Below are 70,415 nucleotides of genomic sequence, written 5' to 3'. Positions count from 1 at the left end.
CCTGATTGTAAGAACCCCTGATTGTAAGACCCCTGATTGTATGAACCCCTGATTTTAAGAACCCCTGACTGTAAGAACCCCTGATTGTAAGAATCCCTGATTGTAAGACCCCTGATTGTAAGACCCCTGATTGTAAGAACCCCTGATTGTAAGAACCCTGATTCTAAGAACCCCTGACTGTAAGACCCCTGATTCTAAGAACCCCTGATTGTAAGAACCCCTGATTGTAAGAACCCCTGATTGTAAGAACCCCTGATTGTAAGAACCCCTGTTTGTAAGAACCCCTGATAGTAGGAACCCCTGAATGTAAGAACCCCTGATTGTAAGAACCCCTGAATATAAGAACCCCTGATTAAGAACCCCTGATTTTAAGACCCCTCATTGTAAGAACCCCTGACTGTAAGAACCCTGATTTTAAGAACCCCTGATTTTAAGACCCCTCATTTTAAGAACCCCTGATTTTAAGACCCCTGATTGTAAGAACCCCCGATTGTAAGAACCCCTGATTGTAAGAACCCCTGATTTTAAGAACCACTGATTGTAAAAACTCCTGATTGTAAGAACCCCTGATTGTAAGAACCCCTGCTTGTAAGAACCCCTGATTGTAAGAACCTCTGTTTGTAAGAACCCCTGATTGTAAGACCCCTGATTGTATGAACCCCTGATTTTAAGAACCCCTGACTGTAAGAACCCCTGATTGTAAGAATCCCTGATTGTAAGACCCCTGATTGTAAGAACCCCTGATTGTAAGAACCCTGATTCTAAGAACCCCTGACTGTAAGACCCCTGATTCTAAGAACCCCTGATTGTAAGAACCCCTGATTGTAAGAACCCCTGATTGTAAGAACCCCTGATTGTAAGAACCCCTGATTGTAAGAACCCCTGATTGTAAGAACCCCTGTTTGTAAGAACCCCTGAATATAAGAACCCCTGATTAAGAACCCCTGATTTTAAGACCCCTCATTGTAAGAACCCCTGACTGTAAGAACCCTGATTTTAAGAACCCCTGATTTTAAGACCCCTCATTTTAAGAACCCCTGATTTTAAGACCCCTGATTGTAAGAACCCCCGATTGTAAGAACCCCTGATTGTAAGAACCCCTGATTTTAAGAACCCCTGATTGTAAAAACTCCTGATTGTAAGAACCCCTGATTGTAAGAACCCCTGCTGGTAAGAACCCCTGATTGTAAGAACCCCCGATTGTAAGAACCCCTGACTGTAAGACCCCTGATTGTAAGAACTCCTGACTTTACTGAGACTCCTGATTGTAAGAACCCCTGATTGTAAGAACCCCTGACTGTAAGACCCCTGATTGTAAGACCCCTGATTTTAAGAACCCCTGATTGTAAGAACCCCTGACTGTAAGAACCCCTGATTTTAAGACCCCTGACTGTAAAACTAGCTGGTAGCCCATAAAGCGAGAGGTTGTGAGCCGAATTCCTACAGTACACAGCATTTATTCTTTTTTTTCTCTTATCAACGGATACATCTCTGCATAAAAAAATTTATGGAAAGACAACATTTGCCTTTCTTACGCTTGCATTTAAAAAATCACGTGGAGCAAATAAGTCATCCGAGAATTCGTAGAGAACTTCGACAGATTTCGAATTCAACTTTGCTTAACTTTGGAATGATGTTAATTCTTGTGTTACTGTCGATTTCATTACGGAAATACTACTTTTCAAGTTTGACAAGTGCTTCGCTTTATTGTAAATTGAAAATCAAAATTACTGAAATCAAAATTACTTATATAAACTTTTCATAACTGCCAACAGTATAATAACACCTTTCTTTAGACACGATAATGTTTAAAGCTGAACAGCTTGTGGGGTCGTGTGCAAATGCAAATAAACTCTAAATTGAATAAATTCAAATGTATTTCAGTTGTTTGGCTGGATTAACAGGAAGGGGGGTATTGTAGTTGTGAGAACCAATATTAATGATCAGAAATGAATGAATGGATAATATCAACTATTAACTGAGGGAGTTTTAGCCTCTATTGTTTAGATGATCACTGAGCAAACCTTTTAAAATCAGTTTTGCTTTAAAGACCCTCAACAGTGTATGAAAGAAGAAATTATTAAGGCCACCATTACATATCGACGAAAAGAACTTTTCTTTCATTTCATTTCATGCACATAGTTGTTTGTAATCTTGTTGATACTGAAATCAAAATGATGTGAAACCTATCTATTGCCAGAAAAGAAATTAATGGATACAATAAACAGTTCATTTAGAGAGTGCAAGTCTTTATTTGTACCATCATTGAGCTAACCCATCCGTTTTGCTTTCAACGAATGATTTCTTACTTTGTGTCACATTGGCAATAATCATCACCTCCCCTTTAATTCAGTTAATCAAGTTGCGAGATTCACTTATAGTTTATTATTATACAATGAGAGATGTTGAATACACTTATATTTGCCTAGTGCTGAGCCTGGACCTCATTCACTTTTATTATTATTTGTATTGACAGCATCAAAAGACATGCAAATAGACAAACTATTGATAATATATCTCATACCTTTTTTGAAGAAAAAACAACAGCAAGGAAGGGAAATGAAGTTTAATTTGAATAAAACCCATCCACAACTTGTATCACAACTTAAATAGTTGTATTGCTTATAAAAATATGAGTTACAATATGGGTAATACATAATAACTTATTAAGAACAAATCACTAAAAATGAAATAGAAATGAAAATTTATGGATTAAGTTCAACAATTGAGATTTTACTACAAAAATACAAATTATTAATTCTTGAAAGTCTGCAAAAAAAGAAAATACATTTTAATCAAATAAATTCTTCAAAAGATCTGCACTTTTTCCTTCAAGTTTTGAAATAGTAACTATACTTCATTTCAAACCACTTACGATACTTACAATTCTACCATCTTCATCACAGTCACTCTCATTATTACGGGGATATTTACAAGATTCCTACAAAATATATAAAACAATCAAGTTTTACTTGTTTGTGTTTGACCACCTATGTCTTCAAAGTTGTTTTCAAAATGAAAGGTTTACTATTCACTTAAAAGAGACTTGCAATGGATAATTTTTGAAATACATCATAAAAAGTAATTACCCCTTCACTAAACCTTGCGAGCCTTCTCTTGCGGACCTAAACAAAAATGATTAATTGGAGTTTTACTCATATTAAAGTATTCCCAAGACTTATTAAGACGTATTAAGGGAATAATTTCTCCAGTGTTCAAAGAGTTGCAAAGAAACCATCATAATCATCATTTAAACCCAAAAAATTTCACCTTGCTTTGCTGATAATTATTACCATGCAGTGCTGCACGTGCAGTTGAAATTCAAAGTACAATGAGGAAATTGGCATTTGACCAACACTTAGAAACTCATGGAAGAACAAATTCACTGCACGCCAGTGAGTTTGCTGGATTTTTCCTCATATTAGAGTTTTTTAGGAACATCAATTGACGAGCACGTCAATTGCAGACAAAGATATATCTAGGATTCTTAAAAGCCATAACTGGGAATATCCAGTAAATCAATCAAAGTCCAATTTTGCACTTTAGCCAGTTCAGCCATATCAGTTTTGGCAGTTTCAAGGAAGTACAGACATTACCTCCGCAGAATCCACCACAGTTTCATCCAAATTTTCACCTTCACCAAGATCAGCCTGCCATATAAGTAATATACAATGAGTTATTTGAATTTAGTAGACAATTAACATGGGGCATAAAAGTGATAATTTCCCAATTTCCTGTTTTGCTTTTAATAGCACTATATACAGCCACATCTCACTTTTTGCAAAAACAGATGCCTTCACTTATACACTAATATATACATACTACTGGTATACGCATTTCTGTTAATGTGGATTTTTGGAATACTACTTTTCAGATATTATCTGGTTTATTTATTGTTAATAAATACAATTGCCAGAACATTTGCATTATTTACCTCATTTTCTAAGTCCTGAGGTCTTTGGGCCTGTGATTGAATTTAGAATACATGGAAATGGACATGCCAAGATTTAGAAATTCATTTGGAAGTAATATATCTGTTAATGAACCATGTTGATATTCCGCTCATGTAAGGTTAAAAAATCTTTAAAAATATACAACAAAGTAACTTAAACTTACTCTTTCCTCTGTTTGTGGTTTGCTTTTGGCCCTGTCTAAAGCCTCCTGAAAAAGTGGAATTCATAATAAAGTATATGTAATTCAAAGCACCACTTTATAAAATACATTTCAAATAAAGCCAACGATTGTATTTGCAGTTTCTTCATTCTTGTTTTTATATTAATTTTTCTTTTCTACAAAAAGAAAAAAATTACATCATGATTTCTTTCTATCAGCTGTTTACATCAATAAAGCTACATTTGTTTCCTAGTTCATATAGTGCTATCTTTGTGGTGTCTGATTGGTTTATCCAGAAAGCCAACAATGGTATTTTCAGTTAATTTCCTCCTTATTGTTTGTATTTTTTAATTTTTCTCTTCTACCAAAAAGATATACACCATGAGTTCTTTCTATAAGCAGTTTACACTTCTTTTTCTAATGTACATGCATTGGCATTTTTGTGCTGTATGTGTGGTATACGCAGATTTAACTGTCTTTGCTACACAATTTTGAATCTACAGTGTATTTAATGGTTGCCAATTCATCTGTGATCTACCAAACTTACAGAAGCTTGCAATTCAATTTCCTGCTGTAATCTTATAGCTCTGTCCCTTTCCAAGAGGTCCCTGTAAATTCAAATTAATGTAGTTTGAGTTAGAAAACTTAAACCATTATGGTTATAATGAGATCAACCTGAACAATAGTTAGTTATAGTACACTGCAACATTAACCTGTGAGCCTTTAGAGCATTTGAAGCCTCCTTGCCTTGGTGTATTGCTTCTACCAACTCTCTTGTAAGGCTACTTTCATTTCCTTGAAGACATAGTCATCCATACCATTAATACACAACGAGATAATTATCAGTGTTAAATTGCATAATTTAACAGAACATCATACACTTGAGTTTTTTTCATTTCTTGGTTTGTTTGTTTGTAAATGTTTTTTAAAACTCCCAAATCAGAAGAAAATCAGGAGATTTGAGATTTTTGTAAATTATGATTATCAGCTACAGGATTACCATGTATGGGATACCTTTGATAGGTTACAATTTGAGCAACAAATTGGAAGCTCAGATGCCTGCACTGACCTGCTATCAAACTTCCAACTATCATCCTGTTGGAAGTTAATGTGGGGTGCATCACCCTGATCTCCACATCTTCACTTGATTGTTGAGATTGTTGATGTTTCCCACAAGCTATGCAAATAAGACATTCAATTCATTACATTACTGAGGACATGACAATGTCTCTTTTGGATGGTTCTGTTCAAAACATATTACTTTTGCATGCATTTTTGTTGAACAACTAATTTGTGTTTGTTTCCTAAATTTTATTTTCCAAGACAATGTTGTGATTGACAATGAACTATGGAAAAATCTGTTTGAGGTTACATGCCTTTTGAGAGCTGACTTTTGTTGTCCAATAAACTGCTGTTTCATGGTAAAAGTGGGAAAAAAATTTGAAAATGATTTCCTTGGGATACAGCTTGATAATCATGTGAGTCACCGGGAGAACCACCAGTGTCTCAACAACTAATAATTATAATAATAATAATAATAATAATAATAACAATAATAATAACAGAGGTTGGTAATCAAGCCTAAACACTTACCACTGTTATCAAAATTGCTGCCTTGAAGGGAGGCACACAGATAGCAGGTTCCCAACACATCTGATATATCCAGCAAAGCTCTGAAATGAACCAGTAGTGTGTACTATATTCAATGAAGTGATAGATACAATACTACAATATGACTTGCACATCTCAGCTATTATTGAAATATGTTTAACTAGAATCACTTATCCCTAATGAAATGAAATGCAAAGCATGACCACTGTATAATTCTTTGCTCTGATTGTTATGAAGTTATATTGCAGAGATTTATAGGAGGTGTACCTTAAGGTATCCATGGCCTTTTGCGAAGCTTTGTAGCGGATGAGCACCAAAGGAATACAGTCCTGGTGGCACTGCTTTCTCATCTGAGTTCAATTTTTAGATAATAAGATTTTTTTGAATGTTATAATAATAATTGCTTTTAATTGTATAAATGCACAACATTAATTTTGTCTTTCCCTTCCAAACAATATCGTGCAGAACCTCTAATTTCATAAGACATGCATTTCATTTCAGTGTATTTTGATGTATGTAACCTTCAACTAGTGATGACTCAACTGTATAATTTAGGGAATCAGGGGTTCTTACAATCAGGGGTTCTTACAATCAGGGGTTCTTACAATCAGGGGTTCTTTCAATCAGGGGTCTTACAGTCAGGGGTTCTTACAATCAGGGGTCTTAAAATCAGGGGTTCTTACAATCAGGGGTTCTTACAATCAGGGGTTCTTTCAATCAGGGGTCTTACAGTCAGGGGTTCTTACAATCAGGGGTCTTAAAATCAGGGGTTCTTACAATCAGGGGTTCTTACAATCAGGGGTTCTTACAATCAGGGGTCTTACAGTCAGGGGTTCTTACAATCAGGGGTCTTACAGTCAGAGGTTCTTACAATCAGGGGTTCTTACAATCAGGGGTCTTCCAGGCAGGGGTTCTTACAATCAGGGGTTCTTACAGTCAGGGGTTCTTACAATCAGGGGTTATTACAATCAGGGGTTCTTACAATCAGGGGTCTTACAGTCAGAGGTTCTTACAATCAGGGGTTCTTACAGTCAGGGGTTCTTTCAATCAGGGGTCTTCCAGGCAGGGGTTCTTAAAATCAGGGGTGTTATAATCAGGGGTTCTTACAATCAGGGGTTCTTACAATCAGGGGTCTTACAGTCAGGGGTCTTAAAATCAGGGGTTCTTACAATCAGGGGTCTTACATTCAGGGGTTTATATCAGTGTGTTTTATATGAAAGAATGTGCCCAGATGTTGATATTGATCGTTGTTCCTTACGTTCAGGGGTTTACATCAATGTGTCTTACACGAATGGGCTGTGCCCAGATGTTGATATTGATCGTTGCTCCTTACGTTCAGGGGTTTATATCAGTGTGTCTTACACGAATGGTCTATGCCCAGATGTTGATATTGACCGTTGGTCCTTACGTTCAGGGGTTTATATCAGTGTGTCTTACACGAGTGGGCTATGCCCAGATGTTGATATTGTTCGTTGTTTCTTACATCCATGGGTTTTAATCAATGTGTCTTACATGATGAGCTGTAGGCAGATGTTGCAACTTATCTTAGTATGTATATGTGCACGATCCTTCGCAGTAAAGCACTATTTAAGCAATAGTGAAAATCTTAAATAGCTTAAATAGTGCTTTACTGCGAAGGATCGTGCACATATACGTTTCATAACCGCAGTTCATTTATATGTATTTCATATGTTTGTTGTTTCATCTTAGTATCTTACGGTTAGGGGTCTGTGTTGATCGTAACTCTTTACATAGAGTGCGTATTCTGTGCCCAGATGTTGATATTGATTAATTGAACTTAAAATGTCACATCCATGTTAAACGTGGATCCAGTTGTTTATTGCGATGGTAAAATGTTACATCTAGGAGTCTGCGCGCAGAAGTTGATATCGATCGTCGATCGTCGATCGTGAAGGTCAGAACTGTGCTTGAAATCCAGGGGTTTTATATTTGTACCTCTATATTGTCGCTATGTAGCGATGATGATTTACATAAGGGGGTTTTGAATAAAATGTCATGGTAGTTTTATATAAGGGTCTGTTCCCAGCTATTGATAATGATCCGTTACGTTTAATAAAAAGCTTTGAAAACTCATTTTGTTGGAAACGCAGTAATTATTATTCGGTCCACCATGTCGTAGATCACGGTCACAAAAAAACACAGCGCTCCATTCCTTCGATGGATGCCAACTGGTAAAGGATTTTCTTTTTCAAAACAATTCTGTTCCCATCTGATCTATGCCGCGTTGACACATCGGGGTAAAGAAAGTTGTCTTCGACCATTTTCCAAACGGAGGTTTCGCTAGCCGAAAGGAAACAGCTTTTTCCCTGTTTTCTTGGGCACAAATGAGTGGCTCTGATTTTGTTTTTCACAGTATCGTTAAGTATATTTTCATGCAAACAAATCCTAGCAGATGATGCCATTTCGCCGCAACGTTCCTTAATACTAATACTCACAATGAGGTTCTTCTCACTGCTCACAAGTTTTCAATGTTCAATTTCGTGGGAACTCCTTCAAATCTCCGCTGAAAATGCTGTAATGTTGTCTTTACATCCTACAAATACGATTGCATGGCCGTCATTGATAACTGTCTTGCGGCAGCCAAACTTTATCCGAAAAAACCTTAGCCCCGGCCGAAATCAGCGGGTGGGAAGGCGCACCTAATAAATCGAGTCATTGTACTTCTTAAAGAAGTATATTTTAGGCAACGAGTGAAACCCCCGAGGCTAACGCGCAGGCGACAGGTCACACAGCCTCACCGCATGAGCGGATAAAAATTAGAAATATCCCGAAAAATTCAAAGGACAAATTTGTTATGAAAAATTATTTATCTTCTGTTGCATCCGCATTTCAAGGGAAAATCAAGAACTTCTGTCATGGCAGACGGTTGTAGCTTCCCTAAGCAACAATGTTTCTATTTTGTTATGTTAATGATCTGTTACGCTGTGTAACTTTCGGACTTTCCTCTATCGCGCTGCACGTGTAAAGCGACAACAAACCACGCATAAAGCAACCATGCGGAAAGTACGATAAATTATTGTAATTGCAACTGCCAGACAATCTTTTCGTTTTGATGCATCATAATACATACTTACAATTTCACATCAACAAGTGAACACATCACCTATTTCCACTCACCAGCCGTTATATCTTATACGTTCTTAGGGTTTTGCTAAAACAGTGGGGAATAAAAACAAATTTGTGTGTGTATCGACTTAACTTGTTAACACCGGGTGCAAGAAAAGCTCTTGGTAGACTATTAATGAATTTTTAGTACAGTTCGTTGTTTCGTTAAGGGAATCACGATTCTCATACATGAGGAAGAAACCGTAGTGATTGTACTACTGACCACTCCATCTCACTTGTTTCATGAGCTCCAAATTACATGAAATGGTCCCATTTTAGACTTAAACCATACCTCAATCCCTCCTATACAAAATTATCAAATCGATACGAACTTGCTATCATTTGCGCTATTCATGAGCGAAGTTCATTTGCCTCTACTCGGGGCACTGATTTCCGCCATTTCACGGATTCCGACGCTTATTTCAGTTTTCATGAATTTTCTACAATTAAAAAAAGCAAGAAGAAAACCTTACCAAGGATCTAAGTTCACTATAAGGTATCTCTGGGAAAAATATGAAGGTTTTCAATTTGATATATTAGGTTTATTTTTTAGTTGCTTTTTTTCCCCTAATTCTGTATATTAATAAGTTATGCATAGTTCAGTGTATGCACGCCATAATTATTCTGGTGCCGTAGCCATGGAGTTGCATGTTTGTTTGTATGGAGACAGCAGGTGGTTTACTCACAAATTTGCTTCCCAACTCAGTTGGTAACGACGCGCAAATGCTTAGGGGTATTAAGTTCGAGCTCCATCTCAACGTGAACTTTTTGCGCCGGCTATAAATTAAAACAAAATTGAACCCTTATTCATCCAAACTTCGCTGTAACAATTTTACGTCAAGTAGAAAATATCAGTCGTAAACGTTAAGTTTTTGTGAAACTGTCAAAATGGCTTATATAGACCGCTAAAACAAACATCTGATTACTTAAAAAAAAAGAAACATATAAGGAACTTGACTGATCGCTAAAAACCCGCAGCCCAAACTAGACTTCGTTTCAATAATCGACCCTTCAAGTTTAAAGTAAACCACAAATACTCTCAACTTGTGGACATCAATTTGTCGCTTCAACTCGTAACAATGTTTAGATTTCTGTATGGATGTTTCATGTGAGTGTAATCAGGCCAATTAGCGACAAATCGTTTTTCAAATTTGTGCGATGCCTTTAAAAGTAAACTTGAGGTAACAAGTCCCAAGTTAAAGATATTCGAATGCCGAGATAGATCAAATTCAGGATCTGTATCAATATGGCGTGTGATTGTAAATTTGCTCCATTTGGCTTATTCTGATTTGTCATGCATATAAAGTAAGATGGTCATCGTCGACATACCTGCGTGGCCCGTGCGACGAAATTACTTCACGGGATTGGCAAAGTTTCAGTCATAGCAAATTATGCAAATAATCCAGAAAGATTTAAGCTCAAATCTCGTTTAACATTTAAAGCGACATATCAATGACTGCAGCCATCGTGTTGTATACAAACCTCGCAAACTCTAAAACACGTTCTCTAGTGATACCTGCGAAAGTATTCAGTATAATTTCCGGTAAGATTTTCGCAGACAATCTGATCGATTCCTCTTACATTGTGTGCTGAGACTGAAACTTTTCACCTCAAGCAAATCTCCGTCGCACAGCCCAAACAAACATAGCGAGCAATTGAGCAATTAGTATTTATCCGTGTTACAACACACGAAAGGACTCCAAAGCACATTTCACTCTGATTGGGCAGAAAAACAAAGATTTTCTGGCACCAATCAGATGGCAGAATGACTGCTACCGTTTGGAACAAGTCTTGTAAGACAATGTCCCCAGGGGCTCTTCATGCCCTAACTTGAAATCGACCCACAGCCCCTGGGTCTCCGAGGATGGGTGTACAATTGAATGCTTTCCTTTCGTATCAGCCACAGTAATTTAGTAGTTTTTTATTTCCAATGCTTTTTCAAGGACTTCATCTCTGGTGAGATTCGCGTCGAATCAAGCATCGCTTTTGAAATCCCGATATCAAATCAGTCTCTCTGCCAGTGGGAACTGGCAAACGATCACTTTATGATCCTTATGCATAATTACGTCATTTTCTCGAGATTAACTCCTACGCCTCAATAGACCAGCTGAAGCGAAGGTTTTCTTAAGCTAGAAAAAAACTCTAGTTGTAAAAGATTAGGCTTAAGCTTTTTCCATTCCGCAGAGTGAGTAGAGGAAAGTAGCCACAAAATGAAGTGACCACCTTCGTCATGTTATCAGTCAAGGTTCTTTTCAAAGTCTTAGCCCATCCCCAGTCCTCTTCAAAACGCAAGCGAACGACGCGGACAGGATTGGAACGCGATGGGCAGAGTCAAAGTGCCAACCCTCACTTCGTATGTAAACAACACCCAATCGAACAGTCTCTCCTTTACGGCGAAGTTAGTCGCGTGAGTAAAAAAAAAAAAAAAAAAAAAAAAAAAAAAGGCGAAAAAGAAAAACATGTCAGCGCGTTTCACTTCCAGGGTTCCGAGCAGCGCGCTAAACATCCATTTTTTTTTTCGCAGAATTGTTTTTTTTTTGAAATCCCGCGACGGACTTCGCCGAAAAAGAGAGACTCTTCGTAGTCTAAACTCACAATAAGCACGAAAATTGTTTTCAAACTATTCTTTTAATTCGCGCAATTTATTCACAATACTTTAAATACTATGAAAGTTGTTCGCAGCAAACGATCCGTTAAACAGGTTTACAATGGGCAGTACAATTCAGTGAAAAACGAGATGAGTGGGAAGTAGTGTGTGAGGGGAATTAACAGACCAATCTAAATCGAATACAAGGAAACTGTTTAGAAAAATTTACAATCGGTTACATCAATGCTGTGGCTATATACAAGGCTATAAATAAGCTAATTACTTTTATGGTGAATTTTGCAACGGAATAATGCTAGTCTTTGTCCTTTTTTGAATAACCAAATGTAATGATTTCTAAACTTGATGTCATCAACAGATTGCTGTAGAAAATTTCATTTACAACGGTTGAGAAAATGTTCAAATCCATGTGCTCATTTTCTCACCACAAATTGCATTGATTGACAAACTTTTAGCGTGAATACAACCGTTGTCTTTGAGCTCAAATTCTCCAAACTTTTCATTAATAATAATTGCAGCGGATTAGAAGAATCTGCGAACAGGTGCCCGCCTCTCTTAAGTCCCTGTAACTTAACGGGCTCGAAATACTGTTTTAAAATAAAAACTTTAAGATTAGAGAAGTAGCTTCTGGCACTCTTAGGAGTCCATTTTGTTTCTTTTAACTTAAAAGTTTTACTGCAGAAGACTCAAAACTCTCGAAACGCCCATCTGAAGGAAAACGAAACACAGCCTTGTGGGCCCGTTAAGTTACCGCAGTCATCGAGAAACGGCCACCTGATCCGAGAGACCAACGTTGCTCTGTTTCTGAGTGAAAAAAATACTCTGTTTCTAGGTGAAGTCACAAACGACACTGTGATAATTCATTTGAACAGCTAGAAACCAAACTACACCCGAAGTTACTCTCAATGAGGCCATTTTCATCGTTTTTTGTTTCGTTTCGATAAGTTTTAACTACCCACATTTTACCTGTAGCTCTAGACTTTATTTTTCACAGCTGTTTGTTGCGTTGGGAAGTTGATCAAAGTTATAAGATATTCATTATATTATAAGAACAGTTAGCAGTTATCATCGGCTTCCGTTTGAACTTGAAAATCTTATCCGGTTGGAAAAGTCGCCTCTACTTCGCGAGAAATTCTCAGTACACTCGAGGCCGCTCGAGCTACATCACACACCTTTCTGATTGGTAGAAGTTATCGGAAATATATCGCGTCTTCCAAAAACGACTTATTTTTAATTATAACTAAATAAAGTATATTTCGGAAGCGGAAAACGGTTGTGACTGTCAAAAACTTCGTAACGGCTCGAGAATTACGACAAAACTTGAAATACCCAAGTTATCCAGCGCGGCTGAGAGAGGATAACTTCTCTCGAATAATAATGGCAAACACTATTATAAAAACAGCCTTACCCGAACACGGGTCTGGGGTTTGGCCGGAAAAATTGCGAAAAAATATGTTCCTCAATATTCAGTCTTTAGTTAATTAAGATTTTTTCCATCTTGTATATGAGATTTTAAACCTGATCCGTTGGTCCCGTTTCAATATCCACGGTGTTTTCATCGGTCTGAATATCTTCGTGCACACTTTCGTCATCCGAACACAAATCGATTGTAGTGACTGGGCGCACCGAGTTGCCGTCGCCTTGGCAACCGACAGCACTTTCCGCCGGCTCTTGTCCTTGAGGTTGCGCGGTCTCCATCCCTTCAACATCTACTATTGAGACCGGAGGCGTAGGGGAAGTCGGCGTGGTACCATCTACGTCAACATTCTCTGACTCAGGTGACGCCCCGGGTGGGGTCCCCACAGCTGAATTCGTAGACGAACCCTCACCCCCTCCAACACACAGCAGACAGTTATAAGAATCCATGGCTTCTGCACGCTCCGGGCTTAGTCCCACGCAGGCGAGGTGATACCACTTCTGACAGACGTCGCACTGCACCCATCCCACTTCATCCCCTTGGGGTCGTGTGCACGCGCCGGCGGCGCAAATCTCATCATCATCGTCATCATCTTCGTCGTCGTCTTCTTCGACATCAACCATCTTTTCTTTTTTCACTTTGACGACTTTTTCTTTGTCTTTTCGGCGACGTTTCTTTGGTGTCTCTGATGTAGCAGGAGCAGAGTTCGTTGAACTAGCATTCGATCCTCTTCTCGCTGGCTTTTCTTTATCTTCATTGTCTTTTTTCTTGCGCTTCCGTTTGACTTTCTCTTTGGCGGATTTCGCCTCAAAAAGCTGCCGACAAAAACAAGATTCCTCATTACGACTTGCATTTCACAACAGAAACCTGTTTTGAAAATTTTAAAACGCGAGTTACAAAACGAAAACACAGTTGTTGAGTGAACTGATGACTGCTGTTGAAACTTGGTGGCTCCTTGGTAACAGACGTCGGACTTTCTTAGTTAAAAAACAAGTGCTGTTGTATAAATACAATTTCTAATGTATTCGGAATATCTAAGAGGCATTCCACGGAATTTTGGATTCGGGTTCTCGAATTAGATTGGTGAAAAATTTTCAATACTCAAAGAACTGCGCGAAACAAAAAGACAAGCGCAAGAAAATAGGATTTGATTTTTTAAACTTCCTTCTCAGACCCAAATCACCAGCCATTGATGCTGGTAACAAACCCTTTAACTCACAAAAATTAATGGCTTTTAATTTCTCCTGATAACTTAACCCCTGAATCGAATAAAAGGTTAAGTGAACAAAGCAACTGATCACCAATTTCAGACGTTCCTGATTATCAAACAAATTCTTTATGTCAGTGCCATAGGAAATGTAATTGAGAACCGCCTCCCGGTTAGCTCAATGGATAGAGCGCTGGACTGTTGTGCGGGAGGTCGAGGGTTCGAGCCCCGGCCGGACCAACACTCAAGGTCTTAGAATAATTGAGAAGAATTTGCTACCTTTCTATAACATCAAGAAATGGTTAGATATTCTAGTCTTCTCGGATAGGGACGAATAAATGGAGGTCCCGTCTCCTGCAGGTTTGGGGCAGGAGACGTTAATTTCCCACACACGAGATTACTGTGTGATGGATGTCCTCCCCTGGGGTGGGATGGGTGGGTTAGGACAGCAGGTCCACATCAGCTATTACAGCTGCCAATCAATCAACCTGCTTAAACAAATAAATGAACTGCAACTGCAACACTATGGATCATATGAATACCAGTGTTGTTAATAAGTTTGGTTTTGTTTGACCAAAAACGCTCTCCTTTGGAATCGCCCTTATGTTTCTCACCTGCGTTTCTTGTTCTTCTTGGCTTTTCTGACTGAGGAGTATTTTCCACAGCTGTTCCGTTTCATCGAGCGACACTTCCAAAAGATCTCCTTCCATCATCATCGTTTCGGCTTGCCGTCGTATCTCCTCCGATAAAGTCGGCCTAACTTCGGCCTGCGCACTGTCGTTAGCTTCGTCCGTGACAGACACCTCACTCGACGCTGATTTCTCGGCGTTTTCCGATTCGGGTCCCACTTGAGCGAGACGAAGTAACGCAGCCGACGCAGACAAGTTCTCCGCGCTCACTCCTTGAGGCCAGGCTGCAGATGTTCTACTGAGAAACGTGAGAAGACTCACAACATCTTCGTCCGCCAGAAACTGCCTGGCACGATCCTGCCAGTTCATTGCTCTTTCAGTGAGGAATTGTAGCGCCTCTCCCTCAGGGAGCCTAACAGGAAGCTTCTGTAGCGATACTAGCAGCGACAAGATCGTTTCCAGGCGGGGTCGCCTCGACCTTGAGCAGAGCGGGCACAGATACTTGAGCTCCTTCGCCGCTTCCAGCGCGGCGGAGCCTTTACCCATGGATTTGCCACCCTGGGTACGCGGAAGGGGAACACAGGAGCCGTGATACCACTCCTTACATAGCTCACACTGTAGCATAAAACCGTCGGGTCCCCGCCGGCATGTACAGTACTGTCCGTCCAGGCTTTCCCCAAGCTGTCTCTTCTTGTCTTCTTCTTTCTGTCTAGCTATGTTGACTAGTCGCAATTGCCGCATGCTTTGCATCTCTTTACTTTCCGCTTCTCGGAACTCAGCGATCTGTAGGGCAGGATCCCTACCGATGTACTCGTCCAACGCCACTAGCTCAATTATAACTTCTCGTTCTTTCTCATTTTTTTCTTTCTCGGCTTTATCCCGTTTTTTGCTGCCGCGAGGTTTGGGACAAGCTTTGTATGATCCCACGTCTTTCCGGGGTGATAAGATCTAAGAAATGCGATACAAATTGAACATCTTTGAGTACAAAATTTACAAAAGACTTTTTCAAACTCAAGTTATAGTTCAAATCACAAGGCCTGTGGGCTACCGAGGACTGGCTCCAAATTGAAAACTTTTCGATCGCGGTAACAAAGCGCAGTTTAATGTGCGTGAGATCTTAACACTCGTCGTCATGCTGGGCCGGGTTGTTCAAAACACGTTCAACCTAACCCGAGGTTAGTGTAAAGTTTCAATTTCGTTTTATACTCTGCAAAAGAAGTATTCTTTTGTATTTTTTCCCATTAGTTTCGAGTCATATTGATATAAAACCCAACGAAACGTTTGCTCTCCAACCTCCAACAAAGTAGCTGAAGAATTCTTTTTGAGAAACGTCCTTGCGGCTCGGTCCCTCCAGGCGCGCGCTGCAGCTACTTGGGATTCCATCTGAGGGAGCTGCTCCAAGCGCACGGGAATAGGTCTACCTCTCATCACCAGGGCTTCCAGGACGTCAAGGTAAGGATAGTAGTCATCATTCTGGGATTAACAAAGAACTCAGCTTAGCACCCAGAGTTTAAAACACACCAGCTATAAGCGAATGATGACGTCATAAAAAAACGATAATATATTAGGGTTTCGTAAAGGGTTGTGGGCCGATGAAAGTACTTGTTTCACAGCAGACATATTGGATGGCAGGAACAATGAAAAAATTTTGAATAAGAAAGAAATTTTTTCCCATGGGTAAAATAATCTATTGTTTCTGCCAACCAATATGGCCTGCTGTGCAAAACCTCTACAGGGGAGTTTATCTTAGGACCAACTGACTCAAACCGCCAGAATTTATCCCTGACTCCAAGCAACCAAGAATACTGACTCTTTCCCAAAGAGAAATTATGCAAGTCTTTCTTAAGGTAACCATCGATACCCTCCCTCTCCTCCCCTACTCCCACAATTCCATCCAATTAGACTTTTTGCTGAAAAAAGGCATTGTGAGAGATGAGAGTAAACACCAAAAACACACTCTCTGACTCGTACCTGGACAACTCGATTTGCAATTCAGTTTACAAACCCCTTAGACCAAGAGCAGACCCTGCTTTGCGGCGAACCTCTTCGCGCGAGTCAAAAACCAAATTAAGTAAAAAAAAAAAAAAAAAAAGAAAAAAAAAATATTGATGTTAGCACGCCCCGCGGAACTCTGTGAGTGAGGCGCACTTCTAGAGTTCCCACGGAACCCTGATTTTTCTCAAATCGCGAGACGGACTTCGCCGAAGGGCGAGACTACTCGTAGTTTACGAACCACTCACGCTTCTTTTACTCTTGATGTCCCCAACAAGGGTTGATCCTTTAAATTCTGATACCCTTGAGCAGAGCTCCTTATTTTTATCACCACCATACCTGCACATGATCAACTTTGTCAGACCATTCACGTGCTTTACGTAGTGCTTCTTTGAGCGCGCTCACGTTTGGAAGATACAGCGGAACACGTGATGCATCTTTTACTATGGCTTCCACTGTAGTCATCGCATGACGGGGCCTATAAGGAGAGAGTGTGGTGTATTTTACACGAGGTGTTTGATAAATATGTCACTGAAGTAACGAACTGTGTGTGTAAAACAGCTGAATCTAACGATAGGACCTGCAAGGATAAGAGAGCTGTGCGTGACACTGTAGCATTCCGGGTGCGTTATTTAACTATTTCGATTGTCACACAATATTGGCTGACAGAATCTGGTCATTAATGTACCTGGATAGACGGTAAAAGTAGAAGATGAACGCTGTTGGTTCTTACCTGGCTTGAAGACAAAGTTTTGCCTTTTCTTCCCACCGTTCACCTAGAGCTACCAGACTACGAAGCTCGCTAACGGCTTTCTCAATAGCTGGGGGAAATAATGCCAATAGTTGTTAATAATTTAAGTTGCTATAATTCTGAAATTTCTACCATAAAACACATTCTATTTCAACGAATAAGGCGCTAACCAACTTAATATATGGCACCACGTCAAGAAGTTTAGTCAAGCTTTGTAGATCTTGAAAAGTTAAGTTAGGGAAAGTTCACGGACATACCAGCTTTTTGCGGAAGTGTGTTTCCAGTCTCAAGTAGCTCTTGAAGAGCATCGAACGAAACATCTTCAGTGTTCGCTAGAGTTATGTTCACTTGCTCTAACCACTTGGCCAGCCGTAACTCCTAAAATTGAAAGTAAACTTCATAATCAAAGATTCAAACAATTCACAGGACACAACATCGAGTATGACCGCAAAACATTATGGAGCCAAGCAGAATCAAGTCTAACCTGTTTGAGTTTTGGGATCTCTGGTAAGTCAACATCCAGTGTGTGTCCATTGTCCAGGAGTTGTTGAAGTCTTGTTGTATCTGTTGTGCCACTTTGAATCACCTTCTGAGCTTCGCACTGGAAACTCTCCACATGTGTCATAAGTTCCTGAAGAATCGTAAACAATCCCACCATCAATGAGGTACCAACCATTCAAACTTGATATCCTACAAATGGGTGCCACACCACTCAAACAGTGTGTTGTGTGACATTACTTGAACGTAATAAAATCCTTGCGTGACATCATTCTAACCACTGTGGCGTTGAGCAACGGACTGAGCGTTTTAACTCCAAAAGAAATCTCCACAGGTGGCACAAAGGATCGTTAAATGACCATAATACTCAATTACGTTAAAAACAGGTGGCATAAATGGGTAGGAAGTAATTTATGTGTGAAAAAATCGGTACAGAGTAAGGGTATTTTGACGCCACAATTTTGTGCCATGCACCATGTTGCGTTGTGGGAAGCTTTCCGTAGAATGTCTACAATCCAAAATGGGGGCTTAACGGGAAATTCTACCATCAATACTGCTAACATTTGATTCCAGTGTTTATACATTTTGGTGGTTACTTCCTAATTTTCCTCGGTTTGATGACAACTGGTTCCACCTGTGGAGGTTTCCTTTAAGCTTTGGTACGATCCAGTGTGCGCCACTTACTTGTACGAGATCGGCTTCTCTTACGACACAAGGTAAGTTCTGCAGCTGCTGCATGAACCCTTGAAGTTCATCAAGACTTAAACGAGTGGCTGCTACGTTATCTGCACCACTGTGGGGTCTGTATAACAAAACAACAAACATTCACAAATGATGACCCTGCTTTGATTAGTTACTTGCGCCAAATGTGAAGGCTACAAGTGGCAGACATTAACATACAACTCACAAGTCACTAGCCGCATAGCAGGCGTCTTACCCGCAATCATTTATTCAACCGGCTATATTATATTTAACAATTATTCGACGAAGGCGAGGTGAATATCGTCGAATAATCCCCGAGACGAAGTCGAGGGGATTATTCGACAATATTCACCGAACCTGAGGCGAATAATTGTTTTAGTATAATTTCAGAGCTGAGCAAGAGAGAAATTTCTAAAATCATAACATTTTAGTAACATTCATTAACATTTTATTTTAACATTTTATATAAACCGCGTGGAGCGGTTTATATAGCGTCATATAAGGAACCGCTCGACCAATCAGATTGCTGCAAACTCTTTGTTCAGCTCTGAAATTATCCTAATATGAGATACAATGGACGGTGGAGGAAGGGGGGAGCAGAAAAAGGTGAAAAGTGATTTTTATTGCCCTGCACCCTTCCCTCTTCTTCTTTTTGTCCGTCGCCTTCCCTCCCCCCCCCCATACAAATTAATTCCTGTCCCCAGACTTCCACGGCTGTAAAAATCAAAGATGGCGGCTACAGTTTTCACCAAGAAAATCATGACTGAGCACTCGCTTGTCAAACTATACTCAGTCACTTGTTATCATAGCAGGCATGATTAACTTCTCGATATTCTCCCCCTTTCTGAATTTCTCCGTCACTTCTACATCTGGAAATTGTAAAATGTAAGTTGTGGTTACAGGAGCTCTTTACCTTGTCCTGTGTTTCCTGCTGACTAACTGCACAGCAACACTGGCACATCGTTCAGCTTCAGTAACAGCAGCCTTAAGCTGTTGGAACAGGTCACAGTCTGGAAATTGGCTCTGTTCCGCAGTGTTTACCAGATCCTTTAGTTCTGATACATCTGTGAATAACCATTGGGAACAACAATTATAACATGCCTCAGAGAAATGACTTGAAGGAAGAAGTCGTCACAGAAAAATGTTATAACTGACCGAAAAATGGAATAACAAATCCTTTATTCCATGGTTTAACAAAGAGCACGAGCAGAAGTTTTGCTCACTAATCGCATTTTTTCGAGCCCCGTAAGCAACTCGCAAAAGATCCACCCATATTGTATGTTTGTTTACCATTGAATAAGATGTGTTTATTGACATGAAGATATTCGAGTCTTTTACAGACATACCGACTTTAGGATCTGATGGATCTAGAGCTCTTTTTACTTCAGTTGCCCAGTTGTCAAAGGAATCAGCTCTTCTCTTCAGACGCAGAAGCATTGATGGCAATTCTTGCAGAGTGTATCGATATCTGTCAACAGTGTCATCAGTTAGTTAACCAAAGCAAAGCGCGCGCTCTGATTGGTCAATTTAGCGTCCCCCATTTTCCCATGGGTGTACGCTGCTGACGAGAGCAAATGCAAAGACTATTTTTCCGCGCGCGCTTGTTTTTTTTTCTGGTCACGTAAGATTTGTTAAATAAAAGGGAACTCTTTAGCTACAATGTATCAATGTTATGTTATAAAACAAATGTTAAACACCACAGCGTACACTATTGAGTTATGGATGCACTTGGGAGGTTTGCTAAGCACGAAAGAAGCGTGAGAGTCGCTCGAGGCGATAGGCGAGAGCGACTCTAGCTTCTTGAGTCGACGCTTCGAATTGAGTGTACGCTGTGGTGTTTACCATTTGTTCATTGGAAAACACTCATGGACTATGACATCCACGAACCTTCAACTCCCACACGCGATTAACATGTAACTTCTTCCTATAATATCCATACATTATCCAGCAAACAGGTAGTAAGAATACTCAAACTCATGAGGTAGAAGTTATCTTGATTTATCATCACGTTCACACTGAAAAATTCTTAATAAGGAAATGTGTAGCGGCTAAAGGAGAGAATTGGCACTTTAATCTTGAAAGTTCGAGCATACCTTAAGCTCTTTTCTGGAGGTACACAGGGGCAAATGTCTGTAATACAGTCAAGACAGACGAGTTTCCCTAAAGCAAAGAAAAATAAAAACACTACTTATCTCTCAGGAATGCCAAGAAAAACTCAATACAAACAACATCTTTAAGTAATTAACAGGCACACTTAATTTGGCGCCTCGCTCGATTGTTTGTTCCGCACCTTCCTCTCTCGTTCTCGTGGCCTGCTCAAAAGTATTGTTTCCCTCCAAGTCTTATTTTAGCATTTTAATCACGGCGAAAGCGATTAAATAAAATAAATGACCCTCGCAGGTGAGCTGCAATTAAAACAGTCGTAGAGGCTTCAAAGAAACTGAGCTAAAAGCCACACTTTGGGAACGAGGCAATTCTTTCCCGTAACGACAACTGTGAAATTTTAAGGAAATGTTATTGACAATTAAACAAATTCACTACATTTGTAACAACCCACCAAGACTACAATGGCACTGAACTGCAGACAGGAAACAGGTCGTTTTGCACACACCACATTGTCGTTCATCGTCTGGCAACAACTCAAATGCTTCACCTCGCTCAAACTCTGAGATGCCCTGTCATGAAAAAAAGTTTCAATATGTATTAATCTTGAAGATCACAACTCAATTACGAACGAGTCTAGCTGAAGATCGAGGATCTTAACCAAGGCTGTGTCTTTCATTACTGGCTTTTTTGAGACTGAAGTCAGGGCTCGACACTAATGATAGCCCACTAGCCAGTTTGGCTAGTAAACAAACTGAAATTGTCTTAACATCTGAGATGTAACTAGCCACTTGGCTAGTAAGTTGAAAAGTTAGTGTCGAGCCCTGCTGAAGGAACCTTTGAATCAACCCCACCCTAGAGGGTGGTAAATCATATGAAAGCTAGTTAACATTCAACTTCCATTAGCGACCAAGACAATTTCTCCTTAAAAAATATCAACATAATATCAAGCAGACAAGTGATGGGGATAAAGAAAAATATCTATTAGGGGATTATTTGATCCACCACCAAATTCTCAGAACTAACATCAATAAGAATTGGGTGGCAGATCATAAGGGGAATGACCGATACGATCCTGGGAACGAAGAGGTCAATAGTACTTCAAGTGACGCTCTTGAGTTATCCTACTTCTTTTTCATGCCTAGCGTTGAAACCTACCATTTTAGCCAGCCTATGCCGCCTGTTTGCCTCCTTCTCCACGACAGCCAACATCTCATCATAGACTGCCTTGGCTAAGTCCAAATCTAAACCATCAGGATCTGCAGCCATCTTGCAAACTAACTCCTCATGAGAAAATACTGGGTTTCTAGTCATCTCACGGTAATGTTGAATACACTTACGTCCAATTGGAAGCTGTAAAGTAAGGGGGGGGGGGAAACACAATATGCTGAGGACAAACACCAATCAAAATAATGAAAAAAACAACTATTGATACAAGGACTAACAGGAATTGAGAGACAAACAGTAGTAATGGCAGATATTAGATCTGAGCCCGCGTAAAAGCGGTTTTGTTTAAAGGTGCATGGAATCAAGGCACTTGGGCCAAAGGCTTTGTAAATTCTCAAAGGTATCACTGTATATTTCAAAACAACTCGCATTTTCCACTATTTTTTTACTTTTATTGACAATCTGAAGCATTCAAAAGGCAAAGATAGCAATGATTAGACGTTGTATTAGTAGAAGAGATTTGCAGTATTCAGAAAATCAACTAGGATGTTCTTTTCCACTCTTTTGTCACACATATTGGTTTGCTGATAAAATACGAAAACAGGGGAAAGTAAGATTATAATGAAAATATAAACAATACTTACCCAGTCTGCTGTAGCAAAATTAACAGCTTCAGCTAAATTCAGGCCATTGTTGAATCCAGCATGATATGCCCTGGGGAATGTGATTACAAACTCCCCTGCATACTGATTGGTTCTAACCACAGGTACACCCTTAGCAGTTAGTGCATTGGGATTAATAATGGTGACGAGTTGGTGAAGAAGGTCAGGTTGTGCCTCGAAGAGTTCAGGGGCTGCCTCCTTCATGGAGCGTTCAAAATCCTCAGCATTGTCACCTGGTACACCATACCATGTTTTGGGCTCACCCCTTTAAACAAACAAACAAACAATTACAATCTCAAGATAATTTGATTTTATCAACTGAGTTGACAATTTAACCCTTTCACTCCCGCGATCTCATTTGTAATTCTCCTTACAGTTGGACATACAATTCTTATGATGCTGGTTCAGAGAATTTGGTACTGGATCAACTAACAATCCCCTGATTGATACTTTTCTTTATTCTCATCACACATTTGCTTGATATTGTACTGATTTTGTAAGGAGAAATTCTGTCTTGATCACTCATGGGAGGGTTAAATTGGCCAGCATAAAGAGTTTCTAAAGCTGATATTTCAAGCATTAGCCCTTCATCAGAGCGAACAAAGGAACTGTGGATTGTGTGTCTTTGTAAATAGAAATATAGACCACTTTCATAAATGGCTGCCGGATTAATATTCTTTTGTTTAAATTAAATTAGCCTTTTTGGCCTCGTTCTCCAGTACAAAATTCAAAACAATACATTGTCTCAAGCGAGGCCAGAAAGGCTAATTTAAATTTAAACAAAAGAATATTAATCCAGCAGCCATTTTTGAAAGTGGTCAATGGAGCTATGCCATTAGTAGTAACATGGTAATGTGAAAAACACAAGTTTAGAGTAAAACAGTTGAATGAAAATAGTTCATTGATACCATGGGGATTCAGAGTGCCAATTAGAGAGAGAAATTTTTGTTATAGACTTTTGCAGCTTTCTATACTATCTACACTGATCTCACTTGTCACCCAGGGCTGGGTTGCGTGAAAGCGGGTTAATGTTAATCTAGGATTTAAAAGTTAACCTTGGTTTTAATTTCTCATGTGGCGTATGAGAGCTAAGGTTTTGTTGAGTTATTTTAATACGACTTGAAACTAGTGGAAAAAAATACAAAAGAAAAATTTACAATAACTCAGGGTAAGGTTGACAGTGTTTTGAACGACCATACCTAGAAGTAAGCAAAATGGCTTGAAAGAAATCAATCTAAACTCTCATAGTTTTAAAAAATTGACAATTGGGAAAAATATCCTCTACCACAATTGAAAGATGGCTAGAGATCTTTCATTAAAAATCACTGTTATTTAAACTTCTACAACCAGGTCAGAATTTGATATAATTTATATAATTATATATATATATATTTTTTTATTTTTGCATTAATTAAAACTTAAGGAAAAAGTATACAGCTAATGTTTATTTTACTCCTTCCAAAGTATATATATATATATTAAAAAAAAACAATGTTCTAACCAGTGCATGTAGTTGATTGAATAGCTCCAATGATCTTCATTGTGCCAACAGAAACTGCTGAAACACATGCCAACATATATCCAAGGGACCTATGAGAGAAAAGATAAAAATAATTGGCAATCAAATTATGAATTAAAACAATAAAATAGGGTAAATATAATTTCCATGGTGTTACCCCTTCACTCCCAAAATCAAAAGATAAATTCTCTGAACTTAACTCCATACACTGTTTACAATTTTTGCTTTGAGAATTTGGTGTCAAATCAAATTAAAGTTTTCTTTTCATCTCATCACCTCTATGCTTGAAAATGTATGAATATTGTGAGGAGATATTTCTTTTTTGTCACTCCTGAGTGAAAGACTTAAATTCATTCAATAATCCTGTGCTGATTAAAACACCACGTTAATAAAAAAAATTCAAAACAAAAAATATATATGATAAAGAGAAGATAGTAATAGTAATAGTTTTTATTTATTATTAATAGTAATAGTAATCAAAGTTTAATGTCTTTACGTGGGGCATAGTTACCCATATTGCCCAAGCCAGAGGCTCAAGTATGAAACGCAAGACAACAACCCACCCATCCCATCCCACCCCAGGAGAGGACATTCATCACACAGTAATCTCGTGCATGGGAAATTAATGTCTCCTACCCCTAACCCTGCAGGAGACGGGACCTCCATTTATTTGTCCCTATCCAAGAAGACTAGAATCCAAGAAGACTAGAATATCTAAACCATTTCTTGATGTTATAGAAAGGCAGCATATTCTTCTCAATTATTTTAAGACCTTGAGTGTTGGTCCAGCTGGGGCTCAAACCCTCGACCTCCCACACAACAGTCCAGCGCTCTATCCATTGAGCTAACCAGGAGGCGGTTAAAGACAAGCCACAAGTTCCAGCTGCCAGGAAGTTGATCAGATGGATCTTACATCCAAAATCTAACAAACTCCAGCATAAAATTTTCAAACAATGTACATGTAAATGCAAGCCACATTATTAGTTTTGGTAAGATTTAGTCATGAACGAACCTTCATTCCTGATATATCTGCACTGATGTGGGACAACACTGATCTCTCTAAATTTGCAAGGTTGTTAAGGTTCCAGCCTGATTTGGCATAAAACTGAAAAACATTCACACGAAGATATTTTAGAGTTAATAAAATCAACGCCCTCAGCTAACTTGGTTTTACCAGCTGAGTAAATAATGTAAATTGGCCACATAGAGAGTCTCCGAGGCTGACCTTTTGAGTGTCGGTCTTCTGCCCTTCACTCCGATGAAGGGCTGATGCTTGAAATGTCAGTTTTAGTGACTCTTTACACTGGCTAATATACATCATGAACTCATTTGATAAAACCATTATCATTTTGTTACGCCCCCCCCCCACCCCACCAAAGTAGCACCACAGTTTTCTCTAGAACACCAAAATAATTTGTACATAGTGTCAACAGAACCAGATAATGTAAAAGAACTCCTCCAATCTAAAACTAGTTACACATCAGGCAACTTCAAAGGAACACTTCCCTGAATTATATTCATCCCATGTATAGAGGTTTTTGCACAGCAGCCATGTTGGATGGCAGGAACAATAGATTATTTTACCCATGGGAAAAAAAAAATTCTTTCTTATGCAAAATATTTTTATAGTTCCTGCCATCCAACATGGCTGCTGTGCAAAACCTCTATACAAAGCAGTTACAATCCTAACTTACTTTTAAATGACCTTGTAACCCAAGGTAGAAATAAATCTAAAACACACAAGCTCCCTTGCTAAAGACAAGTGTGCACAGAGTACACACTTTCCCCTTTGTTGTGAATAACTTGAACCTTGCTGTATAAATATTTTCAGAGCTCTTTTAAGGAAGTTAACATACGATAAATTTGAGACCCTTACTTCCTCTTCACTAGTGACAGCATTAAATTTAGTTGGGAATCCGCTGCCGTGTGTTGCTGTATGAAGATCAGCACCATATTCAACTGTCACCTGAGAAAATTATCACGCAAACTGATTAGTCCACAGTGGTGAAGATTTGAGCATTTTTACATGTATGTGGTGTTTCTTTGATGCTTATAGATATTGATTAATTTCACGATAAAATAAACTTAGGAACATCTAATGTTTAGATTATCTCACTTACATCTTCATCCATTGTTGAAACTAGTCTCCAGAACTCTTTCTCTACAACTTCAGTAGGTACTTGCTGAGGAAATACAAGGAAAAAAAAAACCTTTTACATCTTTTGTCAAGATGCATTCAAACCCATTCCTCTGACTTCAGAGATTACAAAATCTACTCAGCACAATGTAACACAATGTACTAATCTAGGGTTGGTACGTATAACAGAACACCCCCTCTGTGCATGTCCCCTTTGAGACTTTCATTTTTCATGATAATTGTTGAAAATTTCCTCATTCTATCGTGGGCCACAAGATAGTCATTGGCACCCAAATATGTCTTGGTATAAAGGTTGTTTCTCAGACAACAAAGATTAAAATTTTGTCTATGTATTCCAGCAAAACCTGTACATTACCATCCAAAATTTCTGCCAAAGTGAAAGAGAAGTAGTACCTCTGGTGGGAGTTTAAAGTATTCTCTCTTGAAATTATCTGCCATTTCTCCAAATGATTGCAATGTGTACTCTCTCTTGGCTTGCTCAAAGCCAAAGGCCTCCTGTGGCTTCTTGCATTCCTAAAGACAAAGAAAAAATAATTAACCAATCAACTCCCAAGATCTGATTGTTAATTCTCCCCTCTGGCTGCTACACATTATTTTGAATGATCAAATAATTGCAAGAGAAAAATTATTCACACAGAGTTGGTAAGTCAACCAGCTGGCTAAATCAGGCATTCAGTCAATCAGTCTTCCACTCAGCCTGTCTGTCTATCAGCACAGCCAGTTGAATCAACCACTCAGTCAGTCAGTCAGTCACTCAGTTGGAGTTTATTTGTCTGTGTGTCTATCAGCCAACCAGCTGAATCAGTCATTTAGTCTGTCTAGTTGTCTGTTAGCCAGTTAACTAGATAGTTAAATCAATCACTCAGTCAGCCAGCTTGACAGTCATTCATTGGTGGTTAGACAATATTCAAAAGAACAATTGGAACAACTTCTAGAGACATCACACCAGAAAAATGATTTATATTTTCTTACCTCTGCCACACATCTAGGGCATCTCCAATCTCCACGTGGAACAGATGATAAGGGTGGAATAAGACAGTATGTGTGGTAACTGTCATCGCACCCATCACAAAGCAACATACTTTCTTCAGAATCACCACGACTGCATACTTGACAAAGGTATTCATCAGGCTAAGCAAATTGAAACATGTAAAATTACTACATCAGTATTTAGTACAATTAAAAAATAAAAAAAAAAAACATTAGTTCACAAAAGTAACAATATCTAAGGCTTTGTATGTGGTATGTGCTGTGGCCTCTGGGTTCAAGCCCTGGCATGGGACGTTGTGTTGTGTTCTTGGGCAAGACACTTTACTCTCACAGTGCTTCTCTGCATCCAGGTGTTTAAATGGGTATCTGCGAATTTATTGATGGGGGGTAACCCTGCGATGGACTAGTATCCCATCCAGCCATCCGGGAGGGGGGGGGGGTTACAAACACTCCTTTTTGCTTTGTGCCATGGAAACTGAATTTCAGTGCCAGCCTGATGGGCTGAACAAGGTTGCAACAAAAACATTCTAGAAAATCGCATTACAGAAATCTATATGCTATCTTCAGTTTTGCACAGGTGAAGAAAGCATTGATTGTATACTCCAGTCAGAGAGATAACAAAACATCATTATGATGTCCAAAAGCTCAACTTTACTAACTAATTTGCCTATGGAAAATGAAAATGGTGACATCAGAAACATTTGAACTCCAATAGTAGGGTTTTACTTCTAAGTAGCTACTAAGCCTACCAAAATAAGCTGAGAGTTTGAATAAATGTTTTTCCTGCTGGCTTGTCTTACAGGTCTTCTCCTTGTCAACTCTGGTTCCTTCTGCATTAAATTTTCCAATTTAAGTTTCATGCTTTGTTTCTGTCTTGCCATTCTTTGTTTACCGGGGGATGGCATAGCATCACCATTCATCTTGGTTTTACGAGGTGAGGGTTCAGTTTTCTCTTTATCTTTCTCTTTCTCTTCCAAGCTGTTTGTGATCTCAATCTTGACTGGGCTGTCTAGAAGTTCTAAGGGTTGGAAAAATTAATAGGAAATTGGAAAAATTAATTAAGTTCTAAGAGTTCTAGGTGACTGCTGTAAATGGAATGGTGCACTCTATAAAAAATTTCTCTTACAGTTCAAGCATCTGTGTAAATTTTAGCAATTGTTTATTCCAGCAACACATGTAAAGGGGATTATAATTGTGTTACAATGATAGAAAACAAAAGTGATACATGTTGTCATAATGTGACCTGGTGACAGCTTCACTCTTGACTATTTCAAAGGTTGTATGTAACAATAGATTAGCAAGCTCACAAAGAGCTACTGTAACAGTGTACACCGTGTTTTAATTTATACAGCAAAGCTTTATGCTCAACTTGAATTGTGATGTGCAAGATGCCTCTTCAATCCAATGAACTTTGATCACAAGGTGGGCATCTCAGAGAACAAGCGCAAATTATTTCTGAGTTGTGACTGGTGGATTGTAATTTGCTTTACTAAAAATAGCTTGTTAGACTTTGAACTTCAAAGTTAACAAGGACAACTTTGATTGTTGTAAATATAAAAAGTCCATGGATGCAAAATTCCTGAAATTTTAAAGATCTATATTTAGGCATTTTCCTCAATAATACCTTCTTTTATATTAACTTCTTGTTTGGGTAACAATGTCCCCTTTGCGACACCAGCCATCTTGGGTCCTGGAGCAAGAAACTGCAGTTTCTTTAGCTCAGGGTTATTTTCAAAGTCTATTGAATCAAGCTTTTGAAACAAAAATGAAACAAAACAAATAAGTGATCAGAAAGCCATAGTGAAAAGGAAATGCAAGTCAGTATAAATATAATAGCTACAGGAGCTATTCCCTGCAAGGCTGTTAAGTCAACTCTCTTTGAAATTGCCAACTAAATTACAGAAATATCTTTATTTCACTTTAATCCATTAACCCCTAGGAGTGATCATAATCTAATTTCTCATTACAAATTCACCCCCTTATCACACACTAAGATCACCAGAATGAAGAAAGTAATCACCAAACTTAGACCCTTTGATTGTTAAACAGATTATCCTTGTGGGTATCAAGGGAAATGTGTAGAGAATATAGATCCTGATATGAAGGTGTAAAGAGAGTAAATTGAGAGTAAACGAGTCACGGCTTACTACCTAACCACCTAACACAAGCTGACTTGCAAAGACAATTTGGTGACTTTGGTGGGGATTTAGCGGCCAAACTTTTCCCTTCTTGCCAAGCACTATCAAACAGCTAGAGACCACATAGGTTGAGAATTACGCAAAATGTGCAGCTTACACACCTCTTCGGCTTTTATAACCTTCTTTGATCTCCGGGACATTTGGTAGTTAGTATTAATAACACCTCCATTTGGAGCATACTCTTTTTCTTTCTGATCTTTCTTGCCATCAGCACTCTATAAGAGAGAATACTATAATATTTTAACAAAAATATTAAAAATAATGGCTCCGTTCTTTCATTGCCTTAAGTTAAAGCAGATTTACTTAAACAGGATCAATCAAATAATGCAAGACTTTCTTTCAGATTAACCACCCATCGGTGCTAAAAATAACTGGATTCCATGAATGATGCTATTGTATGCAGTACAAGACAACAATAGATAAAACAAATGAAACCTAAAACACACAGACAGACAAACAAATCACCTAAACAGAGTGACAGACAAACAGAACCACAATTGATCACTCACCCAAAATAGTTTAAAACTTAAACAAACAATATAAACAGAAAACACACTCACAACCATCAAAATATGTCACATTTACCTTTTCAACAGTCTATTAGGGGAATAATTCTTGATAACACCAAACAACTGACAAGTTGTTAAGAATTTACTATATAATCTTTTTACATTTGATATCAATTCTGCAGCATGCATCAAACAACTACCATCCTCAAAGGATCTTTTTTGGCTTTCAGCCCTTTAATTAACCCTTAAGAGTGATATGCATTTCTCCCTTAAGTAATACACTGGAATGAAACATTAAGATCATGAGAATAAAAGACTATAGAGCAAACTCAAGATACTCTTGATCATTAGAGAAATTCTCCTTATATGTACCAAAGGAAATGTATAGAGAACAGTGTGGAGAAATGACAAACTGATGCTGGGGTGTAAAGGGTTTATCTTGGTGTGTTTATCCGAATTATCCTACGGTTTTCTTTTAAGAAGTTTCAATGTTGCAACCTTTAAATATAGACATGCATGTATGTGAGAAAGACAGAAATACCAAGAAAACCATGCATGATCAGAATTCTCCCTTTTACTTTTAACAACAGATGAAAGAAATTTTCAAACTGGTAGAGAGATCCTTCTATCTATTTATTTTTAAAGAATTCCAAGCTATTTCAGGCATTAATGAAAAGTACAACAAGCAGTACATTTTACTAGTTACCAGTCTCAACAGGAGAACAATGCAAGATGTGGCAAAAGATGGTTAAATGAGAGAGTGGCGAGTGCTGGTAGAGATTGACAACCTGCCTGAAGCCAGAACAGGATTGGTCCTATCTCCACTAGGAAGAGAATGAAATGATGATAATGATGATAACGTAGAGCTCAAGTAATTGGAAAACTTAACAAACCCCTGGCTGAGGATCTCCAGTGAATGCTCCTGCTTGAAATATATCATAAGGGTAAAGGTACTTTTCGTAATTCATCCTCAAAAGAGATGGAGCTGACTTTCCAAGGAGATAACCCATCTGTGGAAACAATCAACAATGGCTTATTGATAGAATGTAAATAAAAATACCTGATTTTTTCAAGGGAAGGATGACATCACCACTTTTTTAATTCTTATCTAGCCAATACACAATAGTCTTCCTTCAACCAACCACCTTTTGCTCTTAGTAAAACTGTAATAGTGATTCACATAAGACTTCATTGAAATCCTAAAAGCCTGGATGTTGATGATCAAAAAACACAACAGCAGAAGAGCTGTGTGGAAGCAGACCATAGAGGGAACCCTGATGCAAAAGATGCACCAATCACAGCAGTGGAATTCCATCCAATAACAGCTAAGCACAACAGCATATAGAAGACAACATTGTGAGACTTGTGATTACAATCCTCTTTTGAATTGTACTAGTGATAGTTTCAAGGAGGTTTTGGTAAAAATGCTCTCCTTATTTATATTTCTTTGAGCAAACACCTTGTGAGGTGCATTACCTTGGATGAATGGGGACAGACATTTCAATATACATACCTTTCTTGCCACAACAGACCACTTCTTCTTCCTTGTGACATATTCAAATCCTCCCTCTTCGCTTACAGTCTAACAAAGAAAGTTTTCAAACTCAGATAGGACATAAAATGTCAGAGTTTTAAATTAATTAATAACAAACCCTATACTTGCTTATAAGCCAATAGTCTTTGTAATATTGGATGTTCAGTTTCCCTTATTAGTGAAACTCAAGGGATGCATGGATTGAAGTGACTTTCTGTGCATCATCAACTTCTGCTTAAGTTTCACAAAGCCATATAAGGTAATACCAATGAAGAATTCAACAGTCTATCAGATATCACTTCAGGCTGTTCTCTTGCACCCCTTTACTTGCATAGATAAATAGCACTTTGGAAACATTAACTTTACATGTGTAAGTATATTTTTTTGATGATTCAACAAACAATTATCTGGAAAACATTCCAGAGTAAGATAACAGGCAACAAACAGTCAGCACTCACAATGTTAACTTCTAGCCACTCAGATAATCATTAATAACCAAGAAGTAACCTGCTTAAATGACCTATTGGTTTAAACAACAATACTTGTGTGTAAATAATGGCTGAGACAAAGTTGATTAGATCACTGTGTTTGGGTTGATAAATTACATCTCAACATTGGATTTCTGTATAAAATAACTAAAAGATTATTAATGAATAACTGTTTGTGTTAGAAACTAAATGACACTGATGTTTAACAAACTTTAATAAGATACACTTTGCATAGTACCAAACAATTTGATTCACATCAAATTATATAGCAAACACTCCTACAGTGATTGAAAATGTTTGCTAAACAAGACAATGCAGACACTTTTCATCATGATTTTTATCAAAAGATCATCCTCTCATGCAGCAAAGCAACTGTACCAAATAAACAACTTTTGGATCTAGATCTATGGTTTCAGGTTTTGAATATAGCACCACAAAAACTGTCAAACAAGAAGAACTATGCACAAGAAGTTGGCAAGGCACAAAGATTTTCCTTTGATTGAAAGAAATCACTGTGGATCTTGATTAAGAATATTTCAAAACTGTGTATATGTTATCTCATAATCTATAAACAATTTTAACACAAGTGCTTCCTAAAATTGTTAAACAGTTGACATAGTTGGATGAGAATTAAAGCAGATAACTATACAATTGATATTTACAATGCTTTTAGTTTCCAGTTGGAGTTTGGTATCACAACTTCCTTTCTTCTAGTTTCAACCAGCAGATCATGACTGAAGATGGATCTTTGTAAAACTCTGATTGTCTGGCCAACAAGCCACAAACTCAACTTAATCCCCTTCAATGAATACTTACTAATGAAAAATGTTATGTCATCCTAAATACGTCCATCAAACTGAAAACATTTCATTACAAGCAAAATATTTCCTTGCGATGAGGGAACAATTTGGCAAACTAGATTAATACCTTTTGGCCATGATTCATAGCAGAAATACTTGAAACTATCGGGGAAAAGTTGTGGAACACACCCTTAGGTAGTGGTATATGGTTTAAAACATGGCTGCCTAAAGGTTCGCTATCTTGCGTTTCGAAATAAAACAAAGAAATTTGGTAATAAGACAGGTAATGATGAAAGGTCTGCCAAGGCAGAGGAGACCACGAAGTCTATACCCCACATTACGAATTCTTTCTGAGATCGCCTTTCCTGGTCATGAAGGGTACAAACTTCCTGGAACAAGCCGAGCAGCGCTTGAGTGATCTAAACTATTAAGGAGATAAAATAATTATGGGTCCACGTTGCTTGCACAGCAACTGGTTTACCAAAGACTTCGTAACGAAATATCCCTCAAGTTTATTTTACCTTGTGAAGCCGAAAGAGATCCAAACTTTTCCTCTCAACTGTTGGTATTTTAAAAGTTGTACCCTACAAAACGAACCATTAAAATGGTGGGGCCAGTTAGACCTTTGAATATACGTTAAGAATAAGAGATGAGTTGTAAACATGGCTGCCATCGATCTTAGGATTTCAAAATTGTGAATTCTCATATACGAAGAACATGGGTAACTCGTGATGTATATTTACCTGAAGTTCCCAAAATTTGGCGAGGCTATCCAAAAAGTTTAGTTTCACCCTTGTTCTCGCCTGTATAAACAAAGCAACAGCTATAAACGATGATCGGTTTGAGAAAAAAAAGAAAATTGTGATGGGAGGGACACATGGTTGGTTAAAGCCTATAGTCTGTGATTCTTGATAAAACTCCGATCTTCATTTAAGAAAAGAACGAGCGCCAACTTTTTTAGATGGAGCAATATATACAAGAGAAGACTAGAGGCTACTTTGTGGGTCGTTGTGAGTTAAACACGACGTTTTGTTACAAATAATATCCAATGGATTTCTCGAAAAAGACGAATAGGTATGTGTTACCTCAAGTTCATTGAGACGCTGAACCCTCGGCGTAAATCTAAAAGTTTCCACATCTACTGAAAACGGAGGCTGCCATTCCTAAAATTAAACATTAAATTTTGTTTAAAGTCCTCTTTTTCTCCAAATAATGCTTTCACATGGAAAAAATAAGACTTGGTAATCGAAAAAAGACTATTTCTAACCGGGGGAGGCCGGACTTTGCAGATGCCAGTTCTCTCTGCATAAGGCCTTATTTTTGCAATGTACGCCAAAGGGTCCTGAAATTCCTCTTCAGTTGGTTCGAAAACTGGGGCCTCTGGAGGTGGAGTGAAAACGAACTCTTCCCCTTCTTCCTCCATGGCTGTTGTTGAGTCAGGACAGGACCAGCCATTTCAAAACAAAGGACTCACATTTCTCACAAACCAACGCCATTTTTAAAATCGACTAATCATCTCGTCTGACTGACGGCTTTTGTGTCTTTATATTATGAAAGTCACATGATCAACTTTCCTGGTTGTGATTGGATCTGTGTTTTTTTATGACGTAAAGTTCCGTTGAAATGGAACGGGTCCTACACACTGAAGACTCAAATAAACGTTAGTAAACAAAACATTTAGGTAACAAAAGTTACTTCTCTAGACACAACTCAAGCCATATGGGAATTTTATTTGTCATCTGTGGCTTCATATTTCATTAGTCAAGGAGATGAGCTTCCGAGACCACCATGAACGCACGTTTCCTGTCAAGAATAAATTCACGTGACCCTCGTTTACACGATTTTCAGAGCAATTTATGTAACAAAAGATTCGAGTGGTTTCCTGATCAAAAAGTGAAATATTCGTTTTTGACGGTTGCAAAAAATGTACCTCAACCATTTACAAACAAGTCTGAAACTTAACAAAACTTTCGCACCCTTACCAAACTGTATGGTATTTTCCTCGATCCACTGATCTGATTTCTGAATCTTGAAAACGTTCTTGTAACTCGCATGACAAACGTGACACTGGATAAAAAGTTTTCAGGGTTGTGTCAAATATGATCAAAACCAACTGGTCTTACCATTGAAGCGCGTAATTGACCTGGTTGCTGTTTTAAGTTACTATTGCAAGTCTTCACATTTTTTTTATCTGAATAATTTTCAGTTTGTTTTTCCTCACGGTTAATTTGGTCTTTTTGTTTTCTCTTTCGTTCTCTGTGTTTTAATCCGTCTTTTTCTTCTATCGAACTCTCAAAGGGTCTTCAAACGCCTTTCACAGCCCATAGGCACCCATACCGGAAGTAGCTGTTGTATATAGGCCTCAATGCGGAAAGAGGAAGGTGAAGGAGGCAGCTGTATTCGATACGGTACAAAGCTACCAAGTGTAGAACACCTGGTAATTATTCATTTCCCTGGAGGCTTTTCAGAATGTTTGCGCTTAAGCGAGACAAAATCTCTCTTCATAAACAGTTTAATTTTTTTTAGCATTTCCTGTTTTTCATCGTTTGTCATGAATTTTCCTTTCATTTTAGCGCCCGCCATAATTAGAATCAGCGGTTCTCCACTCGAAAGTTCGTTTTCCGCCAGATTCAAAATGGCGGCCTTTTCTCCGGAACCTGAAAAGCGACATGAATCTCCTTTGCCAACGGTAAACGAAAGGTTGGGGCATCTAAAGCCTTCCAGAGAGCTACTAGAATATTACAGAAGAAAAATCGCGGAATATGATGGCGAATATGAAGAGATGGTGAGGAAACTGGAATTATATAAGTGCACGTACGAAGAACAGGTAAAATATAATGAAAATTATTGTTGTTGTTGAAGCAAAGATCACTGATCAAGATATCGATGGTGGCTGATCTAGAGATTTTTTCATTTCCATAGCATAAGACGCAGTGGGAACTACGGCAACGTGAAGAAGAGATCGCCGAGCTGCAAAAGGCGCTCAGTGACATGCAAGTTTACTTATTCCAAGAAAGAGAACATGTCTTACGGTTGTACGCCGAAAACGACCGCCTGAAAATTCGCGAGCTCGAAGATCGCAAAAAGATACAGCATCTGTTGAGTCTTTCAAAGATGACTGAACCTGAAATTACTTACTTTCACCATCAGCCACCGGCGAAAGCTATCGTCGCGCAACATAAACCAAGAGACAAAGAAGGCGGGGGTCGAAGGCCCCTCGCCGGACGTGGCCCCGGAGGACACAAAAGGGGTAAATGATAAGATGTTTCCTTCTCTTAGTCCAACTCTATAGTAGGAGTTTCAATAAAAGAAGGTTACTTGGAGTCGATCACTATATACAACGCCTCTTGCTACCATATATATGTGTAAGATTTGTATGGCCCCTTTTAAGCACCCTGTCGCGCAAGATGTTCTTCGACTTAAGGAAGGTGCTTCTCTCTTAGACCTTTTCTAGGATTGATTGAAGGCTTCTCTACTGGCAGGGTGCATGTTAGGGTCAAAGTCACCTTTCCCACTATTACCAGCCCCTATTGCAAAAGGAGATAAAAAAAGACTTCCCAAAAGAATTTTTTGGAAGGGATTGAATGAGGATCACTTGTTAACATATTCGGTTATTCACTTGGCTATCTTATTTTAGACTCACTTGGCTATCTTATTTTAGACTCCACAGGAAATGTTCATCCAGCTAGAAATGTTGCAGAAGCTGATGACAACCAGACCCTTTTGCTTCAAATAGAATCCTTGCAGGCTCAACTTGAAGAACAGACAAAGCTAGCAAAGGAGCAAGTGGACGCCTTATTCGAGGATCGCCGAGTACATATGGAAGAACAACAAGCACAGCGGGAAAGAGATGCAGACAAAATCAAAACAATGCAGGAAAAGTTGCGGAAAACACAGGATCTTCTTTACGATAGCACTAAGGATTTCTTAGAGCTGAAATATGAAATAAGAGCCAAAGAGAGGCACTGGATGGTTGATCGAGACAGATTAGCTCAGGAAATTGACCATCTGAGAGAACAGCTTGATGTGAGTGGTGTGAGTGTGTTAGAAGTGTCAGGGGAGGTAATGGAGCCACGGCAAGTGCAATTAGTGGCAGTTCAGTCACTCAGACACCAACTTGAACAGACACAGAAACTTGCAGAAATGTACAGAGAGCAGTGTATTGGTCTGGAAGATGAGTTAGCGAGAATACGAGAGAAGACTGATGTTAGTGAAGACATTTTCAAGGAGCGCACTGAGAAGATGAGCAAGAGATTGGCCCTGATGAATTCCAGATATGAAAACCTTGAGAAGAGGAGAGCCATGGAAGTTGAAGGGTTCAAAACAGATATTAAAATGCTCAGGGACAAGCTGAAAAATGTTGAGAAGCAGCTCTATAAGGTAAGGAAAAAAACTGTTTTATTAACAGTTAAGCCTGCTGAGACATCACTGGGAATTGTGCTATGTAAATAGTCTTTTTTTATTTACTTATTTATTTTTTATCATAAACCTTCATTTATAGGTTCAAAGCATTGTAAAAAGCATTCCTCCTCAGTTAATTTCCATGAGTGACCAAGTGAAATGTTTTACTCCCCCCCTTCTCCTCCCCCTTGCTCTGTTACTCATCCCCAATCCTCCATCTATCCAGTATGGCAACCCATACTTCGACATTACACTTCTGAGTTAATTAATATCTATGACCTTTTAGAGAAATGCGATCGCAGGTTGTTCACCAAAATTAAGAACAATGTTAACCATCCATTATATACCCTTCTGCCCAAAGTCAAAGAGTCATCCAAGAAGTTAAGATCACAAACATGCCAATTACCAGGGATAAATACAGAACGTTTTAAGAATTGCTTTTTTAATAGAATAAGGTTTAAATACAATTTGGCTAAGTAACATTATAATTATATCTTATGTTTTACATGATTTTACATAATTATGATAAATGATCTATCTACTTTTACTCTCTGTAACATTTGTTATGTATTTTAATGAACAAAATAAAGACATTTCATTGATTTATTCAATATTTGCCGCCCTGAATCTGACACTGGAACTATGGCCTGCAAGCAGGCTACCATGTGTCTGTTCCATAATAGATCACAGATGACATCAAAATGTATTAAGACCAAAAAAGAGACACATGAAGAGCAGCCAAGAGTGTCACTAATCTATTGCCAAACAGACTTTTGTCATGGGATCTAGTTTTGTATAATAAAAAAAGCAGTATGCTGTCAATAGTGACATCTTCAATGTGTCTGTCCTCCAAAAGCACACAAAATAAACCAATCAAAATGCTTGCATAACACAGGTTATTCTAATAATAGATGTTATTAAAAACTAGATCATTGGATAATGCAATTCAAGTCTTTTTATTGGCTTAGCCATTACGGTATATCAGCCAATATACCATAATCTACAAATATGGCAAGTGTACGTTTCAGCTTAAGATTAAAAGGGAGCTAAAAATTTAATAAAATTTAATAATTTAATTAAATGTTTTTAATAAAACAATTATTCCACTCGCGCTTGTTGGATATGAGATGATTATAGCCAACGAGGCGCGTAGCGCCTCGTTGGCTATCTATCATCTCATATCCAACAAGCGCGAGTGGAATAATTGTTAATTAGATCATACAACTCAAGGATCTATGCTGGTTCATATCTAGGTGACAGTTTCCATGGGCGATGATTATGATGAACAAGTGCTAAAAAATGTGCGAAAAACTGCCGGACGATCAAAGAAACTTGTTGGTGAACTTCACAATCTTAAAGCTAAGATTTATTCCTTGGAAAATGATGTAAGGCATATGGGATGACAAACAACAAAACAAGACATTTCTGCCCTCTCTTGTTAAGTTTGGTTTCAGAATCATTTTTATGGCTAATGATTCCTATGGAGGCAAAGTTATAACGTTAATTTATAGACCTCATTTGAACAAGCACGTGGAAAATCAATTACAGTTTTTAACATCTTGTGAATTAGTGTTATTGTCAAATACATGTATCAAAGGTACATTTTTCTAATGTTTGAATAAAAAATTGTCTTCACAGAATATTTTCTTGCCTAATTTAAGGGCTCACATACTCTCTGTTCATGTTATTAACACTTTTAGTTTCAAGAATTACTTCTTACTCATCACCTTACTTTTCCCCTCCAGAGAAAGCCAAGAAGAGGGGGGGTAGGCTTGTTTCCTTTACAGCAGCTGGGGGGTAGGCTTGTTTCCCTTTACAGCAGCTGGTAAAGGAAACTGTTTTGATAAGGAGCACAACTCATTACCATATTTCACTTTGCAGCCTGCTCAATTCAAAAGTTTGTTTGCCGTCTCCCCCTTCTTTGAACCCTGAGATGTAAAAAATGTCTTCTTAGTCTGTACTGTAGGTTAGAAAACCTTGTTTTTTCCACCTGCATTTGCAGTCCTTTGCATTTGGGTTTGTAACTTACAGTACAGATCTCAAACTCAGTAAGAGGTATATCTACATCAACATGGTGCAATTTCAAAAATTTATTGAGTTCATAACCCTAATTTACTCATCAAACTAAAATAGAATGAGCAAATTATTATCATAATATATTCAGCAGGCCTTGTCCTGATATTAGAATTACAATCAGAATGATCCTTATTCAGTTCTGTACTCACTCAAAATAGTATATCTAGGCAAAAATAGATTGTTCTCATCCCAACCACATTTTTCAAAAATCCTCTTTATAATCCTCTGTGATCTAGAGTTTACACACCAACAATTCAAATTACTGTCCGGTCTAATCCCTTGTAGTTGATAACAGGTCCAGAAAATGAAAAAAATTAATACCCTTGTTTTCCCCTTTATTAACAATCTTTAGTCTGCGATTGAAAAAAAAACTTAAAAAAGTGAAAGAAAATTAACCCTCTTAAATCCAAGAGTAACCAAGATGTAAATGTCCTTAAAATATTGATACAATATGAAGCAGACATACGACGAGAATAAAGAAAAACAGCAACTGGGTGACATTTCATTTTTTACCAAATTCTTAGAAATAAAATTTCAAGTTATGTTTAGCAGACAGTGAGTAGAATTGCTATTGGGATATTTGGAATGAAAAGGCCTATAGTTACAATCCCTGAGATTCTGTGTATTAATAAGATCTACCATGTTCTCAATAACTTTGTAACACTAAAAATGCCATTTTTTAGCATTTTCATCTAACTAATAACTACAATTGTTTTAATGCTGTAGTTCGTGGGTCAAATCATTTTGCTGTAGAACACATTTTGATTTATTACTCCACATCATGTAAAAATATCTTGAGTCAAAATCAGTAAATATCACCTTAAGTCAGTGGAAGCCTTTTCGAATGAATGCAAAATAACTACTGTATAAGGTGACACTAGGCAGAATAATTTATGATAATGCCTGCTGGTAACAACAGCAGGAATATGAGGCACATTGCTTTCAATGATATTTTCTTGTTTTGTTTGTTGTTGTTTCCTTTTCTTTTTTTTGTGGCAATAAAAGTCTCTTTTGCAGCCTCTTTTTGGTCTTGTCATATAATTTGCCCTTTCCTCTAGGGAAGGGAGTGTGTTGAGTGACAAGATTGAAGAATTGCTGCAAAGTAGACTCAGGGCTCGACACTAACAATAGCCAACTAGCCACAGACTAGTAGCAATTCAGTTTTGGCTGGTGGTTTTCGATTTCCAGTAGCCAGTTTTGGCTTGTAAACAAACTGAAATTGTTGTAACATCAAAGTTGTCACTAGCCACTTAGCGAGTAAGTTGAAAAGTTAGTGTCAAGCCATGATACTACCATACTATAGGTACAGAAATAAGTATAATAACAATTGACAACCAGCTTGTGACTCCTACAACTTGAACAACTACTATTAAACTGAAGAAGATAAATGAGTACAGTATGGAGTAACTAATGTTTGTAAATTAAGAGTCTCCAGTTGAAAGTAGTTCCTAAAAGATTGTTAACTTGTCTTCCTACCGAGTGAGAAGACTTAGCTAGTCACCAACAACATTATGTAAACAATTATGTAAACAAAGTTTCGCCATTCTTGAACAAAATCACATTCCTAGCCATCTTCAATTTGGCCAAACCTTTTATATGAACATTTACTTTTGTTAACAAAGTCAAGAGGGCAGAAAGCTAATGGGGGAAGGACATAAATTTAATGAAATTCCTCTATTAGACAATCTGTGAGGCTGGCCCACTGCTTGAGCAAAACTGCTGTTTGGGTTAGACCAGTGTTCACAGTTTTCTAAGTTTGACTGTTTAAGATCCCTTCTGCGTTAATATTTCAACATACATGTCATTAAATAATGAACAATGCCAAAAAGTTATTAAAATAAAAGTACGTTTAGGCATGTCCTTTCCCTAAAATAATAACAATAATTTTTAAGTAAGGTTCTGTCATTTAAGTACCACTCTCTCCATCTCTGACAAATGAACATCTTCCCGGCTAATGTGTTATATTTCCCTAGATAAAGTAACGAGATCTATGACAACTAATCAAATTTTAAGATTATCTTAGTAGCAAGAATGAGTGAATGGATGGAAGTGACGAGTGAATAGGAAATTCTAAAGGTATTACTGTCATCTGGGAGTTGAACAATTTCTAGCGGGTGAGGAAACAGGGGTCATATTTGGTGAAGGCCTTCCAACACTCTTGCTGTTGTATCTTGAGCGCCATTTTCCAAACAATCCTTTTCTGTTGAGAGTTGAATGTGAGCCTTGAAGATCATCTGACATTGTCTGATCAGAACCCTGCAGAACAGAAAAGAGGGAATTAAAGAAACAGGTGAAGGGGTATCTCTCACATAATATGAATGAAGGTTTAAGCTAAAAATGTTGTTTTCCAAAACTCCACCAAAATAAAAATTCATAACCCTTGTCACACCACTCTATCTTGTTCCTTCATAATTCACCTCGGGGTTCATCCTATCCCACGAAAAGCTAACAAATAGATTCCATGTTTACCTGCATCTGTTCGGTAACAGGTTACAGATGACACTAAAATTTGGTAAGGGGCCGACTATTTAACTTTGTGTGGGGGGGGTGGGGGGGGGGGTGGGTGATTTTGAAAAAATTTCCTGCAAGCGCTTGTTGGAAGAAAAAAATTGCATGCAGCCCCAATGTAACAGAAAAAATGTACCAAAAAATCAGAAAAAATATCCTGCACAGCAGATTGCTAGAAAAAAAAATTTCTTGATGACCAGAAATCACCCACCCCCCCCCCTCAAAAGTTAAATGGGTCGGCCCCTAAGAACAAAGAGGTGGCACCCAACCACAGCCGAGCACGTCGCTGATGCATTGATCTTATATAGAATAAATGCACAACAAAGTAGAATCTATTTTCAATAATCTGTTCATGTTGTCCTTCAGCAGCATAATTAAAAACATTCAAACTGTTCCAATGAGGCCTTGAACTGCTGTCTAGAAAGTAAATTTTTTCTTTTTTTTTTCTTTTTTTTTTAGAATGTATTTGTTTTGTATGATAAAGAAGACAAAACGTTTGTGAAGGTGGCATCATCCATGCATCTTGAATCCCATATGTCACAAGTAAGAACCAATAATGCATGCATAATTCAGGCTATCATATAATTAAATATCTTAAATGAAATAAAAAGGTAAGAAATAAGAAGACAATATGTATTCGATCAGAGTTATAAAAGTCATATTATGTTGTAATGTATTACAAAGCTTGGTATATGCAATTAGGATGACTCAACATTCCCTGACATTAACATTAAAATTAAAATTAAACTAAAAATTAACATTAAATTAAAATTAAAATTCCACCAATTAGAACTTTCATTACCACTTTTTCTTTTATACTCACTGATAGAACTAAGAATTCTGGACTTGCTGTCTCTGGATTGGGATTTGTTTCTTTTTCTTTTCTGGTGTTTGCTCTTGGCATCTTTTCTGACCTTTTCTGGATCAAGGTCCACAATGTACTGTTTTTTTTTTTTTTTTTGTATTACAAGGAATTAGTAGCTGGTTAGCATTATCATCGGAATAAAACATCACTTTACAATTAACTATCAGTACGTTACATTCAAAACATCTTTTAATTAAAATAAATGATAAACTTAAATTTTTAAAGTTATAGTGTTAGAAAATAAAAATGAGAAAAGCTGCAGAACTCTAACAATGCATCACAAAGAGATGAAAAAAGGGCAAAAAGGTTGGATGCTTGAAATTTTGACTGCATGCACAAGACTCATTTTTTCCTTTCAGGGGAAGGGAAAGGGGAAGGGCTAGGGTGCAGAATTCAGAGTCTCTTAATTGCATTTAATTTTGTAACAACTAATCTGTTAGGCTCCATGCAATTCAAATTACTATCTCCTAATCTCATAGGTGAGAATGTGAGCAGTAATATCAAAAGTAGCTGCTCAATATTATGAAAAACCAAGGGAGTCTATCCACACTGAAAACCACATTGAGTGAGAACAAGATCAGAACTATGTAAGTTCTCTTTTGTACAGCTATGACTTTATCTAGTAAATAAACTCTGACCCAATCTGACCTCAATCTCTAACTCAAAATTTACTATACAGTGATTAATTGAAAAAATAATTAATAGCAACTAAATTATCACAAGATTACATTTTGCAAGACCATGTTCTTAAGATTGTACCAAATATAGCACTAGCAGGGGTGAAAGTGATGAAAATGACAGTAGAAATAAACAGAAAACATCTTTTGTAGCACTCATGAGTACTTACTGCTTCAGTAAAAGCACTATCTAGAGATGAAATACTGCTGCTTTTCTTCAGTTCTGAAAACTCTAGAGGCAAACAAATAAATTTAAGTTTAGTAAAAAGCAAATCAAAAGAGTTAGTTTTTATAGAATCAAACAGGAGTTTTTTGGTCAAGAATTACGTAATTTCCGGCCGTTTACCGACACGGCTGATTACCTGCACTGGCCGATTATTGAATGCGGCGAAAAAAAGAGTCAACAGATTACCTGCACTGGTGGATAACCTGCACCTTTAAAGCAAAGGAATTTTGTACAAAAAGGCTCTAGATATCACAACGTTTCATTCTTGACCGAATGCAAATTCCTGGCCACATTTTGTGCGAGCAATTGTTCAGCGCCATGTTGCTTTGTTGATTTCTCAAAAAGATTGATATCTCCGGTACTACTGGGCCTAAAAAGTCCCTTAGAAGGAGAAAATTCTCTTCAGCTCAAGCTAGTGTTAACTGGAAATTTGTTACTGATGCGCTGGTTATCTTCGGATTATTTTTGTCACCATCAAGGTCTTGTTTACACGCGTGCCGATAAAAATTTGTTCGTCGTGTAACTGTGTGAAATAAACTCGAGTCAGCATCATGTTTTCGTGCCACTTTGTGGCACTCTAAATACGATAAAATTCATCTGAGAGGTGGAAACGCAGGTAGGTGAGAATTTTTTTCAATTCAACTGCCAGTAGATTTCAAAATTGTCACATAACCCGCACCTCCCTATTACCTGCAGTGGCGTGTGTTTAAGGCAAAATCAACAGATTACCTGAGGGTAATTACGGTAGGTGAAGTTTTATGAAAAACAGCTATGAATTAAAAAGAAGCTTGTCTACTAATTTAAATGTTGAAAACTTTGACATTTGCTAAGCAACCTCTCTTCTGAGAATATTTCTTGCAAAGGTAGGCTATGCTATAGAATTTCTGACCATAGTAAGTCTGAGATATTGTATGGTTTTTTTGCTTTTAGTTTGTATTTTGTCTACAACATGATTCCAAGTTGCATCTGAACAATGTATGGTCAGTCAGAGTATTAATCAGATGAGGCTAAATGAAATTTAGCCAAGGTTAAAATCAAGGCACGATGGTCAGCGAAGGACATGCTGCGGGGCGCCCCCTTTGCAATTGCAGGGTCACGAGGTTTTCAGTATGTTTTGAGATAATTGCGGATCTTAACGCGAGCTGCCTCTTGTGCTCCCACCCTCCCTCCTCTATGGTGGGTCAAGAGCAGGTAAGTATAAAAACAATTCTACTGACTTGTCAGTGTGACTGGTGCCAGGGGGGTGGACCGAGGTTGTGTCGCCACTGTAACCTCCCTCCTGTGGGCAGTCAGCGCGACTGCCACAGTGCTATGGCACCTTCCTCCAAGCTCATCAGTGCCGATGAGTTTAATTCTTATTAACCGAGCAGGAGGTCTGTACATGGGAGAATCTTGACCGAGGTCGCCAGTACAAACCAAACGCAGTGAGGTCTGTACCAGCGACCGAGGTGAAGATTCTCCCATACAGACCGAGCTAGCTCGGTTAATAAGATGTTTATTATATGGCTGTGTCTTATATGCCAATTTTTTATGTTCTTTGTTCCTTTTTTTTTCTAGACCGGTCTAGATGCCGGTTTAGATGGAAAAATCTAAACCACTTTCAATATTGATTTCAGCCAATCAAATTCATGAATTTGGTAGTTCCCAGTCCTTATGAGACACAGCCATATAATAATGGCACATACAAACCTGCCCCTTTCCCCCCCCCACCCCCAACAAAAAAAAACTTTTCCAGAGTATCCCTCTACTTTGTATTAAGCCCTAACTACACACACACCTCCATTCTCGTTGATGTTCAAAAGTGAACTTGACAGTTGTTTTGATCCCATCAAGCCTGTGCCCAAGGACTCCATTGAACTTGCACTGTCAATCAAACTGATTGTGTCTGGAGATGGCTGCTTCAGTTTCTTTGGCAATGTTAATGATGCACGATTCATGTCCACCCCAGATCTGTTGAACCTGTTCCCAAGGTGCTTCTGTTTCTCTGTTGCTGTTAAAAAAAGGTTAGCAATCAAATTCACCTTATGATGTCACAGAGTCATACTTAAAGATAATTTTTGAAATATTACCAAACCCTACACTAGCCATAACCAATCAGGGATCAATGGAATCCCTGTCTTCTATCAGAACTCCAGTGCCACTGGTAACTGATTTTTCCCTTTGGACAACTTGTAAAACTTTGCTTCTGTATTTATCCTTAACAAGGTACAGATCATACTTAGATAATCAATCTTACAGGGGTTTCATTAAGGGCCAGGCACCGGCCAAATTGACCGGTTGTAAGGACGGTTTTGCCCACCTGGTTTAACAATCTGGAGGAAGGTTTTTCTTATAAAGAAGTTTAGTTCAAAAAGTTTTGCCCGCCTGTGAAAACCAGTTGCCCTCCTGCTGAAAACATTAATGAAAGCCCTGATCTTATCATTAATTTGTGAGAATATGTTGTCTGACTATTTCATTTCCCAGACATGATTGTCTTGAGCTTTTTTGCAGTAAAAGGAGATAAAGCAGGCTGACATCATAACAATTCAACCTAAGATAAATTGTGAATAGCTTGATCAAGCAGTCAAACAGTTACTTACTGATTCGGTCACTTTCCATTTCATTTGTCTGTACAAAAAAACAAACAAACACATTCATCGGGAAACTGTCAAACATCAAAACATTCCAAATTCCAATTTTGACCTGGCAACAGTGCGTGAAAAGAGCCATCTTGTGGAATGTCCACTGCTAAATTATTATTGATATTAAATTAAATATTATTAATCACCCAAATGTCAATGGAGCAGTAACTACTTAAAAGACAGAATACAAACCTCCTCTATGCAGTCAACAAGTTCATCAACAAACACCTTTCTTGTTTCTTCATCCCTTGCATTAAAATAAGCCAGAACCTATAAAATGATACCATGTTCTAAGTAATGCTGTGACTCTACTAAGCAACAGAGGACGAATTGTTAACTTCCAAAGAAATTAGGTAGAATATGACTGTGGCTTTGGTATTGAATGGTGTGTAAATCAACCGGAATAGTTCCAAACATACCCTGCTATCTAGCTTAGAGTAAATCTGTATTCCAAAAGGGTAATCTACGAAGGAAAGTTCAACAGCAATTGTAAATCAACCTTGAATTTGACTCAACAAATTTTCTGGGCCCGGTTGTTCAAAGCTGGGTTAAGATAACCCAGGATTAGCGTGAAATTTGATTTCAGATCTGAAAGCTTTAAGAGAAAGTTCAGTTTAATTATTTTGTGTCAACAGTTTGATGATTGGATGCTCTAAAAAGATCAGGGAAAATCATCTCAGAAAGGTTCTTGAATAGAGAAATAAGGAAACCTGAGTCAAAATTTAACCCTGGGTTAGCGCTAATCGGCCTTTGAACAACTGGACCCTGAGTTCTAAGTAATATATAGCTTTGACTGTTAGAATATATTAGAGAGGTTTGTCCTCCAGTTAGATTTGCCACATGAAGCAAATTTAGATTCTTTTCGATTCACTGCTTATGCCTACAGTCCAGACATTATTATCTAGGTTTCTTGCCCTTTACCCATTTCACTCTCATGTGAGACCAAGACAGAATTTCTCTTTAAGAGGTCAATACAATATCAAGCAGACAAGACTAGTGATGAAAATAAAGGAAAATATAAATTAAGGATCATGAGTTGATCCAATACCAACTTCTCCCAACTAACATCATGAGAATTGTATGGCAGAAAGTAAGGAGAATTACTAATTAAAAGAGATCTTAGGAGTGGAAGGAAGGAAGGACACAACTGGTACATTACTTACAGTCCCTTGAAAAGGTGGATACTTTAACTCCACACAAGGAGAAGGAGAGCTTGTAGCTGTAATAATGTATCCCCTCTCCACGACCAGCTCTACCTCGTTCTTTAGTTGCCTAAAAAAGGTTTATTTGAAAAGAAAGCTTCCAAACTGATCTTAAAGTGCCAAAGCTCAAAAAGATCACATACTTTTGTTTTGTTCTGAATGTTCCTATTACTAATTATACTAAAGAATAAAGGCTGATAGTTTCTAAAGAAACTGTTTGGGGCTGCATCGGTGGGGGTAACGAAATAATTTGGATATATCAACAAAGTTGAAATGGTAAATTGGCCACCGTAAGGATTACAAAAGCTGACGTTTCGAGCGTTAGCCCTTCGTTGGAGCAAATAGAGGAATTGTGGGTTGTGTGTGCTTTTAAAGGCAGAAAATGGAGCTATGTTTTCTGCCTTTAAAAGCACACACAACCCACAATTCCTCTATTCGCTCCGACAAAGGGCTAACGCTCGAAATGTCAGCTTTTGTAATCATTACGGTGGCCAATTTACCATTTCAACTTTGTTGATATATCCAAATTATTAATTATACTAAAGTTTGGTTTATTTCATACAGTCAATGGTTGCAAGGGTGAGCTCTATTCGAGTACAGAGCATGGAGCTGAGCTTAAAGCTGTCATGCCAACTGCCAATTTGGCAGAATTTCGGAACACACTGGACTGCAAGTAGCAACCAAACAAAGGTTTAAAAACATGCCAAGTACTGTTAGCAGCATTTTTCTTCTTACATAGAGTAAGGTAATATTACACATTCCATAAGAAATACTCACCACTAGCATATCATTAAAAAGAAAGATAACTCTGGGGTGAGCTTTCTCCTTCTTGTTTGGATCTCGCACATTGTAAAGAGGGGTCAGCAATCGAAGCTGTCTATGAAGAGCAGCCAGTGTCTGGGAAGAAAGATTTGGAGGTATTAATAATTATGATCAAACCTCGTTTCTTGGACCATACATAGATAGTGTGCTAGAGTGGTTTGTGAAGAAAATTGTATTTATATTTGTTTCTTTTGTCTGCTATTTGAGGCCCAATTCACTGATCAGTGAAACTGATCAAAAGTCATTTAATCAACACTTTAAACAGTGCTTTCAATAAGATTTGAAATAGGTGGCTACCTCGGTACAACACCTGCCGGAGAGCGACTTGATTGCGACTTAGCGTGGCGACTGCGACTTGAGCGCGGTGAAATGTACCCGGCGACTCGCAACAGAATAGCCGCCGGAGCTCCGGCGGGTGCCAGGTCTTATTGAAAGCACTGTTTAAACCTTGAGAAAAACTTCTACCAGACAGAACATTTTTAACATCTCATAATTTGAGAGGTGAAAGTTTCAGGCACAACTGGAAAATATTTTGATTTTAACATCTTGCATTACTCCCAGGTGCCCTTCTTTTCAACAATTTCTTCCCTACTAACAACCTCTACACAGTGAATACGCAGAAATAGAAACCTCTTTCTTGTTCTGGTACAATAACGTCTACTTTAAAAGGCTGGTAAAAATTGTAAATATGAAAATCCCTTCACATAATTATGGGACAACTTACAGTCCAAGGTGACCTTGTTCCAACAATTTTTTTACCCAGTTTCTCCACAACATTGACATGATCTTTTCCTGGAGAAAATGCTTTCTGCAAAATTGAACATGGCAAGTGGTGAGAGCGTGCATCAAACATGCTGAATAAACAATAGCCATATCTGTTACAGATCAACAGGTTAAGAGCTTCTCACATTTGAAAAAAAAAAAGCAACTGAACACTGACTGTAATGTACAGTGTTAAATTAAAAAATCCATGACTTTTAGATACCTTTTTTACTCTATTGTAGATCTCTAGCAGACTCTCTTCTGGAAAATCTCCACCATTGTTGGTACCTAATAGATAACAACATCAAGTTCACTAACAGGGTTTTGAAGTGCACATTAAATGAGATTTTTCTAACTGGTGAAACACCATTGTATAAAAAAAATTAATAATAAAAAGTATTAATGGCAAGATCTAAAATTACAACTGACAGCCAACCTTACAACCTTAAACAGCTTAGCCTTTGTATAAACACTGATACTGTGCAGAAAAAAAGTTGAACTCTTTAAAAGTTCATTTTATTCTCAGTAAACAAAACCATTGAATGTTTTAGAAGTTACAAAAAACAACATGTTTTAGATTATCAAATGAATAGTACACTTTGATCAATTTCAACACACTAAATGCCATAAAAATACTATAATCAAGATGAAAAAATCAGGGCAATCAAGTATGTACCCATTTAAAATGAGCAGCAACAAGGAGAGCTCCATGAAATATATGGAGCTAACCACATGATAATGTGATTTGTGAGTTATTCTAAATTTTATCACAATTGGCAACTGGTTATGTCGCAATCTGATTGGCCAATTTGCTGATGTCACACACTGAAAGAATTGTTTTATCTGAGATTGTGGTAAAAAACAAATTGCTAGTGGTTTAGCATGATCTGTTCACTTATAGACAACAGTATTTATCATATTACAGTGGTCATAATTTGCTGTGGGTTCATGAGGCTGCCCCGCTTGAGTCCACAACATTTTTGACAACTGTGATGTTGAATATTATTGTTAATAAGAGTACAGACCAAGCTAAACCACTCTGGATTTGTTAAATCTATGATGAAGAAATGAGAATATATTACAAGGAAAATATACCTCTCAAATTGTTGATGAAATCAGCCTCTGTCATTCTCCGTTTCACATTAGGACTATGAAGATCAGTATTTAACATCACAATGGCAAATGCCAGAATCAGGATTGTGTCCAAAGCACCCTTCTCGTCAACAGGGTTACATGAAACATACCGTGAGGCAAACTCCTGCACAAGACAAATACAAATTATTAAGGACCAGTACCTCTTTCTACTTTGATCAGGCAACTACTAATAGCATGGTGTACAGCCTTACCAGCATGAGTTTTTCAATTTTCTGTGCTTCCCCCTGAAATATCAAAGAAAAAAATCTTTTAAATCATTAACAACATTATTACGATTTTAGACTGTTTGCGAGAAATAGGGCTGAGGTGCACTTGATTAAATTATTTGTGGGGTACTGAGAAAGAAGAAAAGGAAGATAAAAACTACCAATAATTCTCACAAAATACAAATCCAAACTCAAATATCGAAAAAGAATTTGACACAAGACTTTCTTACAGTCTAGAGTTTGCGTTGAAAAGACTTTGATTACAAAAAAAACTGCTTGGAAGGTGTTCAAGAACTTGTGAAATTGTGACTGTTGATCTATTGGAATGTAGCCTGTGTGCAGACAGACTTTCCTTCGTTCCTTTGTTAAGTCCGTCTTAATGAAGGAATGAAGGAAAGTCTGTCTGCACGCAGGCTAGTTGGAATGAAGCCCTCCTTTATTTAATAATATTTCTTGTTATATTTATCATAAACATGTTTTCTGGCAAAATAAGATAACTAGAAAATGCAAATGCAATAACAACTGAAAGGCTGGAATATATTCGCAGTAACAGTGTTTAGAGCCATTCTGAAAAATCTTGACATTAGTTTATGTTTAGAGCTGTTCCAAAGGATCTCGATTTTATTGAGATCCATTCTTGGTGATTCCTATGACCATTAAGGTTATAGAAAACAAGTTTTGAATATAAAAAGGTAAGAGGAGAACCTACTGGTAATCTAAAGGAAGTCTGGTATACTCGCAGAGCTTCATCAACCTCCATTCCAGTAAAATCCATTGACTGCACAAAGTACCTAAAAGTATCAAAAAAAAATTAAAAAAAAAAAACAACAAAAAAAACACAGAGATGAACAGCATGTTTCACTTCTTCATAATACGATTGAGAAAAGGTAAATGAACAAAGTTTTCCATAATTTTCTCCACCTAAGTTATTAGCATTCCATTTTAAGAATTGCGCAGAATTTGAATTAATTAAATTAAATGTTTTGTACCCTGTGTAAAATATTAATTTAAGTTACAGTTTCTGCTAGCCACTTACTTTAAAACTTCCATGTTGAATTCATTTTGCAAATTGCCCAGGTACTCTCCAAGTTTCTGTTTACTAATCCCTGATTCGCTCAACAGAAACTTTGCTACCACTTCAGGGCTGTCTTCCAACACTTGATGGGCCACAAGATAATTAATTCCTTTCTCTGGCTTCCTGTTTAATCAATGTTCAAACCATAGACAAATCAATTTGAGGGAGATAAACCATGTTATCAAAAGTTAATTAAACAAGCATCACCCAATCAACCAATCAATCAGCTAGTTGCTCAGTCAGCCAGTCAGACAGACAGTCTTTCTATCTGACTGTCCATCTGGTGGTATTAAGTCATTCTGTCCGTCAGTCAATCTATCAATCAATCAATCAATCAAATGGCTTTTTTTGCTAGAACAAAAACTATAAATCTAAGGTAAAGTTACCAACCATTTAGTTTCAATCATTGTTCACAATATATTGTATAGGGAAAAGCTTTGATGAGGTCTGTCTTAATCTGAACAAATTCCGTGATGAATTAAGACTCTGGAGCCTTAAGTCTAAGTTGAGCATCCACCCTATTAAAACTGAGGCCATGATTCTTACTAAGCAGGGTTTTATTGGTCCTGCTGCCCCAATATTGTTTGGAGACAAGCATGTCAACGTTGTGGATCATACTACTTGTTTAGGACTGACTATTGACAGCTGTTTGTCTTGGTCAAAGCATATTTGCCATGAAAAGAAGCAATTCTCACAAAAAGTTGGTGCCTTAAAACGTATGAGGCAATTGCCCCCTAAAGTAAGAGGAAATTTATTTTAAATCCATTATACCAGCAGTGATACATGGTATAGTTGTGTGGGGGAATTGTAGTTCTGCTATGCTCAACTCCTTGAATCCTATACATGATAGAGCAGCTAGGTTAATTCAAGATTATCTTCAAAGTCTCAACTGGCTTCCCTTGTCCTACTTCTATAAAAGACGCTTACTGCTGTTCATGTTTGATGTTATCAAACATAATGATCCTGACGACCTTGCATCTTTATTTACTTTAAAGTCTGGTAGTAGACCTTCACGAAGGGGAAGCCAATTTGTTATTCCACGTGTCAAATATGAAATTGGAAAACAATCTATTCAATATAGAGGACCAACAATTTGAAAATTTCTTGATTGATTAATTAATATAAATGAGTCGATGAGTAAAGACAAATTCAAGCAAATTTTGCATAGATTTTCCAAGGACATTAATAACTTCTCAGTTAGAGTTTCTATCATAGCTAATAAACATGATAACTATGTATATTTTTAACTTGTTTTTATTTTTACATTTTACATCATCCTACTTTTATTTAATTTATTTTAGGCAGGTCCACATCAGCTTTTTGCTGCGCCATTGTAGGTAACTTAACCTACTTTACCAAATAAATGTATGTATGTATGTAATGTAATCTAACCCGTAAAATATTTATGAGAAAGGTTCAGTACATGTCTGTTAGTGTGTCTTGTGTTATGTTGAAAAAAAATCCATCCAACAAAAGGGAAAGACCATAAAACGAAGCATACCTGTTGAAATGGTTTATACCAATCCTGGTCTCTAATTTCTGGGGTTTTGTTCCAGAATCAAATTCAGAATAAAGACTGGAGGTGTCATCATCAGTGCTAGTAAGACTTGGTGCGCAGATTCCATCCAAACTGTCCACACTGCTAAGGTCTCTTCTCATTTCATCCCCTAAGTAAAGTTACAATGGACACTTAAACTCACTTATCATAAACTCCTAGGTAGAAGTTGTTATCATGATCTAACACTAAATTCTTGTAACTGATTTACCAGGAAATGTGAAGCAGCTAGAGGGGAGAACTAACAATTACATCTTGGGAGTTAAAGGTTATGATCCCAACCTGGTTACTAACAGCTGACTAAAAAGAATCAACTATGAACCTCACCAGTTTCCAGGTTATCCACGAGGTAATTTTGGTTTTATCAATTAACTGAGTTGATAATGCAAATTGGCCACTGCAAAGAATTTCAAAGCTGACATTTTGAGTGTTAGCCCTTCACCATTCGCTCTGACAAAAATGTCATCTTTGAAACTCTTTATGGTGCCAATTAACAGTGATTTTCTAACTCAATTGATAAAACCGAAATTACCTTGTTATACTCCCCCACCGACGCAGCACCACAGTTTCTTCATCAGTAACCAACCTCCTTTATGTAGTTAAAATGATCAAATATGAAGTGCCTTGATTTCTTTGTTGGTTATGAAACACTCAAGACATTAAGAAAGATGGTAAGTTTTGAGCTCGGTAGAGAAATATAAAGATGTTCTTTATCTAGTCACAAGCATGGGACAAAGGAAAAATTCCGAGTTCCCATGAGGAATTGAACCTCAGACCTTCAGATTCCATGCTCTGATGCTCTACCACTGACTTGCAGAGACTCTGTGGTAAGCAAGGCCCACCATGAAGTTCTTATTACACGACTCGGGCAGTCAGAGGGCCAATAACTAAAATCAACCAATCAAAATGCTCTATAGCCGGTCAATATTCTCTAAGTATTGGACCGGGCACTGTCCCGAATGGTCCCGAATGATACCGCACTTGTGTCCCTTTGAACTTCAGTCATATCATAAATCTCTTATTAACCAAGCTTGCTCAGGACCATACTGGAAGAATATCAGCCCTCGGTCTTTTTGTACAGACCTCGCTGTGCTTGGTCCGTACTGTCAAGACTTCGGGCCAATATTCTCCCAGTACAGCCCTCGCGCTTGGTTAATAAGATATATATATTTGACACACATCCTGCATACTGCTAGGATTGGCAATGTTGAAAGCCCAAAGGTCTGAGGGATCAGACTCAGACTCTCCCTCATGGGGACTAGATAAAAAACATCTTTCTATACTCAAGATAGTTATCAAACCTGAATCGTCACTCCCATAGGTAGAGCCATCATCAGTGAGTGTTTCTCTTCTTGGTCTACCAGGCAGGTCTCCATTGGGAACCTTATTAGGGACTAGACCATCCTTCACAAAAGCATCATCAGGCAGTGTCTCCACATTATCCACAACCTCCACCTTTACATAATGTTCCGTTTCACTGGTGATACTTTCTTTCCTCATACCCACCTTCTCATCCAATGCTTCTTTTTGCTCAATCAGTTTGGCATCCACTCTATTTCCTGCTCCTGTAAATATTGATGTAAGATCTGTTGGAAAATTATCCCGGGAAGAATTCAATGCAATTTCACTGCTATACATTTGGGGTTCTTCACCAGTTAAACTGTTGATATTGTCTATAATAAGTATTGACTTGACTCTTTGACTTCCACTCTTCCTCTTTGTGATTCGCAGCACAGGTGTCACTTGTGCTTCTGAGGAATTCTCCATCCTGGGACTTGTAATTTGAGATTGAGGATCACTGTTTGATTTAGGTCTAAATGGATCTTTCAAAGGAGATCCTGAGTATGCCCTCATCCTTCTAAATTGTTTATCCATTCTATATTTACGGTAGTATGATTGAATAACTCGGGCTGCCCAATGAGCTTTGTCTTTGCCTCCATATTGTCGCTCCAAAACCTTCACGCTTCTGTCTTGAAGTTCTGGACTAAGTTCATATTTTTTTGAAAAGGATTTCTGTCGGTTTAGGCTGTCATTTCTTTTGACTGCTTTGAAAGTATCACGCTTTACAAGTTTTGGAGAGTTTTGTGGTGTTTCTGCAGCTGTTATTGTGATCATGGGAGATGTTGGGGTCTGAGGAGTTGTAAAAACATCAGAACTGCCTCCAGTTGAGCTGTTTCTCTCTGGCGTATCCTGAGAAATCTTTCCGGAATCTACAGCCCTGGGGTAACAAAAAAAGGCATAATCTAATTAACTCCTCCTTTACTTTTAACCCTTTCACTCACAAGATCTCATAAATGCCTTAACTGCCAACCTCACTGAGAAGTCCTGTACCAGTGCAAATTGACACATCACTTGTCTGCTTGATGTTACATCAATATTTTAAAGAGACATTATGTCTTTGTCACTCATGGTAGTTGAAAGGGTTAAACTACATCCAAGCTTGAATGCAAGTATAAAAAATTAAGAATTAAAAAGTAGCTTGAGCGATAAAAATTAAGCTGGAGAATTCTGCATAGGGGAACAGACAAGTATTTGATCTCCACTGCCTAACAGAAAGCCTGTTTCAGTTAAGGCAAGGTCTACACCCCTTCATTTCCAAGATCTAAAAAGTGATTCTCCTTACCATCTACCATATATTTCTCATAATGTTAGTCCTTAGAGTTTGGTGTTGAACCCAAAAACCCAAATTTTTTCCCATGATTGACACTTTTCTTTATTCTCAAAACCAGTTTGCTTGATATCATAATGGTATTGTAAAGAGAAATCACTTCTTGATCACTAGTGGGAGTGAAAGGGTCAAAAAGCTCATTAATCTTCTACCTTAAAAGAGAAATCAAAGCAGGAACATTTACCACTAAACTAAAGGGAAGATTGCTTTTCTTTTCATCATTTAGTTCTTATTAAACGAGCGGGAGGTCTACATAGGAGAATCTTGACCAAGGTTGCCAGTACAGACCGAATGCAGTGAGGTCTGTACCAGTGACCGAGGTCAAGATTCTCCCATACAGACTGACCTAGCTCAGTTAATAAGATGTTTATTATATGGCTGTGTCTTGTATGCCAATTTTTTATATTCTTTGTACCTTTTTTTTCTAGACCGGTCTAGATGCCAGTCTAGATGGGAAAATCTAGACCACTTTCAATATTGATTTCAGCCAATCAAATTTGTGAATTTGGTAGTTCCCAGTCCTTGTGAGACACAGCCATATAATAATAAAGAATAGCATTCTAAACTTGTTTGAGGTACATATCTGACAAAAGATTGAAATTGAAAGGAAAGAAAGTGATCATTTCCTTGAATTGAAATGTTCATGTCAATAAGTTATGAATAGTTATTGTCAAATTCATTTTCCTAGGCAATGTCTTTGGAATGACGCTGACAGACTAAAGTGGTTATATTTGTTTAGAAAACAGGGAGACATTTCTGGCATTGAATTAATGAGGGATGAGCTTCCAAAATTAAAATAACCTCTTAGGCAAGAGTTCCATATAACCCTAGACATTAATTATGCATAGAGTGTTGCAAAGAAACCTTTATATTTAGTTTTATGAAATGGAATGCATAATTAATTATGGGGTTCTATGGAACTCTTTCCACCTCTTAAATACCAAAAGCAATTCCAATGTTTATTTACTTTAAGCACTTATGTGAATTTCGTGGTCGATAATGGGTTTACGAATAAAAGTAACCTGATATATTAGTATTAAACATTCTTTCTAGCTTATTATTGTTGATGAATGCTGTGGTTAGGTAAATAGTTTTAAATGAAAACACAGCGCACTTTAGACCTAAGCTCCACGTGCCAGCGCGGGTAAAAACAAAGAATCTCCCGCACGCCAAATTCGATGGAAGGTGCTAGCTTATATTACATGTACAATTTTGCTTTCGTCACATTAGATTTCGAAAGATTTTAACCATTAGAAAATAGCGCCAAAGAAAAATGGTTCATATCTTTTTAATACGATTAGCATAAAAATAAGAACATATACATGTGGTAAGGAAATATGCAATAATTTCTCTCAAGGCTATTCGTAAGTTTAATTTTCATGAATTAGTTGTGCTCCGAGGTGAAAAGGTGGTATGTTTTGAGTTTAGGACATATCTTATTTCTCTCTGATTTCCTCACCTGTTTTCACCATCCGGTATATTTTTTGCACCAGTGTTGACGTTTGTTAAGCTGTCTTCCCTTCCCCTTGCAATATAATGGCGGAGTTGATTCCGCTCCTTTTCGAGTTCTTTCACCCTCGACCTGAGATTTTCAATCTCTTCGTTTTTTTCGCGTATAATTTTGTCTTGCTTCCAAATACAAGCTTTTAGAGTGTCCACTAGAGAGTCGACACTCGTCAGGGCCTCTAGCGTAGATTTTACCGAACTCATTTTGCTATTAGGTCGTTAACAAATGGCAATTCAACCGCTAATCCACACATTGTACCAGTAAATGATCAATCAGTGACCGCCATTTTGTTTACATCGCCTTAGCGAAGATTCCTGAGCCCAGAGAATAGCACGTGATAACTCATAACCAATAGTGTGTAGCACAACTTATGATGACGAGCTCACGAGAGATTGTCGGAAATGTTCGGTATGGAGTCCCACATACGATCGGAACTTCACTTCCGCTTGAAACATAACAGAGGGAAATGAACGCGAATATTGCCCTTTTGAATTTTTTGGCGTTACACGGCGCTGTCCAGATTTTTAAAATTTTTTTAACTTATCTCTTCAAATGTTTAAGTGATAAGTTCACTTGATCTAATATCACAGAAATCAGTTTTTACAAAAATCTTAATTTGCTCTAGGGTGGAAATGCTGTTTGAAAAATAGTCCATTTTACAGTTGTGTGCTTGGTTGCCAAGCCTTTGAATGGGAGTGAGGCTAGGGTTGATACAAACCTTGCTACCTTTCAAATGTAAATCACTTTGTTATCATGCTAAGTAGATACAGGTCTCTATCACAAGGTCACCTTCAGCCTCACTCTGAGTCAAAGGCTTGGCAACTAAGTACACAGCTGTAAAATAGCCTATTCATAATAAGGGCTCCCCTCCCTTATTATGATGAACCCAGGAGCTTTGATGGTCACCTCCCCCCTCCTTGAGGAGCTTATTGGTTCACTGCAGGTTTAAACAGAAAGAAAAATGGATGGTAGTAGCTGTACATCCATTTGAGGAGTCCGTCTCCATTTTACAGATCAAATAGAAGCATTCATTTTAGAGGACAAAGAAGGAATCCTTTGAACTAAGGAGAGCAGGGAACCCAGGAAACTTGAGTACATGTAGCATAGGTCATGAGAAGAAAAGACTTCATAATAATGCTTGTACAAAGAGACTTCTTTTATATTTATTTATTTTTATGACTAGCTGAATTATACACACATTTTTATTTTGTTCTTAATTATGGTCCATCGGAAGACAGGTGCCTAGATGGTATCACCATTAACAACAATTTGATTGACTCCATGTTGCTATTCTGTTCAGTAATAGATGACAGAAGACGTGCCTTCCGTGCCACTTTTTGCTTTTTACCTCCTTTTGCCATCATCTGTGGTCTATTATTGAACAGACACATGGCAACTTGGAATCTATTTTTGAAACTGATGAAAGAATATCGAGACTGGTGAATCAGATTCTGAATACAGGGCTGTGGTCTAGCGTTACCCAGTGGCCCCTGGTGCATTACTTTCATTCATGGGCTACTTAGGAGTTTTACTTTTTTCATATAAAAGCACATGCTGGGCACCCTGTATTTCAAAGTTTCACAGAAGTGGGCTCCCTTCACTTTTTCTTAGAGCACAGCTTTGGAATACTCACTATCAATATTAACACATTTTATTAGATAATTGCAGCAACTACAAAAACAAAATACCTGTCAGAAGGAGTGTACTTTAGAGCCGTTATTTCAAATAAATCTTTGATATAAAAAATTTGTTTACTTCCAGGACTTGTTCTGAAAGCAATAATAGGTCAAAAACAATCTTTCACATAAAATAAATTTAAGGTTTTGTTTAAATGCTAACTCAAATTTTTGGTAAGTGACAATGGAAATACAAAATATATACAAAAAGCAGTTCTACTTGATAAAAATACCCTTTAATAAATGTAGGTTGAAATGCCTGAGCAAATTTTAAAAAGTAGACAAATACATTGTTAGCATTAGCTCTCCATCAGATTGTAAACTTTTTAAAATTTGCTGTGGTAGCAAGTAAGGGATTGAAAGCAATTCTCTTACTTACTGATGCTGAAAAACAAATTTTTAGAGGCTTTACAATCATAGTAAATATTTTTTACAATCATATGGTAACAAATGCTAATAACTTCCTTAACTGTATCTAACATCACTGTGGTAAAATAATTGATAAGGTACTGGGTTTTAAATTAGCAGTCACAAGGGAATACCGTTTTCTGATGACAAGTTTGAGAAACACACACAAAAGGAAAAAAAAAACAAAACAAAAAAAAACTAAGGTATCTTGTATATATAGTAGTAAAACAGAGCAGCGGATGACTCAAAACTCCATGATCTGATTGCTGATTCTCCCCTCAAACTGATACACATTTCCTTGTAAATTAGTTAAGAGAATTTGGTGTTAGATGAAGATAACAACTTGAAACTGATAAGTTAGAATATTCACATTACCTGTGTTCTGGATATGTATAGATGTTACTGGGAGAAGTTAAATATTTATCAATTCTGGGAGTTCAGGAGTAAAAAGGTGAGTTAACAGAGTAAATGAACTCAACAACAACTTTTCCCAAGGTTGACAAAATGTCAGTCACAAATGATCCTTCTAAGGATTACTCTCATACTACACAATAAAATTTAATTGAATGTAAGATTGAACCCTTATGCTCCAAAGATCATTGAGCTAACTGCCTCCCAGTTAGCTCAATGTATAGAGTGCTCGACTGTTGTGTGGGAAGTCAAGGGTTCAAGCCCCGGCTGGACCAACACTCAAGGTCTTAAAATAATTGAGAAGAATATGCTACCTTTCTATAACATCAAGAAATGGCTAGTCTTCTTGGATAGGGACAAATAAATGGAGGTCCCATCTCCTGCAGGGTTAGGGGTAAGAGACATTAATTTCCCACGCACAAGATTTCTGTATGATGGATGTCCTCCCCTGGGGTGGGATGGGTGGGTTGGGGTTAGTTTAGGTGGGTGAACCTAGTAGGGGACTATGTGTCCTATTGTTCTCTGTACACTGTACAAATCTATAAAAACTCAAAACTCAAAAATCTGTTTGTTAATTCTTTCTCTAGCTGCTAACCATTTTCTTTTTCAAGAATTTGGTGTTAGATCAAGATAAGAACTACTTGATAATTTACAGCAGTATTAGCCTGCAGTGCAGGCGGATTTTGGCGGGGCGAGTAGATTTTTAGGCCGCCATCTTGAATTAGAAAAACAGTGCAGAGTTGGGGCGAGGTAAAACATTTGGGGAAGGGGGGAGGGGGAGAGGAAAAAAAGAAAAAAACCCTTTCCCCTCCTTTTCTTTCCCTTCCCTTTCTTTCCTCTCCCCCTCTCCCTCTCCCTTTCCATTTTTTCTTTCCCCTTCTCCTCTCTCCTTCCCCAAATGTTTTACCTCACCCCAACTCTCCACTGTTTTTCTAATTCAAGATGGCGGCCTGAACAACCGATAGGAATATCTACTCGCCTCACCAAAATCCCCCTGCACTGCAGGCTACAGCAGTATCTCATCAAGTGTTTGTTGAGTAATGTATCAATATTACAGGGAGAAGTTACATGTTAATCACTTCTGGCTAATAAAGGGTTAGCTTTGTTTAGTTTAGTTTTGCCGACAGGCAGGGAAACTGCAACAGCTTGTGCCAATTACTGCAGGCCCAGTAAACCCACCCATCTCACCCCAGGGGAGGACATCCACCACACAGTAATCTCGTGCGTGAGAAATTAACGTCTCCTACCCCTAACCCTGCTGTGCAGGCGTGGTGGCCTCATGATTGGTGCACTCGACTCCAGATTGAGTGGTCTGGGTTCGAGTTCCGGCCGGGACATTGTGTTGTGTTCTTAGGCAAGACACTTTACTCTCACAGTGCCTCTCTTCACCCAGGTGTATAAATGGGTACCGGCAAATTTAATGCTGGGAGTAACCCTGTGATGGACTGGCATCCCATCCAGGGGGAGTAGAAATACTCCTAGTTGCTTCATGCTACAGAAACCAGAGTTAAGCACCGGCCTAATGGGCCACTAGGCTCGTAAACGGACTTTACCTTTACCCCTAACCCTGCAGGAGACGGGGCCTACAGTTTACTCGTCCTTATCCGAGAAGACTAGAATATCTATCCATTTCTTGATATTATAGAAAGGTAGCAAAGTCAGTTATTTTGAGACCGTGAGTATCGGTCTGGCCAGGGCTCAAACCCTCGACCTCCCGCACAACACAATCTGGCGTTCTAACCAATTGAGCTAACAAGAAGGCAGTGCTATTAAAGAGTTAAAGCATCTATTTTGTAAATAATGGTGTAAATTATCAATCTATATCTAAATCACTATTATCATCCTCTTTTTTTGCTGTCACACTTGCTGTTAACTGGCATTCTAATTCTTCAGTTAAAATGTCATTTCTGAAAAAGGAAAATGAATACAAATTGTATCAAAGATAAACGTCTACATGATATCATAGAAATTTTTTTAAGCAACTCTTTTAGATGCTAGCTCTATGTTGAGGAAAGGCAGTTCCACTGGCATAGGATATTGGCATTTCTAAACAATGCTCATTTCTTATTTCTCGTCATAAAATATTTAAGTTGCTATGTGCACTCTCATTGGTTGAAGGATATGTTTAGAAATGAGTTTGTAAACACAGCTGTGACATCACACTTTTTGTACTTGGAGATGCACTGGCCTTTTACTTGACAGGATTGATTCTACATTTTAAATCTAAATATAAGATCTCTACAATGTCTTCCACACAAGTTTGCTTTAGTTGAAGAGTAGTTCTCTAGGTCATTTCAAGCTAAAGAAACTGGGATGAGCCCATAGCTGTGACGAGCCACTAAACTTGGAAGATTTACAGGTAGGTGCAATCTTCTCTAAGAAAGCAGCCAAGTTTGCATGCCATATTGGCACTTACTCAATTAAGAAGCTCTCCACATCAGAAGCAAAGAAGTCTTGTCCAAAGGTGTCTTCCAGCTTAACAAAATTGCCAATAGTTTGTCCACCTTTGTAAACAAGTAAAGCAGGGAGGCCTTCCTTTGTCTATGATGAAATGAGATTACAGCCAAAACAGGAAAATTTAATTACAGCTCTCCATAGGTAGTAACAGTTTGTAGAAACTGGCTGGCCAGGTTGCTAACTTTAAAAATGAATGGTGTCAAAACATGAATAAAATAATTTCTTGAGAAGTTTTCAATAATTTTGTAAACAGTCAATCAACATTGTATTAAAAATGTAGTTTTGAATTGACCTGTTCACAAAAATCTCAATAGTGACATTTTTTTAATGAATAGTCCATTTTACAGTTGTGTGCTTGGTTGCCAAGCCTTTGAATGGGAGTGAGGCTAGGGTTGACCTTGTTATGATACAAACCTTGCTGCCTTTCAATCGTAAATCACTTTGTTATCATGCTGAGTAGATACAGGTCTCTATCACAACAAGGTCACCTTCAGCCTCACTCTAAATCAAAGGCTTGGCAACTAAGTATACAAATGTAAAATGGCCTATTGTCTGTCCAGTCAGTTTGATGTACCGGTAATAGTAAGAGCCCATAGTTATCATCTTTAACCCGTCCAGTGTTCTCCTTTATTTTAATCGTGACAAGTTAAAAAGAATTTTCACACTGGTAGTCAAGAGAAATCCTTTTAACGTGTTGAATTTTCAAAACTTCCAAGCAACTTAAGTCTACAAAGGCAGTCCAAGACTGAGAGGATAAAATGTGACATAGAAGACAAATTGGTCCTTCATGAGGTCCAATTATCAACTTCCCAATATAAAAATATACAAGGTCATCACAGAAGTTTTAACTCACAAAGTTTCTGCTAATACCAGTTTCCCTAGCAATGATCTTGCAAAATTTCACCTAATTTGATTGTAAAAAACAGCAATTAGTACAGGGATCATAAATGCTGTGGATTTCGGCACCAAACAAATCCACAGAGAACCATCCCAATTTTAAGAGGAAATCTACTTGTAGAACTATAAATTAATATTTCTCACCAGGGAGTACTGCTGGGCTAAACATTGCAGACAGCCATTCATGGCTCTACAGCTTTGAAGATCCTTAAGAGTAAAAAAATGAATATCAAATGAATGAAAATGAAGAATTCAATATAATATCCATATTCAATAAAGATACTTCAGTTACTGTATGACTTTGATGAAAACATATTTATTTATTAATTTTAATTAACCCTTTGACTCCTAAAAGTGATTTACATGTAACTTCTCCTAATAATATTTATACATTACAGTGAACAGGTAATGAGAATACTCAAACTCAACAGTCAGACAAAAATTGTTTTGTTGATCTAGCACCAAATACTTGGAACTAATTTACAAGGAAATTTGTAGCAGGTGGAAGGGAGAATTGACAATCAGATCTAGCAAATTAAAAGGGTTAAGAGTGATTAGGATCTATTTTCTCCTGAACATATTGCCCCGAATCAAACATCAATCAAGGCTCTGCTCTAGGAAAAATTGAAGGGAACCCAGCAATCTGAAACTGTGAAATCCAAGGTGCCCAGCATATGCTTTCTATGAAAAAGCTAAGATTCCTGAGTCGCCCAAGAGCAAAAGTGAGGCGCCAGGGGGCCACCAGGCACTGCTATCTAGACTACAGCCCTGATCAAGATCACAAGAATAAAGGAAATGATTGCAAACTCAACAAGCTCTTGCGATTTTTAGACAAAATCTCCTTGTAGGTACCACAGGAAATGGGAAGAGAACAGTATGGAGAATATGCATACTGATGACAGAGTGTAAAGGGTCAACCATTTAACTCCTATGAGTGACCAAGACAGAACTTCTCTTTAAAATTTCAATAAAATATAAAGCAGACAAGTGCTGAGAATAAAAGAAAAATATCACTTGGGGGATTATTAGTGGATTTATTAGAGACTTTAAGAAACCACGACGGCGACGCCAAGGAAGACTTCGATTAAAAAATGAATTTCTACTCTTAGTTAGAATTTCAAAAATGGTTGCAGGAGCTTACTGTCTCATACAGTGCAACAGCTCAACTTCAACATGACGTATAAAGTAGCCATTGAGTTCCAAATGGAAATTAAAATAATTTGCCGTCGTGGTTTCAGTTCGCAGACGACGTAAATTTTGGCAATTTCATGTTGTTGTTTTGCATAGGATGGCTAAGAAATGTACAAAGTTTCAAAACGCACATGCTGAGCTATTGTTCTGCCTATTAGATCTCTTGTTTTTCCACATCCTCGTTACCGTCGCCGTCGTGGTTTCTAAAAGTCCCTATTAGCAAATTCTCTGAACTAATGTCAAAAGAATTGTGTGATAGACAATAACGAGAATTTAGTAATTAGGTCTTAGGAGTGAACGGGGTTAAAATGATGTTACCTCACTGTAAAGATGAACCACAACAATCACATTTGGATTTTCTTTATCAACAGCATCAAGAAACTGATCTTTGTTTTCTAATGAAATTACTTTTCCAAATTTAGGACTGAAAAGAAAAAAGAAATCTTTTAATGGTTACAGAATCAAACCTTAATCTTCAACATCATACTGAAGGGGCATATGGCACCACATGTTATCTTCAGCATCAAATACTGAAGGGGCATACGGCACCACATGTTATCTTCAGCATAACATGTGTGAGCAGCATTGAGTTCCAAATGGACACATCTTTAATTTTTGGTTCTCAGACCATGCAAATTTTGGTGAATTTACTTTGTGTTTTGCATGTGCTAAACTATTGTTCTGCCCATTAGACCTTTTCCATGTCCTCATTGCCTTGTTGCCAACTGGCAGTTTGCTTAAGGTTCCAATTATTTGGGAGACACTGGTTTGAACCTTGCTGATACCTGAATTTTTCAAGCTTTAGTCAATGTTCACCAGTACGAATCATTTCTTTCTTTATTTTTCCTCTCACTGTATGAAAAAGGAAGTGTTTCAACCTGTTTAGCTGAAGTCTTCTCTCCTGTTCCTCTTTTAACTGAAGTAATCTTTGTAAGTGGTATTGTTGAATGAATTCATCCGTGTCAAGCTCTAGCTCCTTGAGAAGTTCTTTTTCTTTTTCATCATCAAGCTGTAAATAACAAAAAAAATATATTCATTGGCAAAATTGCTCATATTCAAGGATATGGTAGACATTCAAAAGCCAATTGTTTTTCAATTGTTTTTCACATCAAATCAAGCATTTAAAGTTTCTGAGAAAAAATTTTGTAAAATAATGAAATGTGCTGAAGTTATTTACAATAACCTTTCCACTGATTTAAAATTAATGATGGTTGGACCTTTATATAGTGTGTTGACCTTAGTGATCTTACAGCTATTCTTTTCTTTGAACTTTGGACAGCCTACTGTTGATGGCAAGCTGGAAATTACGCTAACTCAGAGTCAAGTGATGTGGGTTTGATCATAGGCAGTCCAAGAATACTGTGTGTGATAATCTTAATAAGTTTAATTTACTTAATATTTTCCTTAATGACCTTTAGACCCCAAAATCACACACAGTACACTTGGGCTTTGGCTGCCTGATGTTTGAATCCTAACCAGACAATTATGTTGGGTCCTTGAGCAAAGCACCTGCCTCGCATGTTGCCTCTACCCACCCACCCCCCCTCCCAGGAATGTAAGTGAGTACTAACAAACTGTCACAGAAACTGGTGACAGTTTGTCAGTAGTTTCTCTGTCAGTAGTTTGTCAGTAGTTTCTCCCACTACCCCTTCTCCCTACCCCCTCCCCCTGGTGTTTCATAACCTATGAAACACTAGGGAGAGGGTGTAGGGAGAAGGGGTAGGGAGAAGGGGGTAGTGGGAAGGTAAATACAATGAACTAACTTCCTCTAATCCACAATCACTACTTCTGGACACTCTATGAGATGGAAACTAGTATAAGCAGCATTTTGTTTGGCTTTTGTTGTTGAAACTTGTTTACAGATTTATAAGTGAGCTCACATTAGGGTCACTGCATTTTGTTCTTATGTTGATGAGTGGATATTCACACAGGACCTTTCTGAACCAAGGAGTTAGGTGAAATACTAGGGTGGGGAGAGAGATGGAGGGGTTAACAGGCAATGACCTGTCACAGAAACCTGTCAAACACTAGGGGGCGGGGGTAGGGAGAAGGGGGTAGTGGGGGAGGTAAATACAATGAACTAACTTCCTCCAATCTGCAATCAAATACATCTGAAAACCTTATAAGATGGAAACTAGTGAAAGCAGCATTTTGTTTGGCTTTTGTTGTTGAAACTTATACCCAGATTTATTTATAAGCTCACACTAGCTAAGATCACTGCATTTTGTTCTTATGCCAATTAGTGGATATTCATACAGGACCTCAGTCTCTGAACCTGGGAGTTAGCTGGAGAGTAGCAAATGAAAGGGTGTCCAGAAGAAAGCTTTAATTTAGCTAAGATGAAACATTCACTTCTCCCTCTATTTCAAAGGAAATATAAGACACTTTGAGAGGAGAATATATCAGTTCATCACCTTTTTTTTTTTTTGATAATTTGATATTATTATATGATTGGACAACCTGACCAACATTTCATGAAATGGAAAACTTTTGACTCTTTAATCCCTAAGAATGACCAGCATCTAATTTCTCCTATCAATATCACCCCTGAACCACACATTAAGGTCAGGAGAATAAAGGAAATGATTACACACTCAAAAAGCTCTTGATTGTTTGACAAATCTCCCTTGTAAGCACCATAGGAAATGTATAAAGGGCAGTGTGGAGAACCTGAACACTGATATTAGGGTGTAAAGGTGTAATGACAAGCATTGAGCCAAGAGGCACTTTAGATATATCATATTGTTTATGGAGGGGGGTATTGTTGGGGTCTATTAGAAACCGAAAAACCACATGCAAAACTTTCTAAACTGATAAATTTGCACATCTCAGTTGTCAAAATCCTAATTGATCTGATACTGTGGTTACAAGTGGAGCAACATAAGTTTTGCAGTTATTTGAGATCAGCAGAGGCGTATAAATGCTGATCAGAAGAGAAACCCGTACCCCAAATGAATATAAAAAACTGAAAAAGCACATTAATTTTGATACCAAATCTGAGTACCCATCAAATATTTTGATGAAAACTGAAAACCAAATGCTAAAAACTGAAAATCCATAAAACGCAATAAACAACAAAACCGAAAAACTGACGTTTTTTTTGCCACAAAAACCGAAAAATCAATCTGAAAAATAGCCAAAACCACAAAACTGCAAACCCCAATGCCCTCACTCTTTATGTAAGGAAAATAACTTACACTGCTTTGGCAAGAGACAGAAAACTTCTGTGCCAATGCTCTAATTTCTTTCTCTTTTTCTTTCCGCTGTTCAGTCTCGAGTTGTTTATAACGACGATAGTCTTGAATGACTCCTTTAGGTCCTGTCTGGAGACTCAAAATCAATTATGAGTAAGTAGAAGATAAATACAAAAATAAAAATCATCAATTAAGGGAACCATTCTGGAAATGGCTTAAGCTTGCTTTTTAACACCCTAACAGATATACTCGGCAAATTAATTCAAACCAAATGACATTTGCCAAAGGCACATACAAACTGACATTGACTGGTTAAGACCTTATTAAATCATTATTGATTTTTTCAGCCGCCTAACTTAATAGCGCTTTGCAAGAGCAATGAGGTAAAACTTCAGACGATGGTTTATACTGAAAAAACTGGGCCGTTTACAAGCATATTAATAAATCATATTAGAGGATTTAAGATTCTGGCCTGCTGTGATGCTTCAGAAAAAATAATTATGTATTCTACTTGCTATTGATTTCTTTAATCCAAGAACTGTATAGATAATGAGTCATACAGAAATCTTACTGTTGATGTCAATAAATTGGCGTATCAATTTATTTCAGCTATCCAACAAAACAATGCGATCAATTTGCACACTCGATCACAAGAATAAGATCGAGCCCTTCCCCTTCACAAGATCGTTAGTTGACGATGAAAGGAACTATCTCTTGCCTCATAAAAGGAAAACAGAATGTATATGTTGACAATTTTGGATTCGTCATCATAGATCTACCAAATCCCATGGTTAGCGATGTGAGGTGAGGAATTCGTAAATTTACGTTCCATACCAATCAAACAGAAAATTAATTAATTAATTAATATTATGTTTTTAAATAGTTTCACCTTCGGAACTTCGAGTCGAAAATCCGGAGGAGCTGCTACGTTGCTTAGATCAATGTTATCGTCTCTAGGGTCTTCATCGCCTGAAATTTTGTAATCCTCATCTTCTCCTTCACTTTCAGAGCTCGATACGTAATTTTGGGTTTTTAACCCGAGAATTTTATCGTCCAAAGTTGTCATCTTCGAAAATATTGAAGTGGATTTCAACTCGCGCACAACAGTCAGCGGTTAAGCGTCATTCGAGTTGAAAATGAGTGTAATAGTCACAATGCCTCGCATTTCATCTACCTCAACTTTCCTTCGTTGCACATATCACATCAGCTGATGCAGAATGCGTGTGATAAACTCGCCGATTACAGCTATGCTAGTTTAAGGAAAATAATTTTGCTGATTTAAAGATCCCTTAAACTTGAAATCGAAAGGCGAAATTTTGAAAATCCGAAGCAGAGAGCCATTAATTAAGGTAGAGAGCCGAAGTGAACTGTTTTCAAAAACTCTGTCAAAACTACTGAACTATTTGCGTTTACATCAGAAACAAAGGATGATAAACAAAAAAGTGAACTGAAACCGTTGTGAAATCACCTTTTCAAACTACGTGCTTTTTGTTTTTTGCCAATGGAGTGTATATTTCTAGATGGGAAATAAAATGCAAAAACCTTATGGAGATTCTTTCAGAAGAAATGCTTCAAAGCACTGATTCCTCTTTCTTCTCTCCATTATGACTTTCATTTCCATTAGCAATTTTTCAAGCTAAGTTTGTTGTGGCAGACTTAAAGACCTACACACTTTTGGGCTGAAATCGACTCTGCGCAAAAGAAAATTGAAAAAAAAAAAAGAAAACACGCGCTTGAATTTTCATTTCATTTCGTCGGAAGTAGCATTTATTTTAGCGGAAATCCTCATCGGTTTTTCACGGGCATTCATCCAGTTATTCCAGCCTTCGTTCAAAGCCTCTACGGGCGCGCCTCCACTGCTTGGCACAAACCTGTCAGTTACGCAACCTACCACCAGTAGGCTTCTAGAGAGTCCGGTAAAATGCTTCCGTTTTATTCCACAAGTACACCCTTCACCCACTAGAGTTCTATTTTGTTAATGATTCCTTACTCTAAAATGCGCACGGGGCTAAAGTGTGGAGAACAGAGTGACAGAAAGGATGAAAGGTCGTCTGTGCTCTCGCTTTCTCCCTTTCCAAAACGCTCCATGCAGGATGCAAACACAACGGTCAAACATTAGAGTGTATAAATGCAAAAGCTGTAGTAGCTCGCTTACCAGTCGTTTCGTACCCATGGATCTATCGTATCCAGACCATTCGTACTCAGGCTCAGACGTTTCGTACACACTTTCGATTACTTCGTACCTAACTCTAAGGTACTTCGTACCTAACTCGTATCGTACCCAACAAATTATGACACAAAATTTTTAAAAACATTTATTTCATTTATCCTAGTAGTCGCAAAAAAGCTAGTTTCTAATCACGGAAACATTAAAAAGTGACCTAGTTGACCCATCCTAATATATTATTCCTACTGCACGCAGCGCCTACGCTTAAACGTACCTATTCTACATAGTGAAAAAGCTAGTTTCTAAAGTCATAGTAACGTTGAAAAGTTATCTTACTCTTGAACAATCGTGACCTAGTTGCCCTAACTGACCTATATCCTAATATGTTTTCCCCATTATCACGGAGTGCCTATACGACTAAACGTACTTATTCTACTTAGTAAAAAATAAAAATCCTGGTCACGGTAGTAAATGCAAATAATGTCTAAGTTCAGTTCAGTGCATCACTGGTCTGTTTATATTGGCACATCCTTTGAGCAGCTGCCTCAGTGACCTCTCCTTCTTGTTGAAGGCATCCCAAAGTTCGAAGAGACGCCTCTGCACTTCGCGATTGGTGGACCTCTGCATTCGCTTAAGCTTCCGCTCGGAGATTAGACGAATTTTGTAGCGACACTAGTCTCGCTTCTTTGTGCAGTAGGGCCACAAACATGTGGAGGGGCAGACCGCATCGACCAGCGGCCCTTCTGTTCAGGCTATGATGCCAGCCCTCAATGTCACTGTTTGTTCTGATTGATTGCATAAATACGCTCCAGCACTTGGGAGGCCAAACTGTGCTGCGAATCCAGTTTTCCTCGATGTAACCGACGAACTGCTGTAAAGGCTCCGTCTTGGCTTCTGGTTTTAGGCTGT

The 70,415-nt window shown here is 37.9% G+C and overlaps 5 protein-coding genes and 1 pseudogene across 7 annotated transcripts; 1 reads left to right on the top strand and 5 right to left on the bottom strand.

Moving 5' to 3' along the window:
• Window positions 1-2,232: 2,232 nt before the first annotated feature.
• Window positions 2,233-6,264, bottom strand: LOC148730335 (uncharacterized). Of its 2 annotated transcripts, XM_088761477.1 has the most exons (11): window positions 5,992-6,250; window positions 5,707-5,786; window positions 5,183-5,290; window positions 4,827-4,908; window positions 4,661-4,721; window positions 4,117-4,161; window positions 3,935-3,964; window positions 3,597-3,650; window positions 3,090-3,125; window positions 2,885-2,941; window positions 2,233-2,769 (listed from the first exon to the last, which is right to left on the bottom strand). In XM_088761477.1, exons 1-11 carry the CDS (start codon window positions 6,072-6,074, stop codon window positions 2,755-2,757), a joined length of 651 nt encoding a protein of 216 aa, XP_088617603.1. In that variant the 5' UTR covers window positions 6,075-6,250; the 3' UTR covers window positions 2,233-2,754. The 2 variants fall into 2 exon arrangements, with proteins under 2 accessions (XP_088617603.1, XP_088617604.1); XM_088761478.1 differs by lacking the exons at window positions 3,597-3,650; window positions 3,935-3,964; window positions 4,117-4,161 and having other exon boundaries at window positions 5,992-6,264.
• A 6,700-nt stretch (window positions 6,265-12,964) lies between these two features.
• LOC111339408 (lysine-specific demethylase 5C) lies at window positions 12,965-34,306 on the bottom strand. Its single transcript, XM_088760259.1, has 29 exons — window positions 34,047-34,306; window positions 33,865-33,942; window positions 33,523-33,582; window positions 33,301-33,363; window positions 31,471-31,539; window positions 30,851-30,967; window positions 29,550-29,663; window positions 28,875-29,001; window positions 28,000-28,268; window positions 27,233-27,391; window positions 26,654-26,773; window positions 26,223-26,285; window positions 25,979-26,068; window positions 25,115-25,207; window positions 24,085-24,173; window positions 22,566-22,848; window positions 21,913-22,107; window positions 21,209-21,326; window positions 20,745-20,811; window positions 19,998-20,119; window positions 19,565-19,715; window positions 18,634-18,751; window positions 17,936-18,082; window positions 17,709-17,829; window positions 17,434-17,521; window positions 17,040-17,178; window positions 16,002-16,181; window positions 14,694-15,656; window positions 12,965-13,687 (listed from the first exon to the last, which is right to left on the bottom strand). Exons 1-29 carry the CDS (start codon window positions 34,200-34,202, stop codon window positions 12,968-12,970), a joined length of 5,079 nt encoding a protein of 1,692 aa, XP_088616385.1. The 5' UTR covers window positions 34,203-34,306; the 3' UTR covers window positions 12,965-12,967.
• A 1,095-nt stretch (window positions 34,307-35,401) lies between these two features.
• Window positions 35,402-38,820, top strand: LOC111339413 (coiled-coil domain-containing protein 77). The gene is made up of 4 exons (XM_022946069.2): window positions 35,402-35,606; window positions 35,702-36,029; window positions 36,441-37,159; window positions 38,434-38,820. The coding sequence occupies exons 1-4, from the start codon at window positions 35,415-35,417 to the stop codon at window positions 38,581-38,583; spliced, it is 1,389 nt and encodes a 462-aa protein (XP_022801804.2). The 5' UTR covers window positions 35,402-35,414; the 3' UTR covers window positions 38,584-38,820.
• Window positions 38,821-41,197: 2,377 nt separating this feature from the next.
• On the bottom strand, window positions 41,198-57,425 carry LOC111339414 (uncharacterized). 2 transcript variants are annotated; one of them, XM_022946071.2, is made up of 18 exons: window positions 57,058-57,425; window positions 54,232-55,148; window positions 52,877-53,042; window positions 51,337-51,498; window positions 51,010-51,091; window positions 50,286-50,318; window positions 50,035-50,197; window positions 49,163-49,227; window positions 48,902-48,985; window positions 48,133-48,252; window positions 47,317-47,425; window positions 46,573-46,616; window positions 46,346-46,423; window positions 46,112-46,139; window positions 45,310-45,522; window positions 43,477-43,538; window positions 42,588-42,705; window positions 41,306-41,512 (listed from the first exon to the last, which is right to left on the bottom strand). In XM_022946071.2, exons 1-18 carry the CDS (start codon window positions 57,306-57,308, stop codon window positions 41,505-41,507), a joined length of 2,703 nt encoding a protein of 900 aa, XP_022801806.1. In that variant the 5' UTR covers window positions 57,309-57,425; the 3' UTR covers window positions 41,306-41,504. The 2 variants fall into 2 exon arrangements, with proteins under 2 accessions (XP_022801805.1, XP_022801806.1); XM_022946070.2 differs by lacking the exon at window positions 42,588-42,705 and having other exon boundaries at window positions 41,198-41,512.
• Window positions 57,426-61,272: 3,847 nt separating this feature from the next.
• LOC111339422 (phosducin-like protein) lies at window positions 61,273-68,461 on the bottom strand. Its single transcript, XM_022946078.2, has 8 exons — window positions 68,229-68,461; window positions 67,343-67,468; window positions 65,024-65,154; window positions 64,464-64,569; window positions 63,099-63,161; window positions 62,911-62,961; window positions 62,017-62,141; window positions 61,273-61,507 (listed from the first exon to the last, which is right to left on the bottom strand). The coding sequence occupies exons 1-8, from the start codon at window positions 68,403-68,405 to the stop codon at window positions 61,414-61,416; spliced, it is 873 nt and encodes a 290-aa protein (XP_022801813.2). The 5' UTR covers window positions 68,406-68,461; the 3' UTR covers window positions 61,273-61,413.
• Window positions 68,462-69,646: 1,185 nt separating this feature from the next.
• Window positions 69,647-70,415, bottom strand: part of LOC111339409 (uncharacterized) — a 1,719-nt pseudogene continuing 950 nt past the window's right edge.

The sequence above is a fragment of the Stylophora pistillata genome, chromosome 5 (assembly GCF_964205215.1).
Source record: "Stylophora pistillata chromosome 5, jaStyPist1.2, whole genome shotgun sequence".
Taxonomy (NCBI): Eukaryota; Metazoa; Cnidaria; class Anthozoa; order Scleractinia; family Pocilloporidae; genus Stylophora; species Stylophora pistillata.
The sequence above is the reverse complement of the archived record's forward strand: the minus strand, read 5'-3'. Positions and strand labels throughout refer to the sequence as shown.

Excerpts from the sequence above, each read along its gene's own strand:
- LOC148730335 (XM_088761477.1), bottom strand. The coding sequence starts at position 6,074 with ATGAGAAAGCAGTGCCACCAGGACTGTATTCCTTTGGTGCTCATCCGC. Across the intron at positions 5,787-5,991 it reads AAGGCCATGGATACCTTAAG|AGCTTTGCTGGATATATCAG; the intron begins GTACACCTCCTA and ends GGTTCATTTCAG. Across the intron at positions 5,291-5,706 it reads CAGCAATTTTGATAACAGTG|CTTGTGGGAAACATCAACAA; the intron begins GTAAGTGTTTAG and ends TTATTTGCATAG.
- LOC111339408 (XM_088760259.1), bottom strand. The coding sequence starts at position 34,202 with ATGGAGGAAGAAGGGGAAGAGTTCGTTTTCACTCCACCTCCAGAGGCC. Across the intron at positions 24,174-25,114 it reads CAGATATATCAGGAATGAAG|GTCCCTTGGATATATGTTGG; the intron begins GTTCGTTCATGA and ends TTTCTCTCATAG. Across the intron at positions 17,522-17,708 it reads CACACTTCCGCAAAAAGCTG|CTATTGAGAAAGCCGTTAGC; the intron begins GTATGTCCGTGA and ends TATTTCCCCCAG.
- LOC111339413 (XM_022946069.2), top strand. The coding sequence starts at position 35,415 with ATGGCGGCCTTTTCTCCGGAACCTGAAAAGCGACATGAATCTCCTTTG. Across the intron at positions 36,030-36,440 it reads CCCCGGAGGACACAAAAGGG|ACTCCACAGGAAATGTTCAT; the intron begins GTAAATGATAAG and ends ATCTTATTTTAG. Across the intron at positions 37,160-38,433 it reads TTGAGAAGCAGCTCTATAAG|GTGACAGTTTCCATGGGCGA; the intron begins GTAAGGAAAAAA and ends GTTCATATCTAG.
- LOC111339414 (XM_022946070.2), bottom strand. The coding sequence starts at position 57,308 with ATGAGTTCGGTAAAATCTACGCTAGAGGCCCTGACGAGTGTCGACTCT. Across the intron at positions 49,228-50,034 it reads TTTCATCAACAATTTGAGAG|GTACCAACAATGGTGGAGAT; the intron begins GTATATTTTCCT and ends GTTATCTATTAG. Across the intron at positions 47,426-48,132 it reads TTTTTAATGATATGCTAGTG|GCAACTAAAGAACGAGGTAG; the intron begins GTGAGTATTTCT and ends AACCTTTTTTAG.
- LOC111339422 (XM_022946078.2), bottom strand. The coding sequence starts at position 68,405 with ATGACAACTTTGGACGATAAAATTCTCGGGTTAAAAACCCAAAATTAC. Across the intron at positions 67,469-68,228 it reads TTCGACTCGAAGTTCCGAAG|ACAGGACCTAAAGGAGTCAT; the intron begins GTGAAACTATTT and ends TTGAGTCTCCAG. Across the intron at positions 65,155-67,342 it reads CTGTCTCTTGCCAAAGCAGT|CTTGATGATGAAAAAGAAAA; the intron begins GTAAGTTATTTT and ends TGTTATTTACAG.